Source organism: Lepisosteus platostomus, chromosome 3, assembly GCF_059453375.1.
Source record: "Lepisosteus platostomus isolate fLepPlt1 chromosome 3, fLepPlt1.hap1, whole genome shotgun sequence".
Taxonomy (NCBI): domain Eukaryota; kingdom Metazoa; phylum Chordata; class Actinopteri; order Semionotiformes; family Lepisosteidae; genus Lepisosteus; species Lepisosteus platostomus.
In genome coordinates, this window is record NC_142613.1 from 13,432,504 (window position 1) to 13,504,592 (window position 72,089).

Consider the following 72,089-nt stretch of genomic DNA (forward strand, 5'->3'; position numbering starts at 1 on the left):
GTTGGACACTAGGTGGCAGCCTAGTAAAACAAGTCACATTTCTCACTGCCTTTAACTGAGCTTTCTCCACACCCAGGAAAACAGCTGGTTCCCACCACCCTCTTACACACAGCACAGCAGTGTGCATATACAGACCACATGCAAAATGCGTTGCTGCCATTAAAAACACTAAACCAAACCTCAAATCTGCAGCCCTTCCAATCCACCCCTCCTTTCATTAATAGGCAATTAGCAGGATCAACATAATTGAGGCACTGACTGTACTACAGTACCACAGTGATCTGGTTTAGTCTTGCATTCAATCAGCAGTATCCAGTCTTGGTCAGCCCTGGTACAGCAGAGCCACAGTCCAGCCGGAAATTTAAAAATAGCCTTTATTCAATCATCCATTTTTAAATGCTTGGAATGATTCCAATCGCTGAAGAAGGGGACTTGGATAGATACCATCTGAAATGAAAACAACACCGTCTAACCCCTCAAGCACTCCAGCTGCCTTCTCCCAGTGATCAACACAGGTGTTTCTGGTCTTTACAACCATATGATTTAAGAGTGGACGATAAGACATGGACTCTGCTTCTCCAGCACCAGGTTGGCCATCAATCCATTGATCCAGGGGAGCCTAATTTTGATCCTCAAGGGTTGCTGTTCAGCAGGAGTGACAAGTCTCTATAAAACTCCAGATTTTACAGAACGAAAAAAAAGCTTAATCTTGTTCAATTAAGCAGGTAATGAGTTATCATTTAGGTGATTAAGGGCTCAGGTGGAAGGAAAACCTCCAGGACTGGAGTTGTACCCCCCCACAGATTTAATCCATTAAAGCTGAGCTTTGTAAACACAAGTGTCCCATGAAATCACCTAATGCTACAGGCTCAAGTATGCTCTCTCAGGTTTCCACACATAATCCTGGAGAACACCACTCTCTTTGAATGGGACTGACTGCACGGAGAGTCACAGCAGGAGAGATCCTTTATTTTTGTGCGCTGCACTGTTTTCCCTAAAGAAAATAGGGCTATCCTATGAAGAAAATGTCAGAATCTCAACGGCCCCATGCACGTTCTCACAGATGGTAATATCCCACTTCATGTTTGGAAACGACTGTATCTCTAGTTGTCTGATGTATATACCCATACCTGAGTGTGTGGGCCCTGTGTTCGTCAGCGTGTGAACCTCTGGATTAGCACTCTGGACACACATGGGTGGAAGTTTTGAGTTTATCATGCAAGTAGAGTCCTTTATTGAAATAACAGTGAATCGTATGAACACAACTGAAAATCAAAACCATTATATGGGCCCACTAATACACACTTGTCCACAAACTATCTTTAAACCTCTCAAAACGAGAGTACTTCTCAATACAGAAATGTGCATGCCATTTCCCTTCAGCAAGCAGGTTCAAGAACAAAGGAACAAAATGCAAAATAAAAAGGTCAGGAAAACTCCCTCAAAAAGTTATCAACAATACACATTAGCTGTAGGTCATGCACTTCAAACCTACACTGTCTGTTTATACACAGGACTGAGGGTGAAAATTCACTTCCCCAAATGAAGATCAAGCACAAGGCATACGTACTCCTCACAGACCACGAGTGCATCAAGTGTTTCTGTGCGTGTGTTAATTCTCAAATTAAAGAGCACATGTGCGCGTGTTCCAGCAAGCTAATGAATTAACGAGCTGGCTCGAATGAGATGAATTAACGAGCGTGTCTGTGCATCACTGAGCAGTAACCATCGCCGGCCAAAATGGGACCGGCGTACCCTGAGGATTTAGCTACGACGAGTCTTGGATTTGGGAGAGACAGTCCCATACTAAGTCACTGATATTGCAATTACATTTTATAATTGTAAACATTCTCAATATTCAAAGCCCAACAAGAATCATGGCAAGAAAAAAACAACAACCAGAGTGAGGCTTCTTTGAAGCTTTTGTGTAAACATTTTCCTGGACGTTAACGATGCCAGAGGACAAATACCGGAAGATCCGAAGAATCTTAAATCTAAACTAAACGCGAGAACCTGAACTGGGGAGTCGCTTTCCTATAGTGAACAACATCCTGTCTGCCGTCGTCACTGTCAGTTATTCCTTCAGAGTCCCTCAGTCAAACCTTACTGAGCCGGGCTGTCTGCTGCAGGCCCTGCACGTGCTGCACACACAGGCCGAACAGGACGACGTTCAAGTGTCTCCTGCCACGGACACTGCCCTCGTCACCTGTGGAACTGCTCCGAGAGCCTCTCGGACAACTGCTTCCAGCATGGATGGGACGTGATGGGATGTTAATGGGAAGAATATTCCAATTAAAAATAATCATATAGGAACAAACCCCCCCCGAATTAAACACATCTTCACTCACTCTGGAAACGCTGTAGTACAGCTGTTCGCTGTGACCTACAGGGACCTTCCCGTGTTTGAACGGGTCTTAAACCTGGATCTGGGCGGAGCAGCAACCCAGTCTGAGCAACCGGAAAGAACAGCAGGCGCTCACAGGCATCAGAAACAGGTAAGGCTGCCCCCTAGGGATTCAGAGGCCTCACTGCGGGTAGCTGAAGAGGAACTGGCTGATGAAGCTGTGGAGCATCTCCCTATTCTTCTTCTGCTGGAATTCTGTACGGAGTCCCAAACCCTTCCCAGACTCCACACACAGGACCTGTAAAAAGATTTCAATTAAATACCGTCACATCGAAAACATGCCCCCCCAAAAAAAATATAGCTTTGCTCTACAGTGAACATCTTCACTTTATGTAAGAAACTACCAGCTACTATTTGCTTAGCAGGGGAACTTAAACACACGGAGAGCTGGATCCTCCTCTCTTTAGCTTACAGATTGTCGGTCTGACCTGTGACACTTTGTGAACTTTACTACTCTGCTACAGCAGCGTTCCAAACCAAATCCCAGCAGAATAAAGACGACAGCTCAAAGACGAGGGGAAGGAGAATAGAAGTTGTGTTGATATTCAATTTTGCTGCAAGACAGAACTGCATGTATAAATTGAAACAATGCTCTTGCCAAAATGAAATATAATTGTGCTGAAGAAAACTGGAGACAAGAAAAGCTATTTGCAGTCTCGAGAGTTAATTAAAATCGCAGCAAAGTTAATAAAAGAAGCTCACCCATCTGAAAAAAGTGCTTTTTTTGAAAAAATGTGAAAAGTAAAGTTCTTTTGACCTCAGATTACTGAGCAAAACATGATTTTAATTTAAAAGGCAGCGGTGGGGTTTTTTCAATCTGGAAATTGAAAGAGTGAGAGGAATGCAGGTCGGAAGGGTGGAGTTTCTCCAGTGCCAATTAGCCTCTAGACACATGACCTGAAAACCCAGCTCTTAAGGCTCAATCCGCTGAAATTTATTGAAAATAAAGCCTCTAAAAGGTTTTAAAAGTTTAAACCTTTACAAGAGCCCCGGCCAGTATTTACCTTAATTCCTTTTGCAAGTCTGAATCAGTCGAGACCAGAAGAGGTCAGAGACACACACGCAGACAGAGCGAGAGAGCGTCACTGACGCCCAGGTCAGACACACACGCAGACAGAGCGAGAGAGCGTTCCTGACGCCCAGGTCAGACACACACACAGCAGACAGAGCAAGAGAGCGTTCCTGACGCCCAGGTCAGACACACACACAGCAGACAGAGCAAGAGAGCGTCACTGACGCCCAGGTCAGACACACACGCGGACAGAGCGAGAGAGCGTCACTGACGCCCAGGTCAGACACACACACAGACAGAGCGAGAGAGCGTTCCTGACGCCCAGGTCAGACACACACGCGGACAGAGCGAGAGAGCGTCACTGAAGCCCAGGTCAGACACACACACAGACAGAGCGAGAGAGCGTTCCTGACACCCAGGTCAGAGACACACACGCAGACAGAGCGAGAGAGCGTCCCTGACGCCCAGGTCAGACACACACACGCAGACAGAGCGAGAGAGCGTCCCTGACGCCCAGGTCAGAGACACACGCAGACAGAGCGAGAGAGCGTCACTGACGCCCAGGTCAGAGACACACACGGAGACAGAGCGAGAGAGCGTCACTGACGCCCAGGTCAGACACACACGCGGACAGAGCGAGAGAGCGTCACTGACGCCCAGGTCAGACACACACACGGACAGAGCGAGAGAGCGTTCCTGACGCCCAGGTCAGACACACACGCAGACAGAGCGAGAGAGCGTTCCTGACGCCCAGGTCAGACACACACACGCAGACAGAGCGAGAGAGCGTCACTGATGCCCAGGTCAGACACACACACGCAGACAGAGTGAGAGAGCGTCACTGACGCCCAGGTCAGACACACACGCAGACAGAGCGAGAGAGCGTCACTGACGCCCAGGTCAGAGACACACGCAGACAGAGCGAGAGAGCGTCACTGACGCCCAGGTCAGAGACACACACAGAGAGAGCGAGAGAGCGTTCCTGACACCCAGGTCAGACACACACGCAGACAGAGCAAGAGAGCGTCACTGACGCCCAGGTCAGAGACACACACGCAGACAGAGCGAGAGAGCGTTCCTGACGCCCAGGTCAGAGACACACAAGCAGACAGAGCGAGAGAGCGTTCCTGACGCCCAGGTCGGACACACACACAGCAGACAGAGCAAGAGAGCGTTCCTGACGCCCAGGTCAGACACACACACAGCAGACAGAGCAAGAGAGCGTTCCTGACGCCCAGGTCAGAGACACACACAGAGAGCGAGAGACTGTGTTACTCACGCCCAGGTCGGTGAAGGTATGGATTGCAGCTGCAGTCAGTTCCAGAGAGGCACTTTCTGAGCACAAGAGAGGAAAAACAATCCAATTAGAATTCGCAAAGGGCTTCACTCGATGATCTTTTGTCCATTTGTGGACTTACTGTTCCCACCCACAGAGGTGCAGCAGTAAAGACAGCTCTCGTCCGTACACCAGAGGACCCCAGGAGAGCACCGAGGGAACTACAAGCACAGGTTCACCGGTGCTGGACTGCCTTTAGGGGGCACCATCAGTGGTGGAAGGCTGGGTCTCACCCACCAAGCCCTGGCACCACTCAGCCAGCTTTGTGCCATCGCTCCTGGGTCACAGTCCACTAACAGCACGTCCAGAGTGTTAATATGAAGTCTCCAATGAGCGACTTTACAGGTGTGCCGAGCGAATGTGCCAAAGTTACACCTAAGCTACACTGACGTTCTTTACAGGATTTACTGATCTGGATTGATCTGTGGGTCTATACGACTTGGGCTGAGTTTTTCTGCAATTGACAACAGTGCTTCTGCAAGGTGATCAGAGCTTCTCACGCTTTCAGTTTCCAGATCAAAAGTGAAACTCAGATTTCCTGCAACTCTATCCAGTCTCACATGGGCCAGTGTTCATTTTTTACCTTCACGGTGACTATTCAGCAATGCCGGAGCAAATTTTGCTTGGCAGGCCAGAGGCTAAAACGCAATCGCCATTCACAGAACGCTGCGAACTGATGGGGTCAAAAGGCTGCAATCGCAGCGGCGCCGGTGTTGTTACCATAGTACTCCCTCGCCGTCTGGGCTCTGTCGCACAGGACTGCGTGCAGCTGCTCGATACACTGGGCTTCTGGAAGAGCACACACCCCAGTTACAGAACTGGCCACAGGGAACCACAACTCGCCAACACTGGCACTGCACTAAACCAGGGAGGGGCGCGGGGGGTCAACTGATCCCCCTAAATGTGCTAAAATCCCCACCCCCACCCCGACCAACAACAACACACTGCACTTCCAAGCATCCTAGTGGAGGGGGAAGGTCAATATATGGGGCCCTACCTTTCATATGAGTGTTTGCTTCAACTTTTTCCCAAATACTCCCGATACAAAAATATTCTGCTTCTGGGTGACTCCAGCACAGCAGGGATTTTACAGACCACCCAAAAATGATCAATGACCAATGTCTAAACACTACTAAAATATTACCACTTAAATGGGTAATTACATATGACCCATTACAGCAGGTCATTTTGTAAACACAAGCAGTGCGGGATCACAGCAGCCTGTACTTACACTGACTGGAATAATTCATTTTTGTACTGATCAAAAACTGCTTTAGGTTTTTACAATCTCATGACTAAGTGACACTGTATACAGAACATGTCCTGCAGGATGCTGCTCTCTAGAATCTTTTCCAGCCATCTCTGTAACCAGTGCTTTATACTTACATAGCATTTCCCCACACAATGTCTGAACTGTAGCAGAAACTGCAGTGTTTGTGCATGCTCCTCTTTGTGCTCGGGTATTTGTGTGCTCTAAAGACGTTCATTGTGACATGGAGAGCTCTTCCACGTGTGCAGCTGTGTGTGGGCTAACCTGGGAGTGGGAGGTGCAGCAGGGGCAGGGCCTCAGTGGCCCAGCACAGCGCCCTCAGCTGGGCACTCAGCAACCTGCACAGGAAAAACAGCAGCTCTGGACACTGGCTGGGTTGGCTGAGCTGGGGGAGAGACAGGGAGACAGACTGACATCGATACAGATTCATAAGAGAACAGAAAATACTCGAAGTCCGTCCATTACTTGCTTCCTCAACTGGTTCCGCTGAGAGAACGTGTGACAGTCGGGGATCAAGGCATTCGGCTTTGAGCGCACACATATCATCACGGTATCAGTGCACTTCACTTTTTCTGAAAGTCTATTATGCCGAGACAGAGTATTACTTCTAATATATCAAAAAGGCATCAGAGCCGTTCTCTCTGACTGAACGCATGCTGGTCAGGCTTGTCGGTGCGGTTCTCTCTGACTCAACGCGTGCTGGTCAGGTGTGTTAGCGGTTCTCTCTGAACGCGTGCTGATCAGGCGTTTCGGTGCGGTTCTCTCTGACTGAGCGTGTGCTGGTCAGGCGTATGGGTGCGGTTCTCTCCGACTCAACGCATGCTGGTCAGGTGTGTTAGCGGTTCACTCTGACTGAACGCATGCTGATCAGGCGTTTCGGTGCGGTTCTCTCTGACTGAGCGTGTGCTGGTCAGGTATGGAAGCCTGAGTCGATGTCAGTACCTTGTAGCAGCGGGGACTGGACATGTCCTCACAGTCCGAGTCGCTGTACTCCATCTCGTCCACCGATTTCCAGCGCAGTGCGTCACGCTGCTGCCACAGGTCACACACCGGCCGATCTCTGGACGACTGGACACGCAGAAAGAGGCAGTGAGTCATGCTGGCCATCAGTGTATATGCCTTATCTCCACACTGTGGATTTCTGTCTGTCTGTGGGTCTACACTACACCCAGCATGAGCTTCCCCCATCAGGTTCCATCTCGGCGTCTCTAGGAAGGGGCACCCCGAGATCTGTGCATTGGTCTGTCCATCAGTCACAGAGACCACCTTACCTCTTCCATGACAAGAATCCCACAGTGCACTAGGCTGTCCACTGCGTCCATAGCGAAACTCTGTGCAGATTGGCATGGCTGAGGAGAGAGATGATAGGCAAGCAGATAGAATTAACCAGCTCTTCTGGTCTGTGAATTACTGGAGATCACAGAACAGGGAACGGGAGTAAATTGCCCCTGGGATATTTAATTGTTAACGTGAAACAGAACACTAGACCAATGGTGTTGGTACATCAGTGCGCCATCGTGTCAATGCATCAGTGCATTACTGCTTCACTGCGGCAGTGTGCGAGACAGACCGCGTCAGGGCGTCACTGCGTCAGTCCCTGTCAGCACGTCAGGGTGATCCAAGGTGACTCACGGGTAGGATGATGTCGGACAGCAGGTGGCAGAGCTGCAGGGCCCTCTCAGTCAGCTCTTCCTGGCACAGTGAAACGTCAAACTCCATCTCACTCTCATTGGCACACAGCACCGCCTCCGACAGCATGGAACTCACAGCACAGGCTGGACAGACGGACAGACAGGTATAACCAAAAGGCTGTGCAGGTAGGCATCACCGAAGAGCTAGACAGACCGACATTACTGAACAGGTCATGTGAACAGACAATCGCAGACAGTAGGGGGAGACGGACAGAAAGAAAGAAAGATAAAACAGAGAGGAAAACATTAACAGAGAGAAAGGGAGACGGAGGGTAAAAGAACAGACAGAGACACCAGCTCAGAGCTTAGGCTGGGACCTGAGGTCCACATGTCTCAGGTTCAGGTATGGGCTACGACACTAACCAGCTATGAGCCATCTTCCAGCAGGGTCATGCCACAGGGCAAGTGATCCTGAGAGCTTGTTGGACAACAGAGGGTGCCAGCGTTATCCAGCAGTGCCATGTCAGGCTGGATGCCAGTTCTGCTGTAAGAGCTGTAGGGGCTCACCCCAGAGAGCTCAAACATGAATACGGAGAGGAAAAGGTGCCAAGCCCTCATTCCTCCTGGGTGAGCAGTAATGCTGAGCTGATTTACAGCTGGAAATTCTGGGGGTGCACTTAACAAATAAGACTGGGGACTCCAAATCAAAAAAAGGGAAAGTGAGCCTTGCCTTACCTCCCACTGCCTCTAGGCGGAAGACACTGCACAGCGCCTCACTGTGGCGGGAAAGTGTCATTACGGCCTGGGGGCAGGGACGGGGAGCGAGGAGGGGGTCCTTCCTCTGGGAGGGGGGGTACCCCACGATCAGGCTGTCCCGCAGGAGTGACAGGGCATGGCACAGCACCTCCTCCAGGGAACCCCCAAATCCTACGTCCCAATTCCGAAACAGGACCTCCTCGAGCAGCCAGGAGAAATCCCTGCACAGCTGGGAGAGGCGCACACCCTGCGGGAGGAGGGGGACATGAGTGACGGGGTGGGAGGGATCCACCAATTAAGCCAAAGGAAATACGAGATGTTAGAGACTGGTAACAAAGGTCTTCCCATGGACTCTCAAGACAGCGAAGAGCTCTGTAATACCCCCCGACTGGAACACTCTCAATCTATTACAATACCATCAAAACACAAGAGCGGATATAAACGAGAGTCAGGGTATCAGATTCAACAAAACAGCTGAGTAGCTTGCTGTTGCATAAACAAAAATGTATTTTTAAATGCACTCCTAAGTTTCCACTCGTGGGTGTTTCAGTGTTGCCTCTGAAAAAGTCAGCTGGGTTGATGTACTCACTGCCTTTGAGGAATATGAATACTTGTGCTGGATCCATTTGAAGTCTTGTACTATATGTCTAAGACTAAAAAGGTTCAGTTCCTCCAGCCAATAAGCATAGGGCATTCCCTTTGGTTGCTCTTCTCTTTCTGGGATTCTAGATCAGTGCTGTAATGTGGTGACCAAACTGCACACAACATTCTAGTTGAGGTCTTTCTAGTGAATTGCACAATTTTAACATCATATCCCTTCAATTAAATTCCACACATTCAACTATCTAATAGCATTTGCTTTCTTGTTGCTTCCCAAAATTTGGAAGAATGATGGGTCAACATAAACGCCCAAGTCTTCATCACAGTTTTCTTGTTTTTTACCATCTTGATCTTTAGTAGTTTTGCCCCCTGCATGAAACACTGCAGTGTCTATAGGCCTTTGAATCTCCTTTGCTCTTTCTATTTTACTAACTATACCAGAATGTAGATCATTGATCTAAATGAGGAAGAACATTGGTCCCAGTACAGACCCCTGTGGGACTCCAATAATTACATAATCCCTGTTGGAGCTTTTGAGAATCCTTTATCTGCACTCTATCCATTGACCAGATCTCATCTCACATACACACATTTCCATAGATGCCTGCGCCCTTCAATTTAAAACAAAAACAAATCTGGATCTTTATCATACGTCTTCTAAAAATCTAACCCTGCCATATGAAATTGATGTGCTGCCTGCTGGCATAACATTCATCAAGTTAGTTAAGGGCTACCTTTTCTAAATCCAGATTGAATATAAATTAGATTCCTTTTAATATGCAGATGATACTCTAATTTAGTTACAGAGTATGTTCCATAAACCTGCATGTAATACTAAGCCATATTGTTCTTATTTTTTCTTACACTGACAGGCTGAAAAAACTGAACCTTTTTAGTACTGAAGAGAAAAGACCGAGAGAATGTATAGAGCACGTTTATCGATCTTCTATAGCCTTGCTTGAAACACTGAGATAATGTATAGAGCACGTTTATTGATCTTCTAAAGCCTTGCTTGAAACACTGAGAGAATGTATAGAGCATGTTTATCGATCTTCTATAGCCTTGCTTGAAACCCACAGTGTGCTCCTTTCATCTTAGCCCTGCCATTGTATGCATTGTCCCCTGCAGTGCTCCGTATGTACTGTATGTTATGTTCTGAAAGTCAATCCAGTAGCGTTTTAGAAAGTCCTTCCCCCCGAAGTGCTTTCGACCTGAATAAACTCAAGAAAGCTTTCTTAGAGCTCTACTTTGTTTCTGTCGGTGGAAACGTATCTGATCTAAGTGACTGCTGCTCTTTGTGTGATATATACAACATACTGTAGTACTGGGAGGTTTGCACACTTTGTGTGACGGTCTTTATAACAGCACTTGCAAACAGTGCGATCCAAGTATTCAGAATCCCCCAACACACTGACAAAGTCAACCCAGGGGACACCACTGGAAACTGCATGCAGGAGTGTGAGGCTGCAGGGCTGACTGTACCTTGCAATGCTTGTGAAGCAGGAGACAGGAGAGGAGGGAGGTGGACATCACAGCTATGCAGGAAGACGCCGCTGAGGACAGAAATCGGTCAAATTCTTACTCGGCCAGTCAATCGCTTTTCCATTTTCCAAACATACCGGCATCCATGAGACACACAGTACTTTTGGTCGCCTGGGCTGCTGTGCCTGGTGTTAACCAGACTGACTGCTCTCAGCTCAGACACTGCGCCCTAGACAGGCAAGCGCTGGTTTATCATTCTGCATCAACAAGACCAGTCAATTAAATATTTAACTTTTCGCAGCCCGGCAGAACTTGAAAACTTTCATGAACCATGAATCTGGCCTTCAAAGAGGAGGAAGGCCAGACTTTGAACCCTTTCAGTGAGCAATCACAAGAGAGTGCAGAATCGAGGTGGACTCTGGGCAGAGCTCACCTCTTAGAGAGCCACATGTGAATAGTGGCCTATAATATATAAGCACTTCTTTCATCTTTTGTACACAAAAGCACACATTTCAGGCCATAAACTATTAAGGAATAGTTTCATAGACCCTGATTTACAGCCCGAATATGTCATTTCGAGCGTCAGCTGAATTTATCTGATTATCCTGTGGCAACAGTAAGACAACAAGGCTGCCTACAGCCCACTTGATGCTTTTGATCTAGGATGTATTGTATTAAATGCTGCTGCTTGTTTAGCCATTTATAGCCTGTAGTAACCTAGAAGTCCTGTGAGCCCTGAATCTGGGCTTGGAAGGGGAGAAAGGGAGCAGTGGGTCGAGATTGCACAATCGAGTTGGACACCGGGCAGGCGTGAGCTGCCTACCACTAAAATAGCTCGGTCTCGGCCACATTCAAGGGGCAGGCTCTGCAATGTTTTCCTTTGCATCAATGGAAAAAAAAAACTTTTTTTGTGTTACACCTCAAATAAATTAAATGTTTTTATTCACTGAACTTGAGTCGTTGTTAGTAACTAAATTATTATTCTAGGACTCTCCCCCTCCTCACCCATGAAAAGGATATAAAATGAGAATTTAATGTATCTAATAAAAGAATATAGGCACACCATGCAGAAAATAATCATCTGACAACTTAATAACATCATAACATTCAACACGGGCATCACCTGTCAGGACTTCCAACTAAGTTCCGTGACCTGTAAATGTTGTATAACAATGAAAACCTGAGCTGTTTGTCTTTTAAAAGAAGCAATCTTGAAATATATGATTACTTGTTACTTTTCTTTAAGCAACACTGCATCACTGGTGGAATACACACACACAAAGAAAATGGCAGATCTGGATCCGCAGAGAGGACAGGCTCAGTGACCACAGCCTGGCCATAGGAACTGGACACAGGCAGACCTGGATACCAGAGAGGACAGGCCCAGTGACCACAGCCTGGCCATAGAAACTGGACACAGGCAGACCTGGATACCCAGAGAGGACAGGCTCAGTGACCACAGCCTGGCCATAGAAACTGGGCACAGACAGACCTGGGTACCCAGAGAGGACAGAGATGTGCTTTCTGCTGCACTGTGAAAAAATATTCCAGGATTAGACAAACTTCCTTCCCTAAAATAACAAATCTAATCCCAGAATTCCCAGGCCTGCCAGATTCAGAACAGTATCAATCCTGGGGGAGGACAGGAAGCTCAAAAGAGCTGCAGATCAGTATCACAGCTGGAGGAAACAAGAGGGAGCCTCTCAAACAACAATAATAATGGGCCATAGTCCTGAATGTCTGTAAATGTTTACTAATTGTTACTGCTTTGGCAAGACTGTAATCAATTGGTCCTGCCAATAAAACACCTTGAGCTACTAAACAAGTTAGATGGCCGCCTCTTGCTAGTGAGCTTTCTTATTAATGTGAAAGATAAGCAGAGAGGAGGAGAGAGAGGGTGGTGCTGAGAGAGAAAGAAAGAATTCCCACACCTGCCAGAATCACAACAACTCCCGATCCTACTGGGAGAGGGAGGAGGGATATCAGTTGAACTGGCAGCCCAGTATATGATCTCCCGTCACAGCCTGAGGAACAATGAGCCTGTCACCCAATAATGCCCCATATGTCTACAATATATGTAAATATTATGATGTGTCTTTATTGTAAATGTCTGTAGATTTTTGTTTTGTGTTAATTGTATTTGTTTTGCTTTGGCAACACTGATTTTACTCATTGGTCATGCCAATTCACTTGAATTGAACTGAGAGAGGGTTAGCTCACAGTGCAGCAGGTGTGTGGTGAGGCTGATCACTTGATGGCGCTGAGGCTCTGACAGGTCTGGACAGTAGGCAGGGGGCAGGACCCAGGAAAGATACAGCTCCTCAACCACACAGGTTAACCTGGAAAGAGAGGGATTAGGGAGACACTGTAAATCCCTTGTATATTATCATGCACACTGCCTACACACCAAGCATCACTCACAAACTATTAATCAAGTTTGGATTTTTGATTAATAACATAAGACAGGTTACAAAAGTGAGGAGACCATTAGAATGCTTAGTTTCTATAACCGTAGCAAAATGTGATTTGAGGATCTCATTCATCTAGTTTCTGGTTCTGGAAAGGTGGCAGGCTATTAGCTCAAACAACAGAATGAAGCAGTTTGTTCCCAACTTGTTCTAGTGCACTTTCCTGCCATTTTCACTAGTCTGTGTTTCATTTTTGGTGCTAGTGAAGTTGCTACCACCTTCATCAATGCTCCACCAAAATGTAAATCAGTCTTTAATAAAGTTTGTGCAGTGGGAGCCCTTGTAGTCAAAGATAAAAGACACTCAGTTTCAGCTTGTCAAGGTATTCCTCTGAGCTCAGGAATGCACGCAATTGCTACACTGGAATCAGTCCTGAGAAGAGCAATGCATTTTTTAAGGCAGGAAACAAAATTTACCATTTGAATTGTATTCTGCCAAATTTTCCATTCACCTGTAATAATATTTATGAGTGCTGCCACCAATGTGGCCCTAACCCTAACCCTAACCCTAACCCTAACCCAATACGAGCCCAGAACCCTAATTAGTATCTTAGAAGATAGCTAACCATTAGCCCTAAGGGAGACATCCCTCTCACTTTTCTATTATTTGCAATGGGAAAATTTACCTTCGATCGCGCATCTTCTCAGGAACACACTATTCGGAAGTCTACTGTACCTCTCTCTGTCAGTAATCTGACTATTCAAGCACACATTTGTCTGCATCTCACAGAATTAGCAGTGGTGCACAGGATATAAACATTACCCCTGTGACATTCACCACCCCCTTCAAATAAGCCTGCAGGGGCAGGAGTAACACAAGGGCTCCTGTGCATCGTTCCTCAGGGGCCTCGTTTTGGACCCATCAAGGAGAACTCCAAAAGCGTCCTGGAGCCTGTGAGCATCGACCTGTCGCCTCAGGTCTTAGACTGATACCTGTCCCAGTGCAGCCGGCATGCAGACAGACCGGAGGAGTAATGGAGCTGAAAACTCTTTCAGAGCTCGTCTTGTGAAGAAGTACGCATGGTTTTTAAAACCACTGCATCTCACAAGGTGAGCGTGAGCTGCTTGTAACAACATCGAGTGACACAGAATCTAGTCACGCATGAGCAAGAATACAATTTGTTCACATTAAAAAGGTTTCTTGAATTAAAAAGTTTTTCACTTTAAAAGCCGATAACATGTAGCCCCCCCACCTTGTTCGCAGGAGATAAGGTGACCTGCGCACACACTATACACCCTCTTTACACCAATTGCACATTGGTGGTGGTGGAGGGGAGTCCCCATTACCTGTAAAGTACTTTGAGTGGATTGTCCAGAAAAGCGCTATATAAGTGTAAGCAATTATTATTACTATTATTATTATTAAAAGAACTGAAGTCAGGCAGCTCGTAGCAGGTACCACACACACGCTGTGCCCTCCTCCCAGTTCTCTCACCTCCTGTTCAGCACCACTGGTAGCAGGATGTCCTCTAAGGGGCGCCCACCCACCCTGTGTCTCCCACTCTCCTCCATTTCCTGTAGGGGAAGGAAGTGTTCACATAGCACTGGGCTATAGTGGTATACAGACATCAGCAACCACAAGGAGACAGAGGTAAACAGCAAGAGACCGAGAGAGAGACATAGAGAGATACACATGAGGACAAAGCAGAGAGACAGAGAGAGAGGCAGAGATTAATAAAAACAGGAGGAGAAATCGACACGGAAATAAGAGGGAAGACAAAGGGAGAAACAGAGGCAGAGGGAGATGAACAGACACAGGAGAAGATGGGGAGGTTACCTTTAAAGAGAAAGGCTGGGCAAAATGGAGACGGACACAACCCCACCTGCTCCGCCACAGAGAGGCCAGGGCCCAGCGCAGCAAGGCCCTCACACCCTGACCCTGGGCGGCCTGGAGACAGACAGAAACAGTGACCGCCACACACATACAGCCCCACCTGCTCCCTGACACAGAAGCAGGGCCCAGCACAGCACGACCCTGACCCTAGCCAGCCTGGGGACAGACAGACAAAGTGACCCGTCTCAACCCCCACCCATGTTTCTTACACCTGAAGAAGGCTCCACAGCCGAAACGTGTTTTCTTTCTTCTCTTTTCAGCATGGAATAAACCTATTACTTGTTCCGTAATAATAACAGACTTCACGCTGCACTAATGTACACTGCAGTAACGTTTAAACTGCTACCATCCATTCCCCACTGATTTCACACCTACTCCCTCTCATTTCATTCAGTCTAGTCTATTCTGCGATACCCTGTTTTTTCCCAGACCTCACAGGCTAAGACCCTTGGCCCCCAGGACCCGCAGATAATAGGGGTCCCCTGTAGTAATACAAATAAAAACATGGTGTTTCGGCGGGGGACCAGCTCATCTGTGTCGCCCCAGTACCTGCACGCTGGAGGTGCCAGTTTCCTGACCCACGCAGTCGTAGGCAACGCCCACGGGCACCAGCATGACATCGGGCACGGCGCCGGACCGCACGGCCTGGTGGACCTGGGCCACGTGCAGCGCGCTGGGGGGCGAGGGGCGGCGCGACGTGGGGCTCGGGTCCTCCAGGAAGATCAGCACACTCTCGCCCTCCTGCAGCAGCTCACTGACGTACTGGGAGGGGGGGGGGAGAGAGAGGAGAGGAGACGCAATAGAGCTTCTCTGCTTCTACAGGGCCCTCTGCTCTGTGCACGGATCACAAGGCTCCGACTGCCCCGCTGAGTTGACTGTACGGGTTTTTAGTCCTTGAGCTTGCCAACTACTGCATTGTAAAAGGCATTTTAAATCACATTCAACATCAATAACACTCCCCCCCCCCCATCATATTAGAAAGATACTTTTTACAATTTGTATTTTAACAAATGCCGTAGGATAGCATAGCAGTTTTGTTACAATAGGGCTCTCCGTCTTAAACCGGAACTATCGTCCCAGCCTTGCTTCGGCCTTCTGCTTCTGAGTACGTAACCTGTCTCCATGTGGCTCTGAGCCCAGGACTTACGGAGGCCATGATCTCTCTGCACAGGCTGTCAGTCACAGATCCCTCAGTGCCGACCGGCTGGTGGGGAGGGAGGATCACACCCAGTTTCTGAAGAACTGCCCTGCAGGGAGAGGGGACAGGAAGCTGTAGGTAACACTTCGCATTACGGTTGACTTCAATGGCTCTTCCATTAACACTGGGTTTACTGTAGACAGCTATTGCAGTACTATAAACTGAAGTAGTATCATATCTGATAATCTGATAACCTGATATCAGAGAATCTGAATTAATAGGAATAACACAATTAAGAGAATATCTATTACTCTCTCATCCGTACAAATTAAATGTAAAGCTGACCGGGGAGAGAGCACACCTGACACACCAGGGGAGACAGCACCCGAGTCAGCTTAAGACATAGTATGCACAGGTACAGCAGTCAAGACGGTTAACAAAGAGGATATCAACTGAGACAGGTGTGACAATACCTGAGATCGGAACAGTTCAGGAGACTAGAGAGCAGGGTGCTGTGAAGTGCGGTCCAGTACCCGAGACAGGTGTAAGAGATGAATTACAGCACAGACAGAGGTGGAATGGGGTGGCACAGTATTGAAAAAGGTCAGAAAATCTGAGACAAATGATACAGACAACGACACTCTTGTGCAGTACTTGTGACAGTATATAGGGCTGGGGTATAGAGTACTGCAACAGCTACAAAGGTTTTGGTACAATTTCTGAGAAGGACAATAGAGGTGACACAGGTACACTATAGTTCCGAGTCTGCTGAAGTAGAGTACATCAAACGCAAGACAAGAGAGGTACAATATTTGAGGCAAGTACAGCATCTAAGACAGGGGCAACACACAGTCCGTGGCAAGTGAAGTACTATACCCAAGGCAGCACTGACACAATACCTGAGCCAGGTGACGTACAGCATAGTACTACACCCAAGAAAGCACTGAGATAATACCTGACCTAAGTGATGTACACTATATCACTATCCCGCGCCAGCACCGATACAACACCTCAGCCAGGTGACGTACAGTAAAGTACTATACCTGCGCCAGCACTGATACAATACCTGAGCCAGGTGCTTTCCAAGCTCTCCTCACAGATAGTATACGGGACTCTCAGGCCATGGCAGAACAGGACCAACGGTATGAATATATAGTCCAGGCTTGAGCGGTGGACTGAGACCAGCACTAGAGGTGGGCCCTGTGAAAAGACTTCTTTATCCGAGCACTGAGTCGTGCTCAGTACTCCTACGGTCCTAGCTGAGGGAGTCTAAATCAGCTGGTACCCTCCTTATAAGGCGACAACTGAGTGTAAATGAGGGGACAAGAGACACGTCATCTAATCTCTAGTTCAATCAAACAATTAACAATTATTTCCTTAGACAAACACAGGATTTGTCTGTAGCAAGACTGCTTAAAACATTGACTCCATTCAGATGATAACTGTATATAAAACAAACATCAGAGCCCGGCTACTATTACAGTTAGCAAATATTATTTAAATAATTTGACCACTATAAGAGCAACAGAGGTCTTCTCTGTTCTGAACCAAAACAAAAGTACATCAACATCCTGAATTGAGGATTCAGGATGAATCCAAGCTCTAGAAGATGCTTGGACAAGCTTTTTGGGGATCCCGTGCACCGTCTCTGGAGAGGGCTTCCCAGATCTGAGTCTGACAACTGCTGACCTGTCCCAGCGTGGACTAAGGTGAAGAACACAGCAGCTTTGCCATACCCGTTCTGAAGCCCTGCTGAGAGCCTCCAGCTGGTTGAGATTGACCTGGACGCTGCAGAACACCCTGCCGAGGAGCTTCAAGAGCAGCCAGGCGACCAACCTGAGAGAGATGGAGAGCGGGCAGTGAAAGTCACAACGGGCACCTCTGTCCCGGCCTCCCCGTCTCACTGCTGCCCCTCTTCTCCGGTCTGCAGGGGTGAGGAAAAAATAACAACAAAATCTGGTTCTGTATTTAATGCCCTTGAATTAATTTTAAAATAAATATGGATTCTTGAAAATTGCACCACCAGGTTGATGATTTACCTCATTACCTGAGAAGCAGTCCTCACTTTCTTGAAAATAAAGCACGGTTTGCAAAGGGACCCATGTACCAATTTAGGTGGCTTTCTGAATGCTCCATTATAAATAAAAGAGCAATTCAGTTGGATAAAACCCAAACCTTACATTGTTTTAATGGCTTATTATTTAGCAATGAAGTTGCTGCTTTTGGAGCTGCAATCATTGAGCACTTCTAAATCATTTACTTTATAAATCCTACTTATTTTTAGCTACAGTCCCGAACACGGAGATGTATGGAAGCCCATTTCCGCCAGGGAGTAAAAAAAAAACGCGCTATGGTTATCTCAGAATTGCGACTTAGCAAGTCAGAATTCCGACTTTATATCTCACATTTGCGACTTCAAAATAGCCATATTTCATTGTCTTTTTGTTAGATTCGGGTTCTAGGGTTCGTGCCCTCGCCGCTCCCACCCTAGTTCGTGCCTCGCTGCACTGGCTCACTTTCTTCAACCCCGGCGGCCAGCATCCCTGTTATGCGCAGGGGAGGGTGGTGTCGTCACCACACTGCAACCAGATCGTACAACCTGTATGTCGGCCGTTCCGTTACACTATTTTCATGAATCGTACAGGCTCATAGGATCTATAAGCCTGAAGACTTGTCCTGTACAGTGCCCTGATAAAAATAAAATTAATTACACTAATTTTTATAGAATCCCATTTCCGCCAGTGAGGCTTCCATAGTACCCGGATGGAATAGTGCACGGTGGGCTTTTTAAAAATAGTTTTTATTTACATAGACAGAATATGAAATAAGATACAGAAATAGGCACTTCACATCCAGAAGAATTCACAATTATAAAAGCTGAAACATACTTTTTACGTATTTCCATTGTATGTCCTTTTTTACTTAAAAAAGAAGGTCTTCTTTAGCTCAGCTGGCAAGACTCAGGTTCGAGCCAGTGCAGCGAGGCACGAACTAGGGTGGGAGCGGCGAGGGCACAAGCCCTAGAACCCGAATCCGTTACAATAACAAAAGGATAGACAATGAAATATGGCTATTTCGAAGTCACAAATGTGAGATATAAAGTCGGAATTCTGAGTTGCTAAGTCGGAATTCTGAGTTGCCAAGTCGGAATTCTGACTTACTAAGCCGGAATTCTGAGATACCATAGCGCGTTTTTTTTTTTTTACTCCCTGGCGGAAACGGGCTTCCATAGAGATGCTATTGAACATGGTGATAAAAAGCAGAGACAGAAAGAGAAAAGGCATGTAATGAGAAAAAGTATACAAAAGATGAATAAAAAGAGTAATTTGTGGAGTTCAGAACCCATTTCTATAGATTTTACATTTCCCCATATGAAAATATTACTTTCATTTAATTTTGTTAATTGTATATATGTATTGATTCTAATTTTCTCTTTGCAGCCTAACATTAGCTCAAGTCGTTTTTTCATCTGAATTAAAAAAAAATCTTATTAATGGTTTTGTTTTGCCTTTTGAGCTGTAACTTAATTACTCACGACTGCAATTAACCATTATGCTTTTGCAGTAAAGTGACTGATCTGTCATGCCAATTAAGTCCTCTTTAACTGAAGCAAAAGCAGTTCGAGTGAGAGGAAAAGAGGAGAAGAGAGGTAGAGAACAGCAGGGAAATTCGTGTTTACAACCACCTAGGGCTCTCCTGTTCAGCAGAGCAGTCCTTACCCGACTGTGGGAGACGGGGAGCAGGGGGGAACAAGGAGAAAGAGGAGTCCCTTTGACCCATCGGGCCCGTTAGATGCAAATAGATCTAAGTATCGCATCCAACCATTTCCCGATAGAAGCTAGGACAGAGACTTCAATAACATGGCTGGGTAGCTTGTTCCATACTCCCGCCAACCTTTGGGTAAAGAAGGATCTCATCCTGCCTTTTCTTGAAAGAAGCCAGGGTATCAACTTTAACATCATGGCTGGAGAGCTTTTTCCACACTCCCAAAGGGAGAGACAAGGAGAAAACGTAGAGAGCTTTAGCAGGACATACACACTGTAGTGCACACACACACAAACAGGGGCTCAAACACATTTACTAATGTTACTGAAGAGGTCCAAAGGGCAGCATTCACCTACCCCAGGGGTTTCCAATTCTGGTCCTGGAGGAGCACACAGGCCTGCTGGTTTTCTTTCTAGCTGACCTTAATAACTTAATTGAGTTATTGTTCAAGTTATTTTCCTTCTCAAAAGTTAGAAATTTTAGGTTATGAAATCCCACTGCTTCCATCTTTTACACACAGGAGGCCTCCTACGTGTTTAAGAGCTGAAAACAATCTTAACAGTTCAAAGAAATATTATCAGGTCCATTAAGGGGGTCGATTGTGTAACAGTTTGGCAGGAACGTGTGGTCCTGTAGGATCAGGACTGGCAACTCCTGACATAACTTTTTCACCCAGCTGAGCCCTGCCAATTACCTGCCCCCAGGCACTGCCCGCAGGGCGCGTACGCTCATACCTGTGCGCGATCATCTCGCAGAAGTGGCAATGCCTGGGGCACGATCAGCAGGTCTCACCCTGGCGAACAGGGGCGGACACAATCTCAGAACGGCTCACTTGGTATTTGGAAACGCAACTCAGACCACGTCTAATAAGAACACAAGAAAGGTCTACAAAGAGAAGAAACCCTTCAGCCATCAGCTCTTTATGCCCAGATGTCAAGTCTCACTTTCTATTTGTATTATATACCCACCCAATTTTCAAACTGCCAGCTGTGTCTTTCCATCTCGGCAGCCGTAGCTGCAGAGATGAAGAAGTGAGGGCCTGCTCCTCTGACCACGCCCACACACTGAGCTCTTCACTTCCTGGCACACTACACACTGTCCTCCCCTCGAGCCTGCGGTTTCACCAGGAGCCGAGAAAGCAGGCTAATCTCTGTGCCAATCCCGGAGGCGCTAAGCCACTTCAAACTCCCCGAAATACCCGAAATACCCGAAATCTGCTAGCTTCATCGGACCCACACACAAATTCAAACTCCCCGATACTGTCAGCTTCATCAGACCCATACACAAATTCAAACTCCCCGATATCCCCGATACCGATAGCTTCATCAGATCCACACACAAATTCAAACTCCCTGTTATCCCCGATATTGTCAGCTTCATCAGACCCACACACAAATTCAAACTCCCCGATACCATGAGCTTCATCGGGCCCACACACAAATTCAAACTCCCCGATACTGTCAGCTTCATCAGATCCACACACAAATTCAAACTCCCCGATACACACACCGTAACAGCCATGGGCAGATGGAGGTGTTGACCGTGGCCAGCATGTGCTCAGCCTGCCTCCTCCTGGCCTCTCCACACTCCACCAGACCAGCAGAGCTGCCATCGCTGGCCACAGCGCCCTCTCCTGGCCCTCCTAGGGTCAACGCCTTCTGTACCCTGAAAAAGCACAAAGCAATCAGGGCAAAGAAAAAAAAAACAACTTTTGGAAAGAACATTGAAACCTTTTCATTTTAGGACATTCATTAAGTTCCCAATATGCAAATGCTTCTGTCAGGGGATTTACTCTCATTCCTGTCACGTCTCTTAAACATCAATGCAGCTCTAGGCATCGGTTTTATTCCAGTCTGCTCTGCGAGTTCTGGAACTTCCTCGCTCTCTCACCTGCTGCTGCTGATCACTCTGGGTGCCCGGTCTCCTCTAGGGCTGGGGTACACCCTGCACTGCCCCACGAACAGCACACAGCACACCCTCCGCACCAGCCAGCCCCGGTACCTGGGGGAGAGAGTCCGGAAAGAGGAACGAGGGAGGAGATGGAGAAAGAAGAGGCAGAAAATGAGTGAGGGAGAAGGTCACCGCACTGCGAATACCTGTCCATGAGCTCCACAGAAAAGCAAATGGTTCTGGTTGCACTGGGCCGTATTCGGACTCTGCGTACCTGGTGAGAGTCTCGTTCACGCAGAGGATGTTCCTAAAGCCCAGGAAGGGGGATGACCGCAGGAGCTTCAAGCCCTGTAACACAGCAGAGATGCGTGCTGTACAGAACGCTCTCAGTTAAACAGACGAGATCAGCCCGTCCTCAAATGAGAGGCCTGTTTAAGAGAGTAACTCCATCATCAGGTCTGAAGAATAAAAGCAAGAATCTAGACGCTCATTGCAAGACCTGAACTGTCCACAGATGTCAACTGCCTCCCTCCCTGCCCTTCCCCCTCGGATCCTCTTCCTCCACCTTCCCCCTCCTCCCAGTCTCACCAGGCTGTCAGGGGTGCACTGGTGGCAGCACAGCCCCACTGCCGGTCGGACCTTCCCCAAGAACGGAACGGCCTTCAGCTTCTTCTTGATCTTCAGGCCCCAGAAGACCTGAGCACAGCCGGAGAGAAATGGAACAGGAATGGGGAAATGGCAGAGGTCTCCCTCCACGTCAGAGCTCGGTCGAGCACCTAGCGACACTGGGGAAGCCTCCAATGTCAGACGATAGATTTTTGCATCAGGAATGCATTTCTTATGGCCCATTACAGCAAATCATTCAGAATCTCCCTAGAAAGGGAAATAAAACAACATCAGATGCACTTCATGCCGGGGATAAGAGGTTTGTACAATCAAACAGGCCGGGGAGTTCTCGGTTTCACGAAGCAGAAACACCTTTTGGGAGCTGAAGCTGTGTGCACCGCATTTGAGCCAAAGTTTGCAGCACGCCTGGAGTTTTCTTAAAATCTAAAGTGCTTAAAACCATCAACCGAGATCGGACATGGGCCAGCTGATAAATTTCACCCTCAGGGTGAAGATGATGGTGAATCATCTTAAATCTGCTTGATTGGGTAGATCTCTGGTGCTCAACTGACACACCAGAGCTTTAAAACCATGCTCAGTCCACATTAGAACTCGCGCTCACAAAGTGACACAACAACCCTTCACTGCTTCTAGTCTCGGCAAGAACGAGGCCTGTGTACATGCTCCTCCAGCACGCCTCAGAGCCAGTCACCTTTTGACACAACCCAAGCAGGTGTGCACTTACATCACTGCAGCTTGCAGGATACTGGCCACAGCTGTCACTGCCGGATTGGAAAGCACCACAATTTCCAGCCCTACTCCTCCCAGGGCACTAAAGGATGCTTGTGATGCACGGCGGTAAATTTCGTTGAATCCTTGGATCAATTATGGCACTTACAAGCAGCCGAAGGAGCAAAACTGGCCAAATGGATTCCTCTGGGCTGTACCCAATACGTTCTTCTTATTAGCAAAATGTGAATTGTGCAGCCCTTGTTACACAAGGTAGAAGAATCAAGGGCCACACCTCCCTGAATCTTCATAAAAACCTGAAAACTTTATAGTGTTTTTCAACATCACCTCAGTTTATTGACTTCACGAGGCTTCTGGGGAAGATAAAAAAATATACGCATGATGGTATTTCCAAACTGGACGATTTCCAAAATGTCTGTGCAATTTCTAAACTGCTTTATTTTATTGCTTTCCATTTCTTATTTTCTTCCACAAATGCTCCTGCGGGGCTGTATAGTGACCACTGGAGGGCTGTGGATCTCACCTAAAGGCCTGAGCAGCATGTGTGCTCTGTAGATGTGTACGAGACAAGAGCAGGTATACCAGCACGCCACGGATGGTCCTTTTCTTAACTTCTCCTTTTGCTCCTAAGACACTCAATCGATATTCTGCAGCCCATTTGGAATCAGCAATCACGCACGTTAGGCCAATTTACAGTGGTCAGATAACGTCAGCAGGCCTTGTTGTGTTTTCAAGCACAGCCTTGTTACATTTTTAGCCCTTAAAGCAAGCTAGCTTTCCTTAGAGGTCTCCCATCCCAGTACTAGCACTGCTTAGACCTCAGGAGAACAAATAATTAGAATCAAGGGCTGTGGACGTCTGGAACAAACCACCCAGCAGGTACCCAGGCTGAATGAGATCTTTGTATCAATTTACTGCTAACTACCAAATTATAGATACTGTAGGTGACAAATGAGAGGAATCCATTCAGCCCTTCTTATATTCCTATGCTGCCTGTAATAAAAACTCTGTCCTTTACGCTCCAGACTGTTTTTATCATACGTTATGGAACAGATAACTGTTTTTCCAATCTGTAGAAAATGAGCTCAGAGCTCATGAGCCTCCTGCAGTTGTTTAGTACACTAATCTTTGACTTGATTTTCAGTTTCAGGACAATAATTAGCATCCACACCATAAACTGCAGCTCAGTCAGAACACAAGCCAAAAATCTAAATGACTTCTTTTTACCTTGGCAAAACCTGAGCTTTTCCAGCTGCCTCTGGTTTTTGGCTTTTTGTGATTTTTTATTTTAATTTATAGCACAAACAAAGCAAGTTTGATCTCTGTTGCAAGCTCTGCTGAACAGCCAACTGAGAACTGTCCCTGCATTTTAAGCCTTTATAGCCTTTAAACCTTTAGCCTGAGAAGACAACTACAACGTGAACCTGTGTACCACACCGAAAGACATGACACCGCTATCAAACACCCCTGCTGGCTGAAAGCTCCGAATTGTTTTCCTATCTGAAAACAAGCGCAATGCCCACCACCCCGTGCAAACCCCTTGCACAACAGAATCCGTTCATCTGCAGGGCTTTTGCCCGCAACGCACCATTTCAGACAGCGGGCGGAGATTTCAGGCTGTCGGCTTCTCTTCCTGTCTGTGCCGGCTCCGTGAAATAAATTAGAGCCGACAGTCAGCCCCTGCCCGCCCCGCCCCACCAATCGTGCGTGTGGAAACCCTGGAAAGGGCTCTGCATGCCAGGCAAAACAGCATGCCAGCCCCCGCTTCTCTGCCAGGGGTGGAGGGGTGCCAACCTTTGAGCTGCGGTGCGAATAGCCTTTCAAGATGCTCTAACGAGCTCGTTAAATGAAAGCACCAGGTGTCCCTGATATCTGGATCTGTAGCTCTACAGAGGTGGCAGACACTGCAGGAACACAATATCTAAAGTCTGTTAACTGCATCGCTTTGAATTCCTAATGAATTAACTACTTTGGAGGCGCCGGTAATCTTTGTATGGGGCTACAGATATTGTGGACTTTGTAGAAAAGGGCATATATATCTTATTTACAATGGTTTACAACCCAACGTCAGAAAGAGAATTCGACCACCACTGGTGGAACCTGTGAGACCTGACTCCAAGTGGGCAGTGGATAAGCTCGAGTCCAACTGGGCCAGAAGCTGCCTCATTAATAATGTCCACCTAATACAGACCGTGAGAGCGGGGAGGCTCACCAAGGATCTCTGCGTCTGGGACTGCAGACAGTCAGCGTCTCCCCTGTCCAGAGGCATGATGGGAACTCCCTCGCTGGGCGCAGATTCTTCCACACCAGGGCCCAAGCACAGAGAGGGCTGTTAATGAGCAAGTACAGAGTGATCTCCTAGATACCCCAGCACAGGTACAGAGTAATGGTTATTTATTCGTTCACGGGCACACAGAGTATACATCTGGCAACAGGTACAGAAATCAGGCACACATTGAAAGAGAGTGGTTGTAAACAGAAGTAATGGCATCCTGTTTTTAAAATAAAAACGGCCCGTTAGCCTGGGTTCTGTGCGACAGTTATAAACTGTCCACCGTGAGGACCATGCCTCTCAACACCCAACAGAGGCAGACAGGTAAGGAGGGGTGTCCCTCTACGTACCCAATGCAGAAATGAGCGGTGCACTTTTGCCAACAGGTAAGGACATACGTCAGGTAGGTACCTGCAGGGAGAGACAGAAAGACTACTGTGCTCACCTGGGGCCAGGAACAGTCAGGCAAGTAAAGACTGCTAAACTGCAGGAGGGAAGGTTCTTAATTGAAACATGACTGACTATTAAGTTCACACTGGGACATCGGGAACTGCGCGTGCCTCCTCCACACTCCCGGACAGTGAACAGCGGTGCTTTTCAGACAAAGTCCCCAGCAGGCTTCTGTTTCTTGCCAGCTCTCTTTAAACCTCCATTAGTGATAATAAGCTTCCCAATGTGGGAAGGTGAGAAATCAAGGCCTAGGAGATCCACATCCACTGGATCCTAGAACTTTGCTTTTAGGACAAAAAACAGAGGACCCCTCACCAGTGATCTCCTGATCAGCTATCCTGATTCAGTGTTGGTGAATGCTGCAAGTCTTGGCTGTTGTCTGTGTTACAGACCTATCCTGGCCTTATCTGAGATTACAACAAGTGAATCCAAGTGTAAGTTACCGTCAAACTTACAAACTCAGATTGTAAACTTGGCTCTGAACAGGTCACGTCTTAATTTGCAATGCTGTCCCACAGCCCACATTTACTTGTTGACTCTGAAGTACTCCTTCTTTGATTTTCAAGACATCATCACCTGTGTTCAAGACTGGACAATCCGAGCTCCTTCAATTCTTCTACAAATGGCAAAGCCTTTTCAATCAGGAAGTAACCTGGAAGCACTACTATTTATTAAATCACCAAAACGGAAGACAATATTCCTGCCTCTGATTGAACAATTTCAGGTAAGCCTCTTTACTCTCTCCAGTCACTGTAATGGGATCCTTTCCCTTCCATAGCCAGATCCTACTTACTCTACCGACCCAAAACCACAACCCATTGGCGCTGAGCAGCCAGTGTTACACCCCACCAAGGCCTGACTTTTCTACACACGCTCTCTGATGATCTGGTCTGCATGCAGGCAGTACACACACAGTAGAAATACAAAATGGGAAACACTGATCTAGAAGAGGCTACTTATGAAAGACTTACTTTAAGTCTTAAAGTTTTAAAGTCTACTTTAAATCTCTAAGTGTGTCACTGTTTACATCCTCTTGACAATGTAGTAAAAATTAATAAAGCAAACACTGTTAGCATATATAGTGAAAAGTGCAGAATGTAACTGAAGGGATGCCATGTTAAAATTGTGTAAAACACTAGTAAGTCCTCATTTACGATATCGTGTGCAATTTACGTCACTGTCTCACAGAAAAGAAGAGCAACCAGAAAGCACTTAAGTCCCAGGTCTTAAGGGAATGGTCAACATTGACAGGGTGACAGAACCTGTTTGTCAATACTGAAACACGAACCAGAGGATATTTAAAGCTGAGACTTTACCCAAAGGGTAGCGGGAGTAGGGAACAAGCCCAGCCCCACTTTGTTCAGGAAACAGCTGGATGAGCCCCTCGGATCAAATAGCTGCTACTGAACAGGCCAGATGGGTTGAATGGCTCCTCTCGTTTGTGACCCGTCTTGTGCTCTTATGTATGTGCTCACACCTTGAGCCCTGCTGGACTGACGGAGACAGAGGAGCCGAGAGCTGAGGGGGCATAGTCAAGGGGAGGCCTTATTCCGAACAACATGCAGGTATCACTTGGAGACAGCGGGAGAAAGGGAAAGAGGGAAAGAGGCGTACAGAGCGCGTGGGGGCGGAGGATCTGCGCGCGGTAATGTGCGCTAATGCACTTAGCCTTTTTTTTTTTTCCCCGGCTTGCGCAGAGTTATTAAAATTTCTAAAGTGTCATTTGCTCTGGCAGATTGATGCCGGCATGGTTATGTCAAAAGCCTGAGGTGGCAGCTTTTATCCTGCAGCCTGGGTAATTGTCTGAAATGGGGAGGATGGAGGAGGAGGAGGAGGAGAAAGGATGGGGGGTGGGGGGGCGGGCACAAGAGACAGCCGGTTGTACAGTCACATCCTCCCTTCAGGTGAATCACGAACTCTGCTGAATAAAAAAAAACACGCCGAGTAATTAAAGTCTGGTCCTGAAACGCTAAAGGAACATGCTGTGAATTCAGAAACAATCCTTTTGTCAATTTTAACCTGGTAAAAGACTTTTTTAATGCAGTGCGAACAGCTTCTCAGTCCTATATTGAATTGATAAATAAAACATCAGGGCTTACAGCCTGACTTGCCTGAGTGCCTCTTCTGAATTCAAACTGAAGTACAGTTTATACACACGTACACCAGGGTAGAGAGCGACCTTCCACTGAGTCTCTTTCGTGTGTTGGCGTGTGGGCTGCGATCCTTCTCCTTATACTGCAGGGCTACGAAAGACAGCAGGCGGCCCCCCCCTCATCTTGGAACAGCATATTCCTTCTGCTTTCCGGCCGGGATGCTCTATCTGAGCTCCACCTGTGAACTGCCTTCAGTCCGGTCACTCGCCGCCGAGTGGATAATTTGGCAAAAATGCTTTCCTTCCCCGTGCAAAAAAAAAAATATTTCACACCTGCCACTGCTACCACTGCAAGCTTATTACCATTCACACATCAGACAAGCAGTTATGTGACAGCAGGCATTGTTAGCAACAGTGCAAGTGTCAAATGGAAAACCATCTTTATTGGGAACATAAAATCATCACTGAGCAGGGAGCTGGGAACAAAGCTTCTCTCAGCAGCTCGGGTCTGACACCGCATCTTAACGTTTGTGGCAAATGCATATCCAGTAGCTGGCTCACACACAGGCTTTCTGGTCAGGTTATGATCACCCGTAGGGCATCGTGTGTCCAGCAATCTCATTCGCAACACCTCGAACAGAACGGGCACTGCCATTGCCACCGTTAACACAGGAAGGAGACAGGAGACACAGCAGAGCAGCGAGGATCTCCAGGCCCAGAGCCCCGTCAGGACAGACAGAACGCAACACAGCACTGAGCTCGGTTCAATCCAACAGCCCAGTGGTATTCAAGCACAGAGCATCGAACAAGCCCCTCTCACGACTGTGACCACAATGCCGTCCAATACGGACTGCCACACCCTTACCTTCCTCCTTTTCATCACATTCACACCAGATCGGGTTCATAGTAAGCTTTACTCCATAGTGAGAATATACATTTGTATTAAAAGGGGGCTTTTAAAATGTACTTCTTGTCATTTCTTGAGAACTGATATTGAAAGGTAGATTTTTTAAAGTGAGATCAATTCGATTTTAACTGCCCACTTAAAATCGCAGTTTAAGCCACTTGATTTCACCAACTCTGGCTAGGGCCACCAAGGCTGGACCAACAAAGGTCAAAGACTCAGCCACACACAAAGGCTTCATATGACCTTTGCCCTTTGAACCTTCCCCATATCTCAGCAAATTATGTAGAGTATTACAGTAGCTTGTTGCAATTAGCTAATACTAACTGTGAGAGATACATTATCCATCCATTTCCTAAGTGCATTAACCAATGAAGGGCCGTGGGGGAGCCAGAGCCTATACCGGCAAGCAACGGGCACAAGGCAGGAGACACGAGCCCATCACAGGGCCCACACAGACAGACATTGCCACGCACACCAGAGCCTTGATTTCGCAGAAGCCTATTGACCTGCCTGTCTTTGGACTGTGGAAGGAACGCACATTGAGCAAACCCATGTGAACACGGGAAGAACATACAAACTCCACGCAGACAGCTCCCCAGGAATTAAACCGGCGCCGTTACCGCAAGAGTGAAGTAGTTGCAAACGCCGCCTAAGATGCAAGAGTGCTGTGACGTATGACTGTAGTAAAGTCATCAGAGTGTGCTTGTGGTGTGAGCGTCTGTCACTGAAAGGGAGGTGTTGTCATTTTTGAAAATGTAATCAATCTCAGAAAATGAAGCTCCGTTTCTTGTAGTCATTGTATCTTAGTAGCTGGTCTTCAACAGACCCAAACGGTCCGGGCGACGCACAGCGGGACACGATGACTGCGTCAAGCTCATAATGTCTGCCAATGCAATTCCTGAGAAAAAGAAAGCGTCATTTTTTTGTTTGTGCTTACAGCATAAGTCTTGTTGAAATACTTACTCGTCCTCGCAAACCCCAGTGCGATGAGCTCTGTGGCGTTAATAGAAGCTTTGATGGCGCACTACAAACCACAGTCTTTAATAAACGTGAAAAGGCAACGTTTTCACAACCAAAGCTAAGACAAAGGGGAGTATTACCGACTTTGTAGGTTGTAGGCAGCTAGCGACACGTTGCAATTCTGGCACTTTGATGTTCCACTACGGTATGAGATGACGGTTCGCCCAGAAGCGAACAGTTTGTCCCTGCGCTCCCGGAAAACCAATCGTCTCGCCCACGCCGGAAAACACGTCACAGGCGGCTTGAAATCACGTGAACAGGTGGCAACGCGCTTCCTCAACCAGCGACCAAGAGGCTCGCTTGAGCTCGGTAGTGTTTCAAACATTCATAAGAACTGAACTACCATTCGGAATGCGAGTCTTTTCAATCAGCGTAGAAACTACGCACTATATAGTCAAAATTCACTTTTAAATCGTGAGAACCGCGAAAAAAAGCCAGATTTGTGCCCTCTTTTCTTTCTACAGAACACAAGCTAAGAATGGCCTAAATAAACAAATACCGTGAGACGATTTTGCAGTAGAAACCACCTTCTTTGAATCTTGTCGGAATTTAATCACTAATAAGGCGTTTTCTCATTGACTCTAATCAACGCATCGTGCTTCATTTGGGACTTGAGGTGTAGGGACCGCGACCGGTGTGGTGGAGACGTTTTCGTTCGGAGTTAGAAGACCTCACGCTTTCTATGTAATTTTTTATCGATATTCAAAAAGTACATTATTGTTATAAAATCGATGTTCTACAGAGGTAAGGAGGGAGCGACCGTAGAAAATTAGATTGATGAGATACAATTATTCGCGCTTGCAGGCAAATTAATACATAATTTATTACTGCGTTCAAATACAACAAAAGTGCGTGAAAGCGCTGCACTTCTGTGCATTTTATAATGCTAATTTAAAATCTTTATAATTACACATTCAATAATGCTAATTTAAAAAACTTCATCACGATTACACTTTTTATTGTGTCTTGTTAGTACTTCGCAGAATAAATGTGGCACAAAAACTTTCCTTGTTTGTATCTAATTGTGATTGGTGTTCAATGCACAAATATATGTATTTAACTTTTTACAACATTCAAAATATGTAATTGCCCTATAAATCATAGAATGGGATAAATAATGCGGTAGCTGTTAGCAAACTAAGAAATTATACGTTGTAATGATTTTCTCCTGATGCCCTTTTACTATAAAATAAACCAAGTTTTTTTACATTCGTGAACAGTTTTCCCATCATTGCTTTAGTATACATTGACAGTAAATAATCAGGAGGCTGTAGGGCTTCAACGCGTAGTTTCATAGTTCCTTGGTCATTAGCCTTTTAACACATACTAGCCAAGTTCCATAGATGGGCTATGACTGCTGCTGATATGTCTGCTGGTACTACTGCAACCTCTGCTATTACTAGTGCTATTACTACTGCAACCTCTGCTATTACTAGTGCTATTACTACTGCTACTACTACTGCAACCTCTGCTATTACTAGTGCTATTACTACTGCTACTACTACTGCAACCTCTGCTATTACTAGTGCTATTACTACTGCTAAAACTACTGCAACCTCTGCTATTACTACTGCTATTACTACTGCAACCTCTGCTATTACCCCTGCTACTACTACTGCAACCTCTGCTATTACTAGTGCTATTACTACTGCTACTACTACTGCAACCTCTGCTATTACTAGTGCTATTACTACTGCTACTACTACTGCAACCTCTGCTATTACCCCTGCTACTACTACTGCAACCTCTGCTATTACCCCTGCTACTACTACTGCAACCTCTGCTATTACTAGTGCTATTACTACTGCTACTACTACTGCAACCTCTGCTATTACTAGTGCTATTACTACTGCAACCTCTGCTATTACCCCTGCTACTACTACTGCAACTTCTGCTATTACTTCTATTACTCCTGCTACTATTACTGCAGCTTCTGCTATTACTAGTGCTATTACTACTGCTACTACTACTGCAACCTCTGCTATTACCCCTGCTATTACTACTGCAACCTCTGCTATTACTAGTGCTATTACTACTGCTATTACTACTGCAACCTCTGCTATTACCCCTGCTATTACTACTGCAACCTCTGCTAATACCTCAGTTACTGCTACTGCAACTTTTGCTATTTTTGCTGCTATTACCTGTGCTATGTGAACTGCAACTTCTGCTGCTATTACCTGTGCTATTACTACTACAGCATCTGCTTACTACTGCTATTACGTCTGTTACTGCTGCTATTGACTCTGCTACTTCTACTGCAACTATATTGATATTACTTATCATATGACTACTGCAACATCTACAATTACTACCGCTATTACTATTGCAACTCCTACTTTCACTGCTGCTTACCAAGTCTGCTATCAGTACTGCTATTTCTGTTACCTCTGCAACTACTGCTGCAACTTCTGGATGGGCAGAAATAGCAAAAGACATAGAAACTACCGTTTTGATTTTAGCACAATGGAAAAAAGGAGAGTGGCAAGTTTACTTGAGTCTGCTCTGTGATGGAGAGGAACAGGGTGCGAAGAGTGTGCTTGCGTGTCAGTCTGTGTCCAGCTGTCCGTGTGTTTGCCTGTCTCCATGCCCATATCTGTGTGTGATTATGTGTGCATCCCTGAACTTGGCACTGCATGCAGAATTGTACTGTACTCTGAATAATGGACAAGTGTAGGAACAAAAGCCCGGCTGCGTGCGATAGGCTTAGGTTGCCTGGGTCGAGAGCTTGCATAACGAGGCCCCACTTTAATGAACCCGTCGGTTCTGTTTATTCAGGGTCCTTCACAAATGATCAATTACTGCACCCCTCGAACTCAGGGCCATCTGCGGAGGCAGCAGGGGCTCAGCTCATCAAGCATAAGAACATAAGAGGGTACAGAACAAGGACAGGCCACTCAGCATGCCTGTGTCTGTGCACGGTTTTCCCTCTTCTCTTCCACACACGCTCTGGGCTGGAAATGAAAACCCTGACAGATCTGAGAGTAACATGCTCATGAGATTCCGTTTATCTCTGTCTTGTCCCAAACCCTGTGAACGGGGTGGAGAGGAGGAAGGCAGACAGGCCACTTCATTCATAGTCAGATCATGAAGAGGGGAGACACTTTAGAGCAGCCGGTCATGGCTAACTTGCAGGGTGCGGGGTTGTGGGAGGAAACTGAAGTACTACAAAAACCACGTGAACAAGAGGAGAACATGCAAACTCCACACAGACAAGAGCCCGAAGAGCAGCATTAATCCCAGGACTCTGGCTGGAGATGTGAGTCAGCAGCAGTGACAGCCACACTGCAGTGCTGCCTGCAAATACTGAATCCAAACAGGCCAGAAAGGTCTAATGACCTGTCAGTTCTAACCTATGTTCTGACAAGGGGTGAAGGAGGGGGAGAAAGGAATAGCTATGCATCATTTATTAGATTAATGTAGTCCAACAGTGCCCAGCTCCATTCCTCAAGGGCTGCTGTCCAGCAGGTGTGACAGATCTCCAGCTTCTCAAGAACAAGGAAAAGCTTCAGATCGTCCAGTTAAACAAATGAGTTCAGTCAGGAAACTAAGAGCTTGGGTGGAAATAAAACCAGGAACCTTCTGGCCCTCCGGGACTGGAGTTGTGCCCCACGGATTTAAGCGTGACAGTAGGAAGAAACGCATACAAAGGGGAATTAACCTCAGAGGCCTGGTACCCACAGGTCAGCACCACCCTGCAGCGTGCGCGAGCAGGCACTTCAAGCTCAGAGAAGTGGCAGGCGGCTTCATCATCACGTCTGCAGCAATCTTGCGACGCACTTAGCGAAAAACTAGAGACAAAAGGCAACCGCAGTCTCTTTATTACAAAGCTGAGGTCTGTCCCAGAAATCCCAGATCTTCTGGCCCCGAATCCCCAAATTAGCAGCGTTGACGCCCACTCCCATCCCAGCGGCACCTGCGACAGCCGCCCTCGCTTCTCTCGGCCCATCAGGTCGCTCTTTATCTTGTTGCTTTCCTGACAGATTGCCAACCTGGGAACCAGGAATCAATGGAATTGTGCTCCAGGGGAGCATAATTAATGTGGGAACCGGGGACTGGGTGAGCTAGTTAGAATCTTTAAAAAAGCAACACCTCATCTAGGAAATCCCTTGATTCCTTTTACACTGATTTCTGTCCACAAGGTGCTTGTGTCTGCATTGTACTCGGAGCTCTGTCACTCTGAGTAAAAAGCAGACACACACACTGCTGTGCAAAAATTTTAGTCAGGAATTGTATGTATGTTGTAGCCAACGTATGTAAAATACAGCATGTAAGTCATATATGGAATATATAAGTGGTAATAGTGGGGCCAGCAGGGGGCGCCCACCCTGCGGTCTGTATGGGTCCTAATACCCCAGTACAGTGACGAGGCTCCGTCCTTCGGATGAGACATAAAACCGAGGTCCTGACTCTCTGTGGTCATTAAAAATCCTGGGGCGTTTCTCGAAAAGAGTAGAGTGGCCATATTTCCCCCTGGCCTTTACCAATCACGGCCTCCTAACGATCCCCATCTCTGAACTGGCTTCATCACTCTGTTCTCCTCCCCACTGAGAGCTGGTGTGTGGTGAGCGGACTGGAGCATCATCCAGGTGGGGCTGCACTCTGGTGGTGGTGGAGGGGAGTCCCCAGTACCTTGAGTGGAGTGTCCAGTAGCGCTTTATAAGTGTAAGGAGTATTATTAATTATTGTATATATTAGTGCTAGCCAAAGAGACTGCACTGAATGAGGCCCGCCGTCAGCCTCCTTATTCCCATTAGCGCACTGAGACCCGATTCCTTGGGCCAGCTGGCAATGCCAGGGCTGAGAGACAGCGAGCCCCAGACCCCAGGCACTGCCCCCCAGTAGGGAAACGAGCTGCCTACCGAGAACCAGACGAACCCGCTGCAGGTATGACACGAAACAGGCTCCAGTCACGCACGACGAGGGGGGAAAAAAAGTCTCTGAAACTTGTGATTCTTGACAGCGGCCGTGCCAAGGACCCGCGCCGCAGAACCACGACGCGACGGCAGCGCAACCGCGCACCCAGCCAAGAGCGCGGGAGCGCCGCTATCTCTCTCCCGCCGCCGGGCTGCGGACACAGCCGTCGGCTGGAAACAATGGGACGGCTCTCACACACGCAGGAGCGCCTGCCAGAAACCTGCCTCTGAGCACAGCCCGAGTCTCAGCCTGGCGCTGAAGCAACACGGGGCCGACAGGGAGCTCTGTCATCTTTGTACCTGTGCCATCTCATTTCCCACTCGATAGCAGCGAGGGGAGGCAGACTGCCGTTCCACTACAGCGAGGGGCCGCCTCGGCTCTTAAGGGCGCTTATGGGTAAATTAGGAATGTTTGAAATGGAACGTGTTTGAGAGAGAGAGAGAGAGACCCAATTTACCCATCTTGCTGGTTTACCTGTTTGTGATGAATCAGTCCAGTCATTAAAAAAACAATCCCGGGAAACCAGATTGGGCAAAAGGGCTGGGCAGTTTGCTGCCTACCCCTACCTCTCTGTGTAAGGTTGTGCTTCCCGTTCTCATTTCCAAATGCCCTTTCCTCATAATTCCCATCTAAGTTGGATGACGCAGTTCTTCTGCTCGATGAAGAGCTCATATACCCATCCATTCATTTTCTAACCTCTTTATCCAATACAGGGTCATGGGATAGGCTCCACCTATCCCAGCAAGCAACGGGTGCAAGCAAGGGTACATCCTGGACGGGACACCGGTTTAAGTGGTGTCAAAAACTTAAATTCAAACCCTTAAATGTTGTGCCCCTATCAGTAAAACAAGGCTATATCTATAGACATGCAGACCGAAGACCTCCTCAGGCAGAGATTAACATTAGCTCTTGCATTTACTGAATGAGATTCAGATGTAGAGCAGCAATGCTTTTTTTTTTGGCTTGCACAGTGCATGCAGGGATACCTGAGGACATCATGTGACCCACAACACTTGAGCCCCTCTTCTCGGAAACCTGTCGTAAAATGATTAAATCAAATGGCCGCCAGGGGTGGGGAACAAACCCAGCTCTTTCCCGCATGCTGTTTATCTTGGTGCCTGCTTTTCCAAACTGTTTAATTGTATCACTCCACACCGTATATTATAAATCACACAGCAAGAGGGAATCAACCAATCGCTGAGCAGCTCCAGCCAGCATTCCTGCGGCTCTTATCTCGGGGATAAATGCCACGTCTCGCACATCTCCCAGTGTTTAGGAACAGTGAAATTTCCAGTGATAAATCAAAGGCAACTGGGATCTGTCTATTGTGAATTACAGCTGGGAGTTGGTTTGGCATTTAAAGAGGGAACAGTGGATACTGAGACAACCTGCCTTGTTCTTCACATTTATAAATACATGGATAGAAAACATAAGAATTCAGGCATTCACATACATCAGATTTTGCCATTCATAGGGTTTAGAGCTTTAAACATGTGTTTTTTCCAGGACCTGGAGTCCAAAAGGGTATGTCGTTTTCCAGACGGAATTGAGCATTCCCGAGCCTTGAAGAAAGCTGAGTGCATGTTGTGCTCTTGCTGAATACTTGAATACTCCAGACACAACAATGATCAGCCACCCACAGCCCCTCCACACACGGGGGATTGTGGAGTCGTATTAATTCAACACAAGGTCAACCCCCCCGACTCTGAACAAGACAACCAGGACCTACTTCTCCCAGGATTCTCTGGGTCTCAGCGGACCCACCACCTGTCCCGGCTCCTCACACTCCCCATTATACCAGAAGAGCTGGGGGTAACAGAAAAAGGAAGGACACTTCCTGAAGGAAGCTCTTTAAACCAGAGTTTTGACTTCACAATGGCAATTTCCAACTTCAAAATAGAGAACTCCAGCTTCGAAGCTCATCATTCTGAACTCTAAACCTGCCAGTGTGTCTTTAAACTTGAAGATGTTCGACTATATCAGCTTCACAGGTCAATGTCTCCGTTTTTGAAATGCAAACTTAGTCCGATAGTGCCAGCAGATTCCACCAAACCTCATGGCAATTTTGGAGAAATCGGCCCAGCAAACTGGAAATGCCCCACAACTTGGGGGTGCTGTCGCCCTGTTTAAATCAGGGGTCTCCAGCCCTTGCCCTGGGGCGCACCAATCCAGCCAAGTTTGTTGGTCACTGTTCGATCACCAGCTTCTGACAACATGGAGCTGTTCCATCCTGATTAAATAAGCAGGTGATTTGCGAAATGAAGACATTTAGCACTGAAATGTAAGTACTCTTCAGCCTTCAAGGAGCAGATGGCTCTTAATTGAACAGATTACTTGCCTGATTCATCAACAGCTGACAGGTGTGGCCAAGATTTACATACAAATGAACTTGAACTGGACTGGGGCTCTGCAGAAGCAGGGTGGGTTGAGGTGCTTTATCAGATTGTGTTTTCAGAATGCTGCGCATTCACAATGCAACCACATTGCTGAAAGCTTTTGTATTTATCACGTCGTTTCAAGAGTTTCTCAAAGTGTGAGACCTGGGCACAGTTGAACCGCAATATGTACCCAGCGGTACTGGGTGGTAAGGCTGGACAGTGTGGGGCCCAGTGTTGGCCACTCTGAAGGAAATCTGAGCTTCTTGGTTTATTCTGATTGGTAATGAAAGACAGCAGCATCGACAACACGAAACATCCAGCCTCTGGTGCAGGCTTTTAAATAAGAGACTGCAGATGCCAGGGACGTCTCCCTGCCATTCTGCGAGGGCATCTTCCCTACCAGAGGGCCTCCCGGTGCCAGCTCCACTGACACGAAGCACTCCGATTTACTCTCAGACAGCTGCCAAACACGGGCATCGGCAGCAGTAACAGGGGGAGTGAAGGATGATCTGAACTGGAACATCTCGCCCGCAGACCCGACGGGGACAGCAGACCGAGGCTCAGCTGTCCATTATCCGGGATTTATTCCACACTCTGAAGGTTGTCCATCACCAGATTAAATCCGGAATGCCTCACCGTTGAACAGAACAGATGCATTTTGTCTTTAGTCTACTTTCTGCAGGCTCTGAGCTACAACGTGCTGTGGTATCAGGATCCACACTCTCTGAGCAAAGCCCCACCACACTTTCACACCCCCCGGGGGCACGACACAGGAGGCCCCCTATACCAGCTTACTCCTGTGTTTGTGCCAGCTCTGTTTTGTGCCTGGTGTTGCGACTGACACATATTAAAGCTCTGTCACAGCTGTGATAATGCAGCAGGACATCTGCAGTACCAATAATGAATTCACATTGAAGACATTGTTATCCAACGTGACACACAGGCTCCTACAGAGTCCCTGAGAGCAGACAGTGGAAACAGAGGCAGTACTTGAATCAGAACCCTCCTGGTAAGAATGCCTTCACCTCTACCACTGGACCAGCAGGCTTCCTATTATGTGATGACAAACCCTGGGCCTGCTGTCTCAGAGTGCTGGTGCTGTCTAGTCAGCATAATCATGTACTAGAGCCTCATAGATAAGTAGCATTGCTCCAGTGCACAGTGCTGATATGATAGTTCTTCTTACTATTATAGTATCACATACTGATCATGTGTTGATAAATGGTTATGAATTACCATTGTTAAAGAATAAGCCCCAACCTGATTTGGTGTATCTATCTCACTTTAACCATTGAAATGCTAAGTAGTTAAGTTATGGTTAGACGAATAAAGAAACCTGGACACGCTCACACATAAACATACAATGAGGAAGAATTTTAGCACTTGTCTTTGTATTAAGTATATAATATAGTGACTATTTGCCTTTGCTCATATGGCGTTTTGCTTAACAACAGTATAAAAGGATAATTCAAGCATATTATCTGACCTTTTGGCATTAATGCTACAACTGCAAGATGTCTAGCTCATTTCACACCTTCTGTTTACTTACTTCCTTTTGTCTATTTACAAGATACAATTGCTTCTTAAGAATAATGTGGTCAATTACAAAGAAATGTTTTGTAAGAGAGAAAACCATCTCCTAAAATGGAAATTTAGAATGAGCTTTTTCTTGTGTGAATTTGCTGTATAAAACTCATTGCATTTACCATCCTAGGGGGGTAGCTTTTTCACAGACCTGTATGAGAGACTGCTCTCAGGTCTGCATGATTATCTCCTCCCCATGCGCATGAATAAAGGTCTCTGCTTGACCACACCTCACCTAATGAAAAGAGTTTTCTTCGACAACAAACACACACACCCTCCCACACATACTGGACATTTGGGTTTACTGCTCCAATAAACAAAGCTGACCTGAAACAAAAGGTTTGGATCCTTTTAGATGAGGAGAACAAAATATCACTTTTTTTTGTCAAATAAAGAGAGTTTCCCCTGTGTGGACGTCCTCACATTGTCCGCCAGGAGTTGCTATCATTGTGGGGACGGTTTTCCAGCTGGTGTCCCCCCACATTGACAGTAATAGACACCCTTCACACAACTACACACCTGCACGCGCTGTTGACGGGGACAGTTGAGCAACCAAGGTCTCCTGCCCGTTACTCACTCCGCTACATTGAACACCGTCGTCTCCACCAGTCCCCGCGGCGGCGGCGGTTAGGATGCGCGATCAGAGATGACAGAGAGGCCGCTGGCCTTCACGGCAGCAGCAGGCGTTTTCTGCCCGGAGAAGTGGAACAGCGTGACAGAGCAGAGAACACATTGGCAGCTGGTTAAGCAATGTTCAACCATGCGCTCCCTTCCTTTGCGATGATCAAGGAATAGCGACCCGTGCAGAATAAGGTCATGTCGGGACTATTCCACTGCGTCTGGAGAGGTGTGCGTGCCGTTGGCTCAGTTCTGTTGGTAAACCACATGCAAAGCTTGGTTACTTTGATGTGCACTGTTGCTGTGATGATGCACCGACGAATAATTTTTTTATTCCCCTTTTGTTTAATGAGACACTAACCTCCAGACTCACCTGGGATTGGGACACTGGCTGAGATACACAGGGCTCATTTATATATATATGATAAGGTTTAACCTGGAATCAGGTTCTGGCTGGGATCTGCAGGATGTAGGGGTTGGTCCTGGACTGGGGATCTGCAGGATGTAGGGGTTGGTCCTGGACTGGGGATCTTCAGGATGTAGGGGTTGGTCCTGGACTGGAGATCTGCAGGATGCAGGGGTTCACCTTGGAGTGGGCATCTGCTGGATGTAGGGGCTTGGCCTGGACTGGGGATCTTCAGGATGCAGGGGTTCACCATCGACTTGGGATCTGCTGGACATGGGGTCTCACCCTGGACTGGGACCCTGGCAGGGGCCTGCAGGATATAGGGGATCATCTTGAACTTAAACCCAGATTTCATCTTTGCCTTCCCTATCTTTCGGCTTTACTAGAGAAGCTGTTCTGAAGCTTCTAAAACAGAAGTTGAAAATATAAATAAATGAAGGGAGCAGTGTTAAATAACTGATGTGAATGTGACTGACTGTCTTAATTTACCAGGGAACCTACAGAGAATCAGCTGTCAAATAGATTTCTCTCTGCAAACTGACTGTCTCTCTCAGTTATAACGACAGTGGCAATAAGAATGATAAAAATACTGATGAAGAGAATCTCATAGCAATGCCACCAGTGTCATTAGGAAAATAATATCTGGAATTAAATTAGGTCAAAGCGCCTGGGGCTGTTTTAATGACTGAAAACAAATTTCTGGAAAGTTTGTGCAGTGAAAATCTGATTGTGTCGCGTGGGATGATCCCATCCAGCCAGGATACCGCATCCACAATTCTGGTCTCAAACCAGCCAGAGGTCCTTACAGATAAGGGATTTATCAGGAACGTAAGGCAGGCGATGAGCAACAGGAGGCCCTTCATCCCATCTACTCGTTTGGCTGGCTGTAGCTAATTAATCCTTGAAACTAATCCAGATGTTTCCTGAAAGAGGCCAGGGTACTGGCTTGAGCAAAAATGATAGGTACAGTAGCTTGTTCTAGACGTCCACAACCCTCTGTGTAAAGAAGTGCCTCCCGTTCTCGGTTTTAAATCCACTTCAATGTTGTTTCCATTTGTGTCCTCTGGTTGGTGTTTTCAGTGTTCATTCTGAAGAAGTCCAACTTTGGGTTGACTTTGTTGAGTCCATTTAGGACTTTTGAATACTTGGATCAGATCTCCTCATAGTCTTCTCTGTTCAAGACTAAAGAGCTTTAGTTCCTTCATCCTGTTCCGGGCCTCCACTTCCATCTCTCTATCTCCTCCCTTCTCCCTGAATCCCACCTTTCTCTCCCTCTTTTCCAACCTCCCCAGAATACGGGCTCAGGGATATGCCGTTTCTTCACTGCGGATCCAGTGCTGTCCTGCTCAGCAGTGCGAGTAGCAGGAAGCGAGAGGGAGCTGTCATGGGGTCAGCAGGGCAGAATGAACGACCAGGATATTTCTCCCAGCCCCTCGAGAAGACGGCCTGCCGTCACTCGGTCCTTTATTAACCATTCCTGCACACTGTCCACTCTTCCTCAGTCCTGACGGAGGAGAGAGGAGAGAGAGGGGTGAAGGAGAGAGGGATGGAGAGAGAGAGGGTGGAGAGAGGGATGGAGAGAGGAGTGAAGGAGAGAGTGATGGAGAGACAGGGGAGTGAAGGAGAGAGGAATGAAGGAGAGAGGGGATGGAGAGAGGCAGAAGAGGGGTACAACGAAACGGAGGAGTGAAGAAGAGGAAGAAGAGAGGGGTGGAAGAGGAGGAAGAGAGGGAGAGGAGGAGGGGGAGGAAGGAGAGGATGGTGGAGAACAGGGAGAGGGGATGAGGAAGAGGATGAGAAGGAAGAGAGAAGTGGATGAGGAAGGAGAGGAGAATGAGGAACAGGGAGAGGGGATGAGAGGGAAAGAGAGGGAGGGAGAGGAGGAAGACCGGGGAAAGAGAGAGAGCATGTGGAGAGAGGAAACGGAGGAGCAGAATCAGTCTGAGCCTGAAGGAGCACAGAGGGAGAGAGAGGCAGGTTGTCAGAGGTAGAGACAGAGAGACAGAAGAAGGAGCAGGGGATTCATTTCAAAGAAGGAAAAAACAAACAGCTAATGAAGCCAACTAATTAATTTCCAGACCAACTCGCACACAGCCACCCCACCCCCTCCTAATGGCCCTGCGCTGTGAATGCTCACACTCACACAGAGAAGTAATTCAGTCGATAGTTCTACAGTTCAATATCTCTCGGTGCTGGGCTGACGAGCTGGGCTACTTTTCTCCCTGTGATTAATCTCCATTAGATGGGGCTCCATTAGTACAACACGGAGCACAAAATGGAGCACACACCAACACAGCAGCGCCTGATCCTGACCCTTCCAAAGCTGGTGGATTATCCTGCGGTTGAGAGTGTCATCAGTCTCTCTGGGACCAGGAAAACAGATGACCTGTTTGCAGAATGGAAGAACTAGGAATTTCCCTCCTGGAATACAAGTGCAGTGACCCTGGAAAGGGCTTCCTACAGGAATCCAGGATCTCTGTTCCTCTGCCCCTTTCCAGCATTCTTCTGTCCCTTCCTGTTCATCTCTCCTGCCCCCTCTCCCCTTTTACCCCCTGATCTCCCCGTCCTCCCCCTCTCCCTCTGATTCTATCCCAAACTCTTCTGCCTCTCTCTCTCTCTCTGCCTACTTCTGTCCATTTTCCCCTCCCTCTCTCCATCTCTATCACTCAAACTCTTCACCCCGCCCTTTCCCTTCTATCGTTCCCCCCTCCTCTCCTTCCACCTCTCCCTCCTTTCTCCTCTCCCCTTTCCCCCTTTGCCCTCCCTCTCTCTCCACCCCCCTCCCTCTGTTTCTCTCTCTCCTCCCTCCACACCTCTCCTGCTCTCTAATTATGGGCCTGTCCGGACTGGCGGTCCACAGCTCTGTGAAGAAGAGTGATGTTTCTCTCTCTCCTTTCTGCAGCCTGTCACATGCTCTCGCTTCTGTGCGTGCCAGCAAACTAAACACACTCAGCCTGCTCCTTCCACAGCGAGGCAGAAACATACATCACCAGCCGATCGCCCTGGAAAACAAACTAACAAAGAAACGCGCTGCCCTGAAACATCTCTCCTCTTCTCTCCTCTCTGCAGTGGGACAGAATGAGACTTCATTAAAGTGCCCAGCGCTAAAAAATGCCTGAGCTTTGTTTAATGATGGTCGTCTGCCAGTGTACGTCCAGTCAACCGTCTGTCACACAGCTCAGAAAACGCCGTCAGATCTACTCTCCCGAGACTTCAAAAGGGGTGACACTGCTGCACCGTGATCTCTGTGCACTGCCAGCCCTGTCAAAGACACAAGGGCTGTCGCTGCAGTGGGAGAAGTGACGCTGGTGGACCAGTAGGTGGCAATCTTCACTTCAACCCCAAATGTCCCAAACCCATGCCCCACGACAGGGTGACAGGGCACACTGGGCTGCGGGAGGAGCTGTCTCTCAGGCGGGAAGGTAAAAACAAATGTCAGTGGAGAACCCGCGGCATCATGGCTAGACTCCAGCACAGCCTCTCTCGCACTAGGAAGACTCTCCTCTGTAGTAAGAAAGGGCTTGAAGTTAATCTCCCTGCTTTTGTTGGGCTGTGGGATCCTCCTGGATGAAAAAACTTGTACAGCAGATCATCGATTAGATGGGAAGGACCTGCCAGATTTTCAAAAGGGCCAGATAATCACATCAATTTTTTTTAAATGCGTATGTTTGCAAATTCCTTTAGAACTTTATTCTTTGAATTTGTTCATTGTATAAAAGTTTTAAATAAAGCACAGGGTACTGAAAGGACACAAACAGACTTCAAGCACAAATTAAAAGTGCTGTTTCGTAGAAAGAACGGTGCACAGGACACTTTCAACTGGTCTAATAAACAGTACAATATACTACATTTAGTATGCTGTCTGTGTAATGAGAAATAAAATATGGTTTGTAAACACAATAGGATATTATTTCACAATATCTCCTATCGTGCACACCCTCTCTCATCTCTCTCCTCTTGTGCACACCCTCTCTTATCTCTCTCTCCTCTTGTGCTCACCCTCTCTCATCTCTCTCTCCTCTTGTGCTCACCCTCTCTCATCTCTCTCCTCTTGTGCACACCCTCTCTCATCTCTCTCTCCTCTTGTGCACACCCTCTCTCATCTCTCTCTCCTCTTGTGCACACCCTCTCTCATCTCTCTCCACTCTCGTGCTCACCCTCTCTCATCTCTCTCTCCTCTTGTGCACACCCTCTCTCATCTCTCTCTCCTCTTGTGTACACCCTCTCTCATCTCTCTCCACTCTCGTGCTCACCCTCTCTCATCTCTCCTCTTGTGCTCACCCTCTCTCATCTCTCTCCACTCTCATGCTCACCCTCTCCCATCTCTCTCCCCTCTTGTGCTCACCCTCTCTCATCTCTCGGACACATCCTCTCTCATCTCTCTCTCCTCTTGTGCACACCCTCTCATCTCTCTCCTCTTGTGCACACCCTCTCTCATCTCTCTCTCCTCTTGTGCACACCCTCTCTCATCTCTCTCCCCTCTTGTGCTCACCCTCTCTCATCTCTCTCCACTCTCGTGCTCACCCTCTCTCATCTCTCTCCCCTCTTGTGCTCACCCTCTCTCATCTCTCTCCTCTTGTGCTCACCCTCTCTCATCTCTCTCCACTATCATGCTCACCCTCTCTCATCTCTCTCCCCTCTTGTGCTCACCCTCTCTCATCTCTCGGACACATCCTCTCTCATCTCTCTCCCCTCTTGTGCACATCCTCTCTCACCTCTCTCCTCCCATGAGTGTGTCTGGGGATGACCACTACAATAACCTGTAAGTTAAGTCAATGCGATTCACCCTGACCTCAGCAAAATTGTGCATCCTTTCCCACAGAGCCTCTAGCCAGTTCTGAGACTTGTAACTACTAATTGACACTAATTACCATTCACAGCTGTCCTGTCACTTCAAGTGACTATAGACTATAAGGTCTCGCTAATTGGCTGTAGAAAGTAAGACAAATGCAACACATTGCAGGCAACAGATTCTCACACTCTAAAAGACAGAGGCAAAATTGCTTTTACTACTGCTTTCCATATTGCAGTCTATTAATGTAACACTGAGCTACTGAATATACTGCAGCCAATTACTGTAATACCCATCTCCTGAACACTGTGCAATTCATTACTGTAAGACTGAGATACTAAATGCTTTGTAGCGTAGCTCTCTAACACTGAACCACTGAACACACTGCCACTGAGTACTGCAAGACTGAGCTACTGAACAGAATGCAGCCTGGCTCTCCAACACTGATCTGCTGAACACACTGCAGAGCATTACTATAACAGTGAATTGCTGTACACACCACAGCCCAGCTCTCCAAGGATGAGCTAATGAACACACTGTAGTTCATTGTAGTTATGAACACAATGCAGCCCTGCTCTCCAACACTAACACACTGCAAAAGTCAACCCAGCAGATGTCATCAGTATCAACAGTAAAATACTAAGCAGAAGATGCAAAAGGAAACCACAGGGAAGTGCATTGTAACGAAAGGCTCTTCTTTACACAAAGGGTTGTGGGAGTATGGAACAAGCTACCCAGCCACATGACTGCAGCTGATACCCAGTGTACTTTCCCAGGCAGGATGAGATCCTCCACTCAATTAGCTTACCAGCTTGTAATGGCCTCCTCTTGTGTGTAACCTTTCTCATCATCTTATTGTTATTTGGCTCTCTCTATTCTTTCTGCCTGCCTTCCCTCCCCGCTGTGCTCTTGCTCTGTCACCTCAGAGTCACTCCATCCTGCTGGAAGAGCTCCATTAACAGGACTGAACCGCAGTGAGAGCCAGGGCCCCTCATTGCCTGCAGGCTCGGAGACGCGGCTCTGACCAGGCTGTGCTAATTGCAGGAGAGCCGAGACCCCTGCTCAGCAGCAGGGAGCTGAGCCACAGGGGTGGGGAGGGGCAGTGATACAGGGCACTTACTGTGGGACCAGACAGTCTTTGGTTTCCTGCACTTCAAACGCACACAGAGAGGCGACTGGAGAGCTCTCTCTCCCTCTCTAATGGAAAAGGTGCCATTTTTAATGTGCATTTCTTTCTTTCTTTACTATTTCCTATCTATTTATTTCCCTTGGGGACACAATCTATTTTTAGGCAGTTTATTTTTAATTCTCTTATTGCTTTTGAACAGATAGATGAAAGATGAAAGGATATTTGCCTTAACAAATGCGGAGAGAAACAATGACAGTCGGAGAGCTCCGTGGTCAGTCCCCGGTTAAGTTCCTTTCGCAGATCCTACGTTTGCATGCACCACTGCTCCGGAGATCACAGAGAGGGACATCAATTCCACACAACTGCGGATTGTGAACCAGTTGAGTGGTCAGGGTATGGGACCATAACGCACAATCATCGCAACACAGAGCTTTGCAAGCCCACGTCTTTGAGGGACACTGGGGGAGAAACACCTTTGCCTCCGTGCAGAATCCTTGAAGAATTGGCCTGCAGAACACAGAGGAGTAAAGAAAAAAAATAAATTGACACATGATGTAAAAGATAAATTACTGTAAGAATCTGTGACATGGGTAAAGAGTGATTTTTTTTAATTTGTAGGCAAAAGACAGAGAGTTTAGGCTTAGCGAGCTGTACACTTCTCCCCTAGATCACCTACTTCTAGAAACTGGGAGCACATACAGTATAACAAATGAATCAAGCAACGTGCCCTGGTGAGAAATCTCTGATGGAGCACAGTTTGTCCAGAGGCTGAGAGGCCCATGTGTCAGCGCTCTCAGGACTTTGTGAACACTCTGAAAGATCAGTCCCAATTCAGGTCTTCATTTTTGACACTGTCATGTTCCTGTTGAAAGAGATCAGTCTTTCTGGTTGCATTTTCTCCAATTCTGTTTCATCTCCTCTTTGGGAAATATGAGGCGTCCAGGGTAGACTGGACAGTGTGATCCCTAACAGAGTCAGGACCGCGGTTTCTGGAGAGTTCTGGGCCTTGACAGTATGGTAGAGCCCCAGCTCATTGAAAGGCACCAATTCCAGTTTAATAATAAACTGCTGCTCAGGTACAGTTTTCTGAATGCATTTCTGAGCTCCAGACGGATCAATACAGCTCCTGGAACTGTGAGGGACAGGCTGGGAGAATTCACTGTGCTGCAGAGCTTGCAAAACCTGGATTTCTGATCTAACCAGTCTTGATCCTGTGCTTTAATTCTCCCCTGCTGATACGCTATAGAGCACAGAGAGTTTTAAAGGACTCTGCTTCTGTTCTTGTATTTTCTGACTCTTGTAGAGCATCTCGCATTTGCAGGAAGAAAAAAACAATTTTCTTGACTTAAAAAACTCTCAGCAAAAACCTTCTTACTATTAAAAGCAATATTAATAACATTGATATTTTATTAACTGCTTTTCCAAATGACTTCAAAGGGCACCGTTTTCCTCTATTCCTCTATCTAATCGATCAGACTATCGAGCCAAAACTTGAGTGCAGCCAGAGTGTCGGCCTCAACAAAACGTTTGTTGAAGACCCCCACAACCCTTTGTGTAAAGACATGCCTCCAGTTCTCCCCCGGTGTTTCAAAGTTGTGACCTCTGGTTTGTGTTTTTATGGCCTGTGTAAGTGAGCAGTGCTCAGGTTCAATCATTACCTTCTCCTGATTTTTTCAATCTAGTCTGTCTTTGGATGAGGCAGCACCCAGATGGTCACAGAATGTCCTGGTAAATACAAGCAGAAGGTGCCATTCTGGAGCCCAGATCGATTTACAACAGCGACAGTCTTGTCCTACCCAGGTATATTCGCGAAAAAAAACCCCAACTAAAAATGATATCTTCCTGCTGCGAATTAAATGTGCCGAAAAGCATCTGTACAAATGCTGGCGACAGGAAAAGACAGCGGAGGAAGATTGATACAGTTAATATACTTGAGGATGTTTCGTTTGAGAGAGCAGAACAGGGCGTCTCAGTCTGTTTAAACACATCTCAATCAGTCATAAAAAAATACAGCCCTAATCTCGGCCATAAAAAAGCAGGGTAGGCCTTCAAACAGGAGCTAGAGAGGTCTGCTAAAAGCCTGTAAATAGCCCCTGCCTGCCTGCATTAACCCTTTACGCCCTTGAGAGATGCTTCTTGCTTTAGGAGAAATTTTGCTTTGCCTCTTTCTTCTTAAAGTGTTTTACTTATTGATTTATCCCCCACTACCCTCTCCTTTCTGATTTGCTCCTTACCTATTAATTGAACCCTTGGGGCAGATGAGAGGCTCCAGTTGGCAGCTGTTACCTGGCAGCCTGGGGCTATACGGCCTTCAAGCCTGACCGGGTCAGAACCCTGGAGCTCAGACAGGCCGGTAGTACCGAGGACGTAGGATCTTGAGCCAGGCGAAGAGTCGCCAGTGCACCAGTAGGTGGTGCTCTCACACACACTTGCTTTTCTCGTTTAAATTCCATCCCACCTACCCAGTGTAGCAGGATACCATCTTTTGAGAAGGACAGTAAGTAGTGACGGCCCCTACCTGGTTGTCATACCCCTGCCGAAAAGTTAAATGGGCTAATATTATCTCTAATTAGTCCTATTTAATTGTTTGTAGCTCTTGAACCAATGGATGATTTCAATTCACAAACTAATGTCCTAAATGTTTCGTCTCCTAACCTTTGAAGAAGGCACACATAATCGAAGATATCTATTAACATAAACTGAGAAGGCTTTCAAACAAAAAGGAGCTATCTAGTTCAGTTGTGTATTCATACAGTAGCTACTGTACCTGATACGAGGATCACATCCAGCTGTTTTTTAGACACAAAGCCACTACATAAATTTCCACAACATGTCTCGGCAACTTGTTCCATACTCTCACCACCCTTTGTGTAGAGACTTGTTTCCTGTTCTCAGTTTTAAATTATTTCCCCCTGTAGTTCCTGATTTCCTTGAAGTATTATTTTAAAGAACAGTCTGATCACACAGCCTGGTGCTCAGGCAGAATGTGGCCAGGTTGAGCCACCTGCTTGTCCCTTTACCCTGCGGCCCACGGAGATCCCGGAGGGCTTTACCACAGAGGAGGCGCCTGCTACCCCGGGGCAGTCCTCGCACTAGACGTCTGAGGGTAATCAGCAGGGATTGCAAAACTGTAAGTGTGCACGACACGCCCGTGTGGTGACATCCTGAAAGGGCAGGCTTGCGTTTGCCACAGCAGGAGTGTGTCCTGCAGACTGTGTGTCTGTCTGACGCCACTCACGGTAGGTGAAACACGTGCAGGCAGATGCAGAAGCACCGCCAATCTGATCACTGCGAAAGGTTTGCAGTCGCTGTTCAGAGACAGAGGGCTCCATTGTGTAGATGTCAATCAGCCGCTTTTGTTTAACAGTTCTCACAGTGAGAGCCGTCCCTGAGCACTGTACTATGAGTCACGACCTAACAGAACATATTCATCTCTCTCTCCATAAAGAACTATATAGAAAAGAAATTAAAAAAAACACAAAACAAGCTGGAGCACTGAGTCACATTGTTTCTATGGAAAAAGTTGGCGCTCAGCCCTTGTTTCACTGTAAGAAAAAGAAAAGTTTAGCTTTGTCTCATGAGGACTTGTGTTTTTGCTTCGTAGTGGTTCTCACTCTGGTGTTTCATAATTCAACAAGAGGAACATATTTCCAAAAAAGTTGTTTAGTTATCATTCCAGTGAGTAATGGTATATGTTTTTAGCCCTTTTGCACATGTAACATGAGCGACCCGCCGTGTCCAACCATACTGTCACTGAGCTGAACCTTACTGTCACTGAGTTGATTCACACTGTCTGTTTGTTGAACCTCATTGTCAGTGAGTATAACCACACTGTCACCGAGCTTCACCGCACTGTTCTTGTCTTGAACCTCACTGTCACTGAGCTGAACCACACTGTTCCTGTGTTGAATCTCACCGTTACTGAGCTGAACCACACTGTTCCTGTATTGAAATTTTACCGTTACTGAGCTGAACCACACTGTTCCTGTGTTGAAATTTTACCGTTACTGAGCTGAACCACACTGTTCCTGTGTTGAATCTCACTGTTACTGAGCTGAACCACACTGTTCCTGTGTTGAAATGTTACCGTTACTGAGCTGAACCACACTGTTCCTGTGCTGAACCTTACTATCTGAGGTATGAACCTCACTGAGGGCAAAGCGGGGGCTCTGTGGCTAAGGATCTGTGCCTGTGAGCTGAACCACACTGTTCCTGTGTTGAATTTCACTGTCACTGAGCTGAACCATCCTGTTCCTGTGCTGAACCTCACTGTTTCTGTGTTGAACCTCATTATAAGTGAGCTGAACCACACTGTTTCTGTGTTGAACCACACTGTTCCTGTGTTGAACCTCACTATCAGGGAGCTGAACCACAGTTTCTGTGTTGAACCTCACTATCAGTGAGCTGAACCACACTGTTCCTGTGTTGAACCTCACTATCAGTGAGCTGAACCACACTGTTCCTATGTTGAACACACTGTTTCTGTGTTGAACCATACTGTTCCTGTTATGGAACGTCACTATAAGTGAGTTGAACTACACTGTCACTGACCTGTACCAAACTTTTCCTGTTAATTGAACCTCACAGTCAGTGAGTTGAACCACACTGTTCCTGTGTTGAACTTCACTGTGTTCTAACCTACACTTCTTCTGCCTTGTTGCTTTCACTGAGATGAACCATATGGTCACTGGAATAGACCATACTGGCACTGTGCTATGCCATTACAATAGTCTGTTTATTGCCACCCTGTCACTTTACCATTACCAACTCCTGTTGTTTTTTACTGCTTCATCTGTTGTTTTTTTAAACCAGTGTTCCGTGCTTCAGCAAAGCAGGGAGCTGTGCAGTTAAACTCATTAAAGAGAGCTGTTTTAGTACACTGTGTACTTGGTGAGCAATCATGTCTGCTCCCTCCCAGCTAATGGCACTAATTGATCTGTAACTACCCCAATAGAACTCTTCTCTTCTAACACGCCAGCCCTCCCCCTCCTTTTACACAGCCTCGTGCACAAACCTCTCACACTTGCACAAGGCCAGGTCTTCCTGGGCGAGCCACTTCCCGGACTTCTATCCTGTCTTGGCTGTTTTCTGCATGGAATAAAAGAAATAATGGAACCAACCTTTTCCGAATGAAATAAGGGATCCGTCAGCGCCAAGCAAAACTCATTCTGCAGATGAATTAGGCAATTCAAAGAACAACCACAGGCTTTTTTTTAACACAAAATGTAGATTGAGCTGGCATTGTGTCTTTACGCATTGTGTGTGGAGGTTTCGATGAGAGCCGAGAGGCTGAGCCCATTACAGAGGTGAGATTGGGTGGGTTAAGAGGGAGAGGGTAATTGCATTTTGTTAAATTAGTGTCTACTGCACCTCTATCGACAGGCTGTTTATTACAAAACACAAATACTCTGTAGGTCAGCGTGCTGCTATATATGTGTGCTTGTCAGTGATGTCAGGACGGGTTTGTACAGAAATGAACAAAATGACTAAAGTGTAAACCAAAAAGAAACACAGCGCCCCAAAAACATTTCCCAATGTTATACCTGAAGCTCACCATTTGCATCTTAAATCTTAATCCTGATCTTTTATGGGGCTCCAATGGGGCAGGCCTCTTACGTACTCAGGGCTAGAGCTCACACCATAGAGGTAGCCCATGGTTTCTTCTGCTTGCTGCACAGCGGTGCTATCTTGTGGTTAGCATGGCACAGACGTGTTTCAGAAAGAACTGCAGCAGTCCTCCAACTGGTACCTTAGAGTGTTAAAAACAAGGGGACGGCTTGACATTGCAAAGTCTTCATCTCTCCCCTGAAAACTGTGGATTTCTAACACTCAAAGGTGATTAAGAATCCCTGTTTTGACGAGGGCTTTTTTAAGCTAAAAATTAATAAATGACAGACTTTGATTATACCACAGATTACTCCACTTTAAAATAAAAGCTCTGGCCACACCAATTAAACGCTCTGTGCTCCTGACCTAATAATTTATTTGAGAAATTAAGAATCAGCAATTGATTCATTCATTACTAGGGGTTCTAGACTGCATAAAGGTGAAATAGTTTGCAAAAATGACAGTCGCTAGGGATAAAGAGGTTAATGGAATGCCTGCCTCATCATTTAGGGTAGACCAAGGTCCCTGTTGCTCGTCTTTCATTCCCACAACCCTCTCCTACCCTGCAGCTCCCAGGCTGCCCAGGCAGGGGGAGCTGTTGAATGGCAAGCCAACGGTCTTCACCAAGCAAAAGGCATTTCACTCAGCAGCAGCAAAAAATTCAAGGCATTAATGTATTGCTGCTAATATTATTATTAATAACTGTCTGGGATTGCTGCTCAGGTGCTCTCAGGTGTCCCTTGGGACAGTGGCTCAAGCCCCGGCTCGCCCACACACAGACTGTGCTAGATTTGCACAATTTCAGGAAATTGGGGTGGGGGGAGGGAGCATATTTCTCCGTGACAAAAAGCTCTTAACCCGCCCCCATTTACTGCAAGGAGAAGAAAAGCCTTCATCAGCCTGGCTATAGAAAACGAACACATCAGCGCTGCATTATGAAAATGGTTAGTCCCGTATAAAAAGAAATCGTTCAGTCTCTAAACACTGGAAGGCGTTTTTGGCGTTGTTGTGTTCTGTTTTTTTAATTCCACAGAAAAAAATGGATAAATAAATTGAAGGAGAGCCTTTCTGAGCTCGCAATCATTTCCCTAATATAATACATCTCACTTGGCTGTACCGCATGAAGACAAATGACTGTGCCTGGCTCTTCTCCCACACGCATAGAAATATATAATCATGAAAACAGATACATCTAAAAGCAAAAATATAAGCAGGGGAGCACACACTTCAAGGGACAAAAAAAGTGCAGAAACTACACTACTTTTGCAGTCTTCAGAGCCTGTGGAGTCCACGATCAGCTGGTGTATGAGCGGTTTGCTTGATGACTGCTCTCGTGGTGCTAACGACAGCGTGAAGCAATGGGCCCCAGATACACAGAATCAATACTGCGCTGCCCAGTAGCTCTGCTCCTGCTCCCACTCCCACTCCCACCAGCTCGGGTTTGAGATCGGTCCACCCCCAACGCCCAGGAAAAAAGGGGGCTCTTTGGAACTGTGGGTGCGCATTCTGTTGTCCCGTCTTCGACCGCGAAGGATCCCCCTCTGTTTCATGTCTGATTCGGAAGATGTCTGCTGTGCTAACCTCCCTGTACTCCTCTCTGTTAAATACTAAATGCACTCAGTTCCTTCAGCCTGTTAGTGTGGAGGGAGCTGATTTAGTCCAATTAAGGCACAGCTCATTTACCTGTTCCTGCTGGCTGAGGCACTGAGTTGTTTATTTAAGGGAGCAAGCGATTTAATGATTTTCCCTCCTGATTTAGGGAAACCTATAAATAGGACTGTTGCCCCCCAAAGCAGGGCTGCTCAATTCTGGGCCTCCGGACCTCCAGTCGGTGCTGGATTTTGTCCTAGATGAGCTCTCAGCTCCTGAATCTGAACCGTTTATCGCAAGTTCAAAGTCGGACTGGTCTTTGACTTGTTGCACTCAACCTGCAGTGTGGAGCAGCTCAAGATCCCAATGGGAAGGTTCAAAGGGAAGGGACTGCAGGTTCAAATCCCAAGTGGGAAACTACTACTGCACCCTTTCACAAAGTGTTAATAAATGAACAAGTTGCGTATAAAGTATATACACTGAGCTGATGATAACCCAGGCTCCAAAAACACGTCCTTAAGGTGTTGGGTTGGGAAGCTGCTTTTGAAAAGTGCGCGGTCAGAGACGGCATGTTGCCACAGAGCCCAGACAGCCTCTGCACTCTCTCCCAGGAGCCTCAGCCAGCGGGAGGGGCTGCACTGTAGCAGGGTCGTGAGAAACTGTGACATCATTACCCTGAGACAGATTAACATGTATACCCAGCATGATTAAGCAATCTGTTTCTCTCATTATTAGCCAAACAAAGCTTCCACTTACCAGAGTTGTGCAAACTGCAGATCATTGTTTAATTCCTTCTGGGAAAATTAGGGTGGTATATTAATTCGCAAAAGCTGACAGGAGATTCATAATTTAGGCGAGAATAAATTATTTAAAAAATGAATTAATGGACGTGCCAAAGATACTAAATTAATTTTTGTTTTCATTCACATATGACACTATTTGACTTTATTGCCACCTCATGGCAAAGCAACAGTGTCAGTTTAGGTGAATAATTTGTTTTTAATTTACAGGTTATCTTGCCTGTTAATTAGAGATAGAGGGGTAGGGCGGGTTGGGGAACGTGAGTGTAGAGAAGAGAGTGAAAGATTCAACACAGTTCAGGGGAGGGTTCAGGGCAGAGGGTGAAGGGTTCGACGCCTAGAGACAGGAGAGGAGGAGTTCAGGGGAGAGGGTGAAGGGTTCGATACAGAGAGACAGGAGAGGAGGAGGAGTTCAGGGGAGAGGGTGAAGGGCTCAACAGAGAGACAGGAGAGGAGAAGGAGTTCTGGGGAGAGGGTGAAGGGTTCGACAGAGAGACAGGAGAGGAGAAGGAGTTCAGGGGAGAGGGTGAAGGGTTCGACAAAGAGACAGGAGAGGAAGAGTTCAGGGGAGAGGGTGAAGGGTTCGATACAGAGAGACAGGAGAGGAGGAGGAGTTCAGGGGAGAGGGTGAAGGGCTCAACAGAGAGACAGGAGAGGAGGAAGAGTTCAGGGGAGAGGGTGAAGGGCTCAACAGAGAGACAGGAGAAGAGAAGGAGTTCAGGGGAGAGGGTGAAGGGTTCGACAAAGAGACAGGAGAGGAAGAGTTCAGGGGAGAGGGTGAAGGGTTCGATACAGAGAGACAGGAGAGGAGGAGGAGTTCAGGGGAGAGGGTGAAGGGCTCAACAGAGAGACAGGAGAGGAGAAGGAGTTCTGGGGAGAGGGTGAAGGGTTCGACAAAGAGACAGGAGAGGAAGAGTTCAGGGGAGAGGGTGAAGGGTTCGATACAGAGAGACAGGAGAGGAGGAGGAGTTCAGGGGAGAGGGTGAAGGGCTCAACAGAGAGACAGGAGAGGAGGAGGAGTTCAGGGGAGAGGGTGAAGGGTTCAACAAAGAGACAGGAGAGGAGGAGTTCAGGGGAGAGGGTGAAGGGTTCGATACAGAGAGACAGGAGAGGAGGAGGAGTTCAGGGGAGAGGGTGAAGGGTTCGATACAGAGAGACAGGAGAGGAGGAGTTCAGGGGAGAGGGTGAAAGATTCAACACCTAGAGACAGGAGAGGAGGAATTCAGGGGAGAGGGGGAAGGGTTCGACAGAGAGACAGGAGAGGAGGAGGAGTTCAGGGGAGAGGGTTAAGGGTTCGACAGAGAAACAGGAGAGGAGGAGGAGTTCAGGGGAGAGGGTGAAGGGTTAGACGCCTAGAGACAGGAGAGGAGGAGTTCTGGGGAGAGAGTGAAGGGTTCGACAAAGAGACAGGAGAGGAGGAGTTCAGGGGAGAGGGTAAAGGGTTCGACAAAGAGACAGGAGAGGAGGAGTTCAGGGGAGAGGGTGAAGGGTTCGATACAGAGAGACAGGAGAGGAGGAGTTCAGGGGAGAGGGTGAAAGGTTCGACACCTAGAGACAGGAGAGGAGGAGTTCAGGGGAGAGGGTGAAGGGTTCGATAGAGAGGGGGGGGAGGAGTTCAGGGGAGAGGGTAAAGGGTTCGACACCTACAGAAAGGAGGGGCACAGTGTGGCACTGTGGGAAGGATGATCTAAAACCAATTACTCCAGTAGGGGAACAGAACAAAAAGACAGCGGGACTGTAAGCTGCAGACTAAGAGTGGTCTGGTTGCTGCATGCTGGGAGTATTATCTTACATCCAACAGAAGACAGAGAGGGCTTGTTAGCATCAATCAATGTCAAACTCTTCAAAGCAGGTCAGATGGCCTCCTTCCTAACCTTAATAATGTACCTGTGTCTGGCGTTTCCCTGTTAACGGTCCTGTGTCAAAAGTTCTTCACGGCCCTGCCAGGCCCGTGAAGTCAAGGAAAGAGTCAAGAGACGATCCTTGCCTCCATCCGGAAATGGAAAGCGGAGTTCCTCAGTGGAATACACAGGGCTTGGTGCGTCACATTTCAGGGATCAGGCTCTGTGTCGGGACTGTGGGAAATGGCGAGTTTCTTCAGATCTGCTAGTGGACTGTGAGCAGGATTCCCACCCAAAAGACAGAAGAGTGCCCTGCCTTCAGCAGGCGGGCGTGTCTTCACGTCTTGCCACCTGGAGAGCCCATGCGGGGTAGAAATGTAATACAAAACAGTCCAGTTTTTAAAAACCACAAGGTCTTGCTACTCACTGCAAGATGTATTTTTACACAGCCAGGCCAAGATATTCCAGGATGGTGTGTTCCTCGTGACAGACTGCTGCAATTCCGAGGTATGGCTGTGCGTTTTATAAGTGGCGATTAGCACAAAACAATCAGTATACTTTGCTTCCCCCAGTTTCTCTTTCTCCATCTTCGCAGGAAATCGGTTTTGCGGAGCAGGCTGGGACACAGCCCTGTAGTTATCAGTATTACTGGGAAGGCGCCAGGCAGGGATAGCTGAGAGGCCAACAGTAACAACAGACCAACCCCGTTTTCTCAGGGCGTCCAACCCGATCCTCCTCCCACAGGGTCCTGCCCACCACTGCAACCGCGCTTCGTATGCTATCCTCTGGACACAGATGGCATTCTTCCCAGATTCCTGCTAAATTCCCATCGAAGGTACCTATCAAACCAGCAGGATATGATCTCTGTCTGTAAAATTGAAAAAAAAAACAGTTCAGGCAAATCACATCACACTCATCATGAGTCATGCTCAAAGGTTTGCCATGCACAGGTTTGTTAAAGGAACTCGGTCTCTTTAGTCCTGAGCACAAGGGCACTGACAAAGTCAGCCCGTGGGACTGCAAACCCAGCCCTGACAGGAGGATCCCAAGACGCAGGTGGAAAACTCAGAGAAGGTCCATTTAGTGTCTGGTGCAACCTGCCCTGTCATGCTGTTGAAACTGGCTCTCTGATAACAGGCGTTCTCACATTCCTGAACTTTACACAACTAGGAATTAAAGAGGGCCGGGAGACCTTCTGCGACCCTGTGTTCCTTCCAGAAATGGCTCAAAGCAGATTCTCACACAGACCCACCAGGAACGATGAAATAAAGGTCAAGTGGGCGGCGCCACAAAGTCTAGTCCTGAGCCACTTCTTTCAGGAGTGCAAAACATCAGCCTGCCTGCCTGCCTCGTCAGTAAAACACGTCCAAGACCCCGCGACCCGGCAGACCCACTGGACGGAGCCGCCGCGCCGAGCTCCGAGTTTGATTTCCGTGCCCGGGAGCGGAGGAGCGACAGCCGGAGCCGCCAACATCTGCAAGCTGGCGTGATGGCATCTCGGGCCTGGGCTGGGCTGGGCATCTCGGCCGTTCATCATCGCGGCAGCCCTCCAGCCAGCTCGTGCAGGGCCTGTTTATCAGCGCGCTGCACACGCCGGGAACCTTTCCCATTCCACATCACCGGCTGCGACTGGGAAAAAAAACACAGAGCTCTTGGGCAAACATTTCTCCCAGCGTGCGAGAAAACCAAACCACATTAATTGATGCCGCGCTGAAGAGTGCTGTGGATCACTCCGTCCAAGTGCTCGTTTACCAAGGGGGGAGGGATCGGAAAGAATTTGTCCCACCGTGAGGGTCGGGCACTCGTATAACACTCACGTGCTGCCAGTTCAAACATGCAGGAAGGCAGTATGTGTGGAACAACACTCAGCACAAAAGGGAGCAGGCCTAAAACACATCACCATCCAGTGCCACTCCACCTTCTGCACTATGCATGGCCTGACACAGATGCTCATGCAGACTAATTAATAATAATAATTTCTCACACTTATATAGTGCTTTTATGGACACTCAAACACTTTACAAGTAATGGGGACTCCCCTCCACCCCTATCAGTGTGCAGCCCCACCTGGATGATGCTCCAGTCGCTCACCACACACCAGCTCTCAGTGGGGAGGAGAACGGAGTGATGAAGCCAGTTCAGAGATGGGGATTATGAGGAGGCCATGACTGGTAAAGTCCAGGGGGAAATTTGGTCAGGACACCAAGGTTACACCCCTACTCTTTTTGTGAAACACCCTGGGATTTTTAATGACCACAGAGAGTCAATTGAAGGATGACACCTTTTTACAGTATAGTGTCCCCGTCACTATACTGGGGCATTAGGACCCACACAGACCGCAGGGTGAGCGCCTCCTACTGGCCCCACTAACATCTCTTCCAGTAACAGCCTTAGCTTTCCCAGGAGTCTCCCATCCAGGCCCAGGCTAGGCTCACACCTGCTGAGCGCCAGTGGGGCTGCCGGCTGGGAGCTGCAGGGTGTCGTAGCTGCTGAGATTTGTGAAGGTGTGAAAACATCGGAGGGAAAATGTAAAAATCCAACAGCTGGGGCGGTGAGGGGCTCATTTCAATATGCCAGGAGTGCACAGGGGCACACATACAGAAAGACCCCAGATATTCCACACACGCATCGCAACACGTACGTAAGGACTCTCTTTGTTGTGTTCCTGGAACCGAATAAAAGCAGTAAGTACCCTCTTCAGAGATGCTCGCTGTTTTGCTCACCACAGTTCTGACCCCATTAGCTTGAGCATTCAGAAAATAAAATAAATCACAGCATGGCTATTATGCTCTTTAATTGTCTCGGAATAAATTGCACACGCGCCCATATATATTTACGCAGGATTGTGCAAATGGATCAAGACAATAACACTGCAGCTGAAGTTCAGAATTTTCTGCACAGATATAATCAAATCCACCCCTGGCTTGAAACCTGTCCAAACCAACACGGCCTTGGCTCATTTTCCCTGAAGAGTGTCCTTCAACAGACGTGCATTTAGCCTTTAAACTAGCAGGGAGGAGCAGGAACACAGAGCTGCAACAGGCGGGTTTTCATCAGAATGTCTTCGAACAGAGGTCTCCAACACCGGTCCTGGATTAACTCTTGTCCAGTGCCCAGTGCACTTTAATAAATTAATATACTGTTGCTTTATTAGCCCTATACAATTTCTTGCATTAGGAATTTGTCTTTTCTCATACCCCAGCTTGCTCTCCATGAGACACACAGACAGGGAGAGAAGCTTGGGGTCAGAGCACAGGGTCAGCCATTGCACAGTTGGGGTACAACTTGTGAGCTCAGGGGCCCAACGGAGTTCCTCTGCCGGCTACGGGATTTGAACCGGCAACCTTCCAGTCACAGGCACAGATCCTTAGCCACAGGGCCACCGCTCCGCTCTTTGTTCATGCAACTGACCAGTTAAGCCAAGAATGTTTCAACGAAGGCCACACTGGTCCTTGAGGGCTGAGGGATACTCTGATCTCTAATTAGCCTCCCCTGAACTTGCTGATTGGATCACAGTGAAGCTGTCCCAGGCCTTTGGAAACTGAGGATTTAAATGCTGCCTACAAACCTGCTGGACTGGGTCTCTCTCAGACCAGGGTTGAATATCCTGCCTCACAAGCTGCCCCACAAGTTTAATAACTGAAGCGTTATGAAAAAGAGAATCAGATTCCAGCAGGAAAGGGACACATTATCAAATCCATATGCACGGGTAGAATACAGTAGCAACAAAAAAAAAGCACCCAGCTGTTCTTGGCTATACTGAATAATAGCATTGGTGGTGCCTTCGGGCAGAACTATGTATTTGGAAATAGTTTCATGCAAGACGAATGTGCAGGGGGAAAAAAAGGAATATCGAGGTTCTCTATCCAATGAATGTTTTTTTTCTGCACACTAAGCTCAATACATGACTGATCTTGACAGATCTGTAGATCTGTCTTTGCCTTTACTCTCAGTGATGAGGACCAGCGCTGATTGATGTATTAAAGCCAGAAGCCAGCAGAGCTACACTGCAGGATTTATCCTACAGACTCTGGACAGCCATATGGATAAAAGACCCCCCCCCCCCCGCCCCCCAAAGCTTAGAAGACGATGGTGATGATGCATTCAGTTTGTTTATCTCACAGGATATGTGTGTGTTTGGTTCTTTTTCGGTTTTTGTTTTGCCAGCATGTTACACAGAAACTGCTTACCCTGTCACTTGAGGACTGCCTTTCAATTCTTTTGAATCCAGTTGTGATATTTCTCTGACTCCACATAAAACCCAGCTACAATTTCACACTTGTAGCATGGTTACAGGGCTCCACCAGCACTCTAAAAAAGTACTTCAAGGTAAAAACAAAAGCTCTTTTCCACAGTGGAGCTGTCTATGGATTTGCACTTTTGGATTTTTCCAGCTCCATCCAGCTCCAAGCACCCAGTCTGTGCTCTGGAGCAGACAGCTGTGGGAATTAACCAGTTACATGGCCAATTGGCTGTGGACTCTTATCTGATCCCAGCTGCAGGAGCATCAGTGGACGCTGACAGACTCCCACTGCGTGGCAGTTTGGTCCACCTCGGGCTTTTCCAGTTGCTTGTTCCTGGATAAATTGTGTGTACTGACGAAGCTGAAAATGAGCTCTTTAACTGCACACATTTAGCAATGGCACCTAGTCCTTGAAAGTGGCCTGCAGCTCAAAGTAAAACCTGAAATGGATCAAATTGCTTTTCATGCTTTGCAGTGGGAGTCTAACTGCTGTCTCACAGCAACAGTACAGGAACACTTCTGGTTAATGGGATGGACGTCAAAAGCTCTCTGCGCCAGTTTTAAATGATGGAATGGGGTGCAATTGCTTTTTACTGAACAAGGAAATACATTTTGAGTCAGGAAATGAATGCAGAGAAGCCAGAGCCTGTACAGATTTATCTATGAGTCTCCACAGCTCTCTGAGCAGGCTGAATTAGCGAACAGGTCAGGAGAGAAAGATTTATGGTGTTTAGTGAGTGTTTGGTGGCGTAAGAGTCTCATTGCACCCAGACTGCCATTCCTCTCCTGTCGCTGGGTAATAGATTAAAATAGAGAGAGAAACGGGGAGATGAGAGAGAGAGAAAGGGGTGATGGGAAATGAGAGAAAGGGGGTGATGAGGAGAGAGAGAGAAAGGGGGTGATGGGAAGAGAGAGAGAGAAAGGGGGTGATGGGGAGAGAGAGAGAGAAAGGGGGTGATGGGGAGAGAGAGAGAAAGGGGGTGATGGGGGGAGAGAGAGGAAGTTTGTGATGGGGAGAGAAAGAGAAAGGGGGTGATAGAGAGAGCGAAAGGGGAAGAGAGAGACAGGGAGAGAGAGAGAGAAAGGAGGCATGAGGGGGAGACAGAGGGACAGAAGGAGATGGAGAGAGACTATAAATGGTGGCAGAAAGCAGACAGGTGGCAGACAGAGAAGGAGGGAGAGACCTGCTACATCTCCCTGTGGGTCTCAGAGTTCCCCCAGGGGCTGTGCGGGGCACTCTGGCACCGGAAGGCCATTACGTCAGACAGACCGCAGGCCGGACACCGCCACCACACCATGGCGGGTGAAGTAATCACCTCATCACTGCCCGGAGCTCCCGTGGAAAGAGGTCACTGCGTGTGGAGCCGACGAGGCCACCTGGAATTAACCCCCGCGGCGCCGGAGCACAGGCCCACAGAGACACACTGTACACTCTGCTGAAGAGCACGGCTTCCACCGCGCATCTGTGAAAATAAACACACACACAGCTCCCTTGGGAGAGAGGCCTGGGGTCTGGAGCATGGTCCAGCTGGCACAGGCCTCTGTTCTGGAGGCGATCCAGTCCTGGTCCTGGGTGGGCAGTGTGTCTGCAGACTTACAAGCTAAATCAGCCCATACTTAGCTTAACTGGACCCATTTCACAATTCACTCCCATCTCTTCAGCCTCTGCTGCTTTAGGAGACCTAGAAGACCTACAGACACCCCAGGACCACAGCTGGGCACCCCTAGCGATCACAGCTTCCTGCCAGATCCGATGATACTGGCAGATGCCCGTGGGATTCCGTATGGGTCTGGAGCATAATTTGGGAGAACACAGCTGGGATTGGGAGGTTCCAAAGTCAGGAGGGGCTTCCTTGACTTGTGACACTAGAGCGCCCCCCTGTGGCACCTGTGAGCCTGCAGAGTTCTCAGCGAGCTGCATTAGATCTCAGCCCAACCCCTCTGTTCCACAGCTGACAGTGTGTAGAAAGCTCACGCGTGCCAAAAGCAGACAGCATGTCAGACGCATTTGGTCTCCAGGCTGTTTGAAAACAGGACCCAGCCCTCCCTTCGACCTGAGGCATCCCAGTCTCACCGCCTCTGACTCGGCCCTCTCGAGCCCAAAGCCACCTGTCCGGGATCATCAGGTGAGCGTTTCCGAGGCCGTCAGACACAGTTTGACCTGGGGTGAACGGATGCTGCTTGGCTGGTATTAGGGATTAGGATGACCTGAACAGTAGGAGCAAATGCATTCGACTCCAGTCTCAGGGCAACCCAGGCGGTGACCTGGCATCTCACCCACATGGGCACAAAGGTGGCGAGAGTCAGTGAACTAGTCATTCCAGATAGTGAGGGAGGCATAAACAGCACCAATTTAAACTGCTGATTCTACATTTACACAGCGCACGCTTCACTGGTGTTACACAGATTTGAGATAACACCCCTAGGGGTTGCACAGCTGTGGCATAAAGAGTGATATAATCAAAAGATCCAGCATTTAAGACCAATCACTCTCAGCAAAAGCTCCTCATCTGCGGGCTCATCTGAACTTGATGGCTTCCTTGCTGTACTCTCTCGAGACAGGCCTGCCCGTTCTCACCCCCTTCGAGACTGACACTGCAGACCTCGTTCCTGCACAGTGCAGCAGATCCCTTGCCTGTGAACATGGAGATGGTGCATCGTGGGTGTGGGGGGGGAACGCGCCAGTTCCATGCTTCAGATGTCAGCGAGAGGAGCGCAAGGGGTTGCTCAGGGCGAGTAAGAAAGAGGCCGGATCACACAGAAGCAGCTTCAAAGAGCTCCAAGGGAAAGGAATGGGAAGGCAGGCAGAATTCAGAAGAATGCAATGGCCCACCTCTCAGTCTGTCTTATATATTATATATACGGTACATATATAATTTCTCAGGTTTTCTGCAGAAAGGTGATCTCCTCTAAGGTCGCTGGTTGAAAACTTGGGCTGCATGGCTCGTGGCACACAAAGGCGTCAGAACCCAAGTGCCAAATTTGAAAACATTTACCTTGGCATCACTGTAACTGATCGAGTCTTGGCCAATCTTGACCGAACCACTTTCCCCCAGAATGCAGTGCGGTATGACCCGCCAGGCGCTGTCTCCAATGACAGTCGGCAGAAGACAGCCGGTTTAGGCGACAGTTAAGACGCGGACGTGGAGGCTTTTGTTCCAGTTACTGGTCTGTATCTGATGCACCAGAGGAAAGATGGAAGCAGGCCAGCCTCGTGGAGCCTGGGACGTGAGGAGTTTTTGCAAGGGTTATGCCTGGTTAGGTTTAGTGTAACTGGAGAGCTTGTGCAATGGTGGTTAACACGGATGGGAACTGGATGGAGAGGGAAATTCTTTTTCCTTGCAGTTTATTACCGAACAGCCACATTTACTACTCCTGCTTTCTTCCTGATCTTCCCCTTTCCAAGTCCCGTTCTCCCCCCATAACCCATCAGAAAACACAGAGTCACATTCCCGTAAACCCAGCCACCAGCTGAACCACAGAACTCCACACGACTCAAAAACACTTCAAACCGCCCAACTGAACCAAACACTAACAGGACCAAAGCCGACATTTAGGGAGGGTATTTATGAAGAAATTTAGTAAAAGCTGGAGAGGAACGTAGGTTCCCGGTTTCCCTCACTGTGTGTGACTACAGAGCACTGTCTTTTCACCTGATCGCTGTGTCTGTCTAACACCCTGTGGTGGAGAAGCGCTTATTGAAAGCGTTCAGCTCAGGTCCTGGAAGGCCAGTGGATCTACAGGATTTCTAGACCTTTTTTTTTATTAAAGCAGAACCACTGAAGTGCTGAGCAAAGCAAGCAATTGGCTTTTCGAGAGCTGGCAGCAAATTTCCAAATGGCCCTGGGCGGAAAATTGAAATCAAATAGCCTGTGATTAAGAGCTCAGCTGCATTAAAATCAGGAGGACACGGCTTGCCCATGACCAGGGTTGAGAACCACTGCCTGAATCCCAGACTCTGACTGGACTGAGGCTGGGCTTCTCTTCCTGCCTCGACACAGTGTGTCGGTTCACCGTCTCTCGTTTCTTTCTTTCTAAATATGTGTATATTATCCTTTTCGAAAAGCGGGACTATGACAATTTCCAAGGCAGTACAACATCTGTGAGAGAGCGGGACCTGCATACATTATCTCTGCTGCAATCAATTTTGCTTTTGTTTTCCTGTTGCTGTTGCTTTTCACTCATAGTTAGGAGTGATTTGTTTTTCTCCCCCCCAACAAGTGAAAAGCAGCAACCCACAAAAAAAGAGAGAGAGAGAGAAAGAGAAAGCCCACTCAGCCCATTAGGAATGCAGGAAGCAATCATCAGGGGATTGAGGCGTTCTCTTCTTGCGGAGATGGCAGGGGTTCGAGCCTGGATCACGTCACTAGTCGACTGTCGTCGGTTGTGCTGGGCTGTCGCAGTTCTCGATGACCCCTGTGGTCTCCCAGACAGTTTCAGGCCTGCTGGTGGGGACACACCTCTCCTCCTACAGGGGCTGTGCTGCCTGTGATGTGTTAAAAGATGATTGGCTTGCAGACAAGGCAGGCTACATCCTGGATGGGACGCCAGGCATGGAAACCAATCCTGGCAGACAACGGGCACAGGGCAGGATACACCCACCCACACACAGAAACACAGAAACACAGATCCTGACAGGCAATACACTAGAAGGCAGGAAACACCCTGGATAGGACACCAGTCCATCACAGGACACACACATAATAATATTGAGACCCTGGCAGACATCTTGTATAAGGTAGGATACACCATGTCTATGACCAATTGCCGGGAGCTGGATGTGTTGTATCCATGACCTTATTTGCAACGCAGCTACCAGGTGTTTTATGGCGTGTGTGTCATGGTTCAATAGCAAGTGGCTCAAAAAATGGAAACGTTTGCTGATAGTGCAAGGAAGCAAACATGCATATATATGACTTCATGTCTGTCACCGCAGATTGACTCAAGAGTCAAAGAAGAACATTTAGAAGGAGGGCCAATTGAAAAGAAAAGACTACGAGGGGGGTCTGATAGAGCTATTCAAATTTCTCACAGGCATCAACAAAGTCAGCTCAGAAGATTTATTCAGAATCTGCAGAGAAACACGACACAGAGAACTCAAGTGGAAACTAGGTAGAAGTTCATTTAAAGCTTAAACAAGAGGCACATCTTTACACAAAGGGTGGTGGGAGTACGGAACAAGCTGCTCAGCCAAGGTGTTGAAGCTTTCAAGACAGGGCTGGGGGAAATCCTTAGCCACATTAGCGACTAACTCAGCCGGAATGCAGTCCTCTTGTTTGTACTGTAACTGTTCTTATGGCTAACAAAGATAATGAGACCACGTGACCTACCTCTCTCGCTTGTTTGTTGTGTCCTGACCTCCAGTGATGTCTTCAAAGATTCCAGATTGTCAACTTTGGCAGCCGGGCCGGGACATGGAGAAGCACCTTGATCCTTAACAATTCCCATCTTTTACTCCTTATGAGATCCCCCAAATCTGGGGGGGGGGGGGAGCTTTCCCTGCTGGGCTGGAAGTACAGCTCAGGGGGTTGACTTCATCAGCCGAATTAAACCTCTGCTCAGGACGAGACGCAAGCCTTCTGGTGTTGACAAAACCTGCACTGGCTCAAACCGCAGAGGAACGGGAGTCTCGATTGCCCTCTACACCCTGAAGACTCAGAAGACCATCAATCCTGATCTTAGCCTCGCCCTTAGATTCCTTCTCCTCCCTTTGCCCTCCATCACAGACTACACCAGTGAGTGCGTCGTGCTAATTCTTTCCATCTGTGCGTTATTCATATCACTTGACACTTTTAACAGCGTCGCACGATGTTCAAATTGTGTTTTTCAGGAGTGCTGTTGTTTGTTTGTTTGTTTTTCCCATGTAAATTGCCACTTCAGGCAGATTGCCTGGGCAGGAACGATTTTCCAACACATTCAGAGTCCACACCGCTGTTCGGATTCGACCTCCGACCCTGTTCTGAAGTGCTGAGAGCTTAACACGCTCTCGCCCGCACACAGTGAAAACAGCTGCCAGATTAGTCCCTTCAGCGCGGTTTACCCACCCACCCACCCACCCCAAAACAGGCTCCTTCTGCCTGCCAGTGGGGCGCGCAGGAACCCCTGAGCCATGACTTTCCCTGGACGAGAAGTCCACTTTCGGTGAGGGGGGGGGTGACATATTGACACGTAGCGGGAAGAGAGAAATTGAGAGTAAATGATCCTTTTAACACAAATTAGCTTAAAAGCCTCAGGGACTTGGAAAGAGAGTGAAAGGGAGGAGAGGGGGAGGGAGGCATTCGTGATGACAGCGCGTGACTTTCAGACTCAGAGCGGAGCCTTCAGATCCGCTTAACTCTCGTTTTCCCTGAGCTGGCGAGGTTTCAATGACATGTTGGCTCATTCATCCACCACTCTTGGCATAAAAAAGGGCCTTCTATCTTCATTCCTAAATGTAGCAGCTCCTCTTAATTTCCACTTTTATTCTCGGGTGGTCCAATTTCAAAACTTACACTTACTTAAATACATGCTTAAATTTACCACACCCCTCCAGCAGGTAAACAATCTGTTATCAGACTGGGTACAATCATCATGAGACTGACGGAAAAGAGATGGACAGAAGTCTTCGTCCCTCAGGTTTATCCATTAGCTAGCATCCACACGCAGAGAGAAAACACTTGTGGTATAACATGAAGCACAAAAGGGAGGCGACACAAACAAGCCTCTGTGTTTGTTTCATTGAGAGGGCTAGTCCAAAACTGACCTTTCTAATGCACTCTGGGGAGTCTGGACTGGCACCAGCAGGTAGCCAATTAATCCAATTGCAATGCTAAGCAGCTGGTTCTCACGCTGACCCGCGTGGCACGGCTTACAACAGCTGGCACCGGAGCTCTGCCCTTGCAGACCTATCACTGGCACCGACACAGACCGCCGCTTCTTCTTGTTCCTCTTTGCCAAGGCAGCATTCTCTCACACGCTGGCAGCTCCGCCCTGGGCTGCCTGGCTAGGCTGACCGGCTGACCGGCTGAGCGGCTGCCTCTCAGGTACAGCTGGCCAGGTCCCAGGAAGCTCGCACCCCACGGGCTGCCTCGGATGTCTCCCTGAGCTCGTGCTGGTGGACACGGTCATGGCTTCAGAGAAGAGAGGAAGGGTAGCAGGGAAAACTAGCAAATCAGCTTCAATGGGGCCACACGGAGACGGAGCTCAACGGCTGATTTCAGGCAGCGTCGTAATAGGATATGAAAAACGACACTGTCACGGTCTGTTGGCAATTTTCGGTGCAATTATTATTTTTTTTTAAACGATAAAAGGAAACTACTTCTGTAGAGCATGGCTTTCAAATCCTGGAACAGTAAAATTACTTAATTGAACCTCTAGTGGAGATAACAGATTAATCACAGCTGCAGTATTTTGTATTTTCAGCTGTTTGATTGTCAGTAGATTTTAAACTGTCATGAGATGCTAAGGGAGCACATGCATTTGTTAAGTAACCTAAAATGCGCAACTTTGTAGACAACGGATCCTAATTCTGTGAATTAATTGGATATGAGAACACATGAGGGAAGTGTGAGGAGGGCATTCGGCTCATTTTGGCTGTAGGACCGTAGTGGTCTGCTGGTTTTATCTACAAATGCGGCTTCTTCAAGGAGCTCAGAGAACCTAATTGTGCTGTGACTTAATCATGCTAGGTTTGCACGTAAGAGCACTGTACAGTAAATGCGAAGACATGGATAATGACTGATTTTTAAGACCTTAGATGCTGTATATGTTCGGTTATCTTATCTGAAAATAAAAATATTTTTATTTTTCCGCGGTCTGCATGTGTGAGACGGTTTCCAATGTTGTTTTGCAGTTTAGTTATGAACTACCTGGGTCTTCTTAGTACATAGTGTCCTTTTACAAAATCCTGGTTCTTTCACATTTATGATGTTTTACAAAGGTCTTGTAATACAGGAATTTGCTAATCCTAACTTTATTTACGTATGTGGCTCGAAAGACGGGCCAAACCTTTAAACAGCCCTTAATGTGCATATTACTTTATAAAGGACACAATGAGAAACTGATTACTTCTTCAGATTTTAAAAAAGGACACAGCTACAGTACGAAATATTAAGACGTCCTAGTTAAAACCTCTTTGTAAGAACCTGCAGATGCTTGTTAATGTTTGTTTTTTTAAGGCTACACCCGCATATCTTGTGATTTGGGTATGATATTGGTGACAAATTTAATTTTCCTGTTCACACAAACGCACAGAAGATACTGGTACCGAACGCAAAATCAACTGTCGCCCCCACCTAGGCGAACAGAAATAAAATTGCAGACAGTGTCATCCTCGCACCTCCAACTCAACAGACGGGGCTACTGACGGTCAAAGTCGACGAACCAGGTCACATGATTAGCCAAAAAAGAAGGTACTATGAAAACAGCTACTGTAGGAAGCTACTTCCAATGGCACAAATGCAGCAATAACAAATGAGACCGGTTTGGTTTTCCTATGACGTTGTAGGGGGGCTAAGCAACAGATCCTTCTGATCCCTGCGTGTGGAGTTTGCATGGTCACCAGTTCAGGTATTACCCCTATCTATCAAAGACCAGCTTAATTGGTGTCTCTAAAGAACCAGAAGCTGAAGAGCTAGAAGACATTGTTCAATTGGTCTAATAAAGCCAAAAATGCAAAACAATACAGACTTGGGCCTAAACTGTAAAAGGACAAATAGTACAGGGCTTGCTCTAAATATAAAAACAATATGAATATTGTATTTTTACATTAAATAAGGCAAACCTCTGGTGTTTCTGCCAGACAACCTTAGCCTATTTTGCTGCCTTTGCTGGTGTTAATGGATCAGGCTCATCAATGTGACCACCCTAAGCTGAATAGTGTTTGTGTGCTGTCTAATACAATGAACTCCACAGAGCTAATAACCTCCTGCTAATTGGAAAAGCAACGGGTCTTCATAAGTCAAACGGGCATATACATCAAAAACAAGTTGAATTAGAAAACAAATGTATACATGAACAAGTGAAGCCTTCCAAAAATTCGGAGCAGTGTAAGACAGATGGACAACAGGTTCTGTAGCTGCACTAGGAGAGAAGGAGAGACTGGAGGAAAAGAGGGAGTGAGTGGGAAAGGGAGAGAGTGGGAGGTAAGCTCTTTCTCTCTGTGCAAACAGATTGAATGGAGACAGGATCCATCTTTCAGCAGGCGGAGTGTAGCAGCACAGCAGCTGTGATGATAACTGATAAGAGATCAGAGTCCACGGGAAAGAGGGAGGGAGAGGGAGAGAGAAAAGGGAATGGGAGATGAAAGGATGGAGCGAAGGCATAATAAGGGTGGGAGAACAGGAGCTGGTTGCTGGAGCTGAGAGTGGAAGAGAGAGGCAGAGAGTAGCAGGTAGTGAGACAGGGAGGCAGTGTGGGCTAGTGGTTAGAGCTGAGAGACTGGGAGAGAGAGAGGGAGGCAGTGTGGGCTAGTGGTTAGAGCTGAGACACTGGGAGAGAGAGAGGGAGGCAGTGTGGACTAGTGGTTAGAGCTGAGACACTGGGAGAGAGGAGACAGTGTGGGCTAGTGGTTAGAGCTGAGACACTGGGAGAGAGACAGGGAGGCAGTGTGGGCTAGTGGTTAGAGCTGAGACACTGGGAGAGAGAGGGAGGCAGTGTGGGCTAGTGGTTAGAGCTGAGACACTGGGAGAGAGAGAGGGAGGCAGTGTGGGCTAGTGGTTAGAGCTGAGACACTGGGAGAGAGAGAGGGAGGCAGTGTGGGCTAGAGGAGGAAGGAGATTTTTTGTCATGAGAAGCAGTAGGTTCTTGAGAAGCCTGTCCTTTTGTAATATAAACATGTCCAGGATAGCTCTCTGCAGTTTCCTGGTGTCCTCATTTTACCAAAGAGCAGGCTCATGAGAATACGCTTTCCCACACAGCCTCAGTCTCTGATAAACTTCTACAACAGACTCAGAAACGTACGTAACCTTTGCAAAGAGACGGGGACACGGATACACAGGCAGTCTTAATACTGCCTCCCCCTAAACACACACACAGGGAAGCAGCACACTTCCTGTTGTGTGCCCAAGAGTGCACTTCACTGGAGTCTCGGCAGGACCGGAGAAGCACAGGAGGAACAGCTGACCGGGCTCCCTGCAGGGGTCAGTGACCATCGTGCTCCAGAGGTCAGGCACAGAGACACAAGCGGTCTGAAGCCCATGGCAACTGGGCTGGAACAGGCGTCACAGAGAGTGCGGGAAAAATGATTGCGACAAGAGGCAGCTTAGTCAGATTTGTCAGATCTCATACTTCATCGGTACCTTGAAGTCGCGGGCTGAGCGCAGAACAGAAGAAGACCCGACTAACAGATCGCTGATTATCCAGGGCCCCGGAGGGGAATGGGGTCACTGGATTTTTAAAAAGTGTTGTGAACTTGTTTATTGTAATCAAATGTTCTAAAGCGGGGAGTGGTGACAAGCACAGATTTCATATACACATTTAAACTGCAGAAACACACAGTGCCGCACACCCCACGTTACTTTAGCCTGCTTAATGAAAAACACAATACTGTATTTATACAGTGTCTGTATAATGAAAAATAACAACGGATTGAGAACGCTGTTCTCTCCCCAGATCCACGCAGCGGATTATCGCGTCAAATGGTCTGGTGTAGGCAGTCATCTGACTGGGACCCCCCGCCTCGCTGATACAGACAGGAGGGTCTTCAGGACCCTTCAATGGGCAGTCAGTCAGCGGTCAGCAACGGCCAGCAACGCAGCAGGGCGATAACAACACTCTCGGAGAAAACCACAGCACAGGACTCTCGCCTGAAAGCAGGGAGGCGAGTGAGGGAAAAGGCAGCAGCGTGGCGACCCTCGCCACCCGATCTCCCACCCTGCCGAGCGGCTGTGGGATTCACCCGGCGGCCATGTCGCACAGGCACGAAGCACGAATCCCCAACACTGCCTTCAGCTGGCCAAAACCTGGAACGGCTCAAACCGCTGTGCAGTCTGCGCTGATTGACATTCCTGGGGTATCTGCCAGCCCTGGTTCTGCAGGGAAGCTGCCGCTGTCAAGCGCTTTGGAGAACGTACTGTTGGAGCGCCTCGCATACGCGAAGCGGTTGCTACTGTAGTTCAAGGGGAGGCACTTCCGAAACACTGACATTTTGGAAGTATAATCAAACACACAATTATAATTCTTTGGTCACTTCACATACTTGTTGAACCAACAAATTACTCCGCCATCACCCTTTCGACCCGTACTTCGCATTCGTACATTCACAAATGAATAATCTGACGACGGCACACGGGAGGACCGCTCACATACGCTTTCTGTCGTTAAAAATGACTTATTGCCAGCTAGTGTTTCGACTTTCCTCACACAATATCACCTCACTCCTGTTCCCAGGTGTCTGTATTGAACAGCTCTCCTGAAAAAAAAAAAAAACTGGCACAGAATTCGATCCACTTCAGGTTTTGCCTACTGTCAATAGCAGGTAACAGACACTGAAATGTCCCAGACTGCTGGATAAAGGATGTTTTCTTTTTCTGACTTCTTCAGATTTCAAGTTCCCAGTTTTTAAGATTTATTGAAAATCTGCAGCATTCTGCAACTGGAAGCGATGGCAGATCAAATCATCAGGTCCGGCAAGCGCCCGATCGAGTGATCAATTGCAGGAAGACCACGGGTCAGGAGGGAGTTCAAACCGGGAAGTGTTGCACCGGGGGGGAGAAGGATGGTCTACATTGCCAAGCTGCCTGACGTCTTCACGATCAGCAGTGCATCCAACACTGTCTTTACACAGAGGGTTGTGGGTTTAACACATCTTTACACAAAGAGTTGTGGAAGTATGGAATACGTTCTCCATCTTGATGGAGACGACCCTCTGCCTTCTTTCCAAGAACGTCAGGGGATCCCTGGATCAATTCGCTGCCAGGCAGGCCAGTTGGACCAAATTATCTTTAAAAAATGATCTCTGTTTAAGGCCCAAAGTTCCCTTGATGAACTGTTACCCATCATTTGAAATAGGTATTTTAAGGCAATGGTTCCTAACTCTGGTCCCGAGAGATCCCCGTATCTGCGGGTTTCAGTCAGCTGGTAATCACTGGTGCTAACCAATGACATTAATCTATTCTTGTTTAGAATTTGTTTTACCTGTTTCTACTACAGATGTGCCATTTGTACACCCTCATGGATATTCAGAGTTTCTCTCTCCTCAACTTGTTTGTGAAGATTTTGCCCCCTAATTCTTTAAACCTCTTTCGAGCTTTATACGACTGTTTTACGCTTTTTTATGAGCATTTCACCATCTGGGACTCATCAGGTGGCAGTGGCAATGTATCCAAATTTCCCAAAATGAGCTTTTTGTTTCTCTTTCTACCGAGGAGCACTTGATTACATTTCAGCTCACACACCCAGATGAGGGGAGTTCTGAAGTCAGAAACTGGCACAGCGATGAGACCAATTACATAATCCCATCCCGTCTGAGAGCTGACAGGAAATTTAAAAACATGCCTCAGATGGAAAATTGAAATCAGTTAGC

General features: G+C 47.5%; 1 protein-coding gene across 5 annotated transcripts; it reads right to left on the reverse strand.

Moving 5' to 3' along the window:
- Positions 1-1,203: 1,203 nt before the first annotated feature.
- Positions 1,204-29,904, reverse strand: gpat2 (glycerol-3-phosphate acyltransferase 2, mitochondrial). 5 transcript variants are annotated; one of them, XM_088624590.1, is made up of 24 exons: positions 29,626-29,904; positions 26,980-27,156; positions 25,564-25,624; positions 25,154-25,270; positions 22,174-22,281; positions 21,860-21,933; positions 21,586-21,696; positions 21,205-21,360; positions 17,667-17,766; positions 16,997-17,130; positions 15,940-16,039; positions 15,342-15,554; positions 14,736-14,846; positions 14,394-14,473; positions 12,712-12,830; positions 10,492-10,562; positions 8,389-8,656; positions 7,655-7,797; positions 7,294-7,371; positions 6,965-7,090; positions 6,287-6,407; positions 5,473-5,541; positions 4,696-4,751; positions 1,204-2,642 (listed from the first exon to the last, which is right to left on the reverse strand). In XM_088624590.1, the coding sequence occupies exons 4-24, from the start codon at positions 25,208-25,210 to the stop codon at positions 2,526-2,528; spliced, it is 2,412 nt and encodes an 803-aa protein (XP_088480716.1). In that variant the 5' UTR covers positions 25,211-25,270; positions 25,564-25,624; positions 26,980-27,156; positions 29,626-29,904; the 3' UTR covers positions 1,204-2,525. The 5 variants fall into 5 exon arrangements, with proteins under 5 accessions (XP_088480716.1, XP_088480717.1, XP_088480715.1 ...); XM_088624591.1 differs by lacking the exon at positions 26,980-27,156 and having other exon boundaries at positions 29,763-29,904; XM_088624589.1 differs by lacking the exon at positions 26,980-27,156.
- Positions 29,905-72,089: the final 42,185 nt, after the last annotated feature.

Excerpts from the sequence above, each read along its gene's own strand:
- gpat2 (XM_088624588.1), bottom strand. The coding sequence starts at position 29,355 with ATGACTTTACTACAGTCATACGTCACAGCACTCTTGCATCTTAGGCGG. Across the intron at positions 21,697-21,859 it reads GTGAACGAGACTCTCACCAG|GTACCGGGGCTGGCTGGTGC; the intron begins GTACGCAGAGTC and ends TCTCTCCCCCAG. Across the intron at positions 17,131-17,666 it reads TCAGCAGGGCTTCAGAACGG|GGCCCACCTCTAGTGCTGGT; the intron begins GTATGGCAAAGC and ends GTCTTTTCACAG.